The sequence below is a fragment of the Vitis riparia genome, chromosome 16, assembly GCF_004353265.1.
Source record: "Vitis riparia cultivar Riparia Gloire de Montpellier isolate 1030 chromosome 16, EGFV_Vit.rip_1.0, whole genome shotgun sequence".
Lineage (NCBI taxonomy): Eukaryota > Viridiplantae > Streptophyta > Magnoliopsida > Vitales > Vitaceae > Vitis > Vitis riparia.
The window spans coordinates 18949806-19021894 of record NC_048446.1 but is presented as its reverse complement, the minus strand read 5'-3'; the positions used below and the strand labels follow the sequence as shown (position 1 = coordinate 19021894).

The window sequence follows — 72089 nt, the reverse complement described above, 5'->3', positions numbered from 1 at the left end:
CTTTTTTTTTTTTTTTTTTGGCAAAATAAGCAAACATGCTTATATAGAAAAAGACATGTAGAATATGTGCAGAAAATATTGCTAGAGTGAAAGAGAAGGCGGCTTTGAAAAAAAAAAAAAAAAAAGGTTAGTGGAACTCACCAAAATGTTCAGTAATAATAGCAATATGAAGAATAGATGTCTTATCTTTACTTTGGAAATGCTCTTTACCACCTTCCTGATCATGGTCTTTATCAACTTCGTCCGCTAGAAGATTGAACATACGAATTTTCCCGAACCGGACTGCTCGAAAGAGCGGCGTCTCTCCCAAGTTATTACGAGCACTTAGCAACATGGGTTCTTTTTTCAACATTTCCACGGCCACATCCGCCATCCGGTTGGATGTGGCTACTTCGTGGAGTATCGTGTTTCGAACATCGTTTCTAACTTCGGTCAGGGGCTGGTTAAGATTGTTGGGCAACAATCTAACCAATTCAAGGGCAAGATCACGTTGTTTGGAGTAGCAGGCTAGATGAAGAACAGTGTCCTTGTGTATACTCGTTATGTGCAATGGACCATCCGGAGCTTCCCGGCAGAGGTGGATCACTTCTTTGGCGTTTTGATTTTGCAAGGCATGGTACAGAAGTTGGTTAAGTTCGTGGTCTAGTTTGGAACCACTGGAGGCCGACATGGGAGAATGTTTGGAGACCAAGACGAGTAGTAGGCTTATATATATATATATTGATTGAATGTTTGGAACCAAAATGGTTGATTTTTTTTTTTTTTTCTTTTTCCGCCGGGGGGGGGGGGGGATCGGGAGGGCGTTTAATTCTTATTATCAACATATCTTTCTTCTCGGCATCTTTTATTAGTGGTACATATATGATACTTTTGTTCTTGATACCCTCAACAAAGTTTAAATGTTATTTTCCTATGATACTTTTGTTCTTGATAAGGTTAACAAAGTTTTGTATCTTTTCCATTTTACATATGATTAAAGTAGCATTCCCGTTAAGTTGTACTTCAAGAATTATTATATTCCAACGACTTTTTCTTTTATTAAACTCTTCAATCAAAGAATAAATTTAACAAATCTTTCTTTTCGGTATCTTTTATTAGTGGTACATATATGATACTTTTGTTCTTGATACCCTTAACAAAGTTTAAATGTTATTTTCCTATGATACTTTTGTTCTTGATAAGGTTAACAAAGTTTAAATGTTGTATGTTTTCCATTTTACATATGATTAAAGTAACATTCCCATTAAGTTGTACTTCAAGAATTATTATATTCCAACGACTTTTTCTTTTATTAAACTCTTCCATCAAAGAATAAATTTAATTAATGATTGTTTCCAAAAGTTGAAAGTTCATCATCAAAGAATAAATTTGCATTCCCGGCATGGCACATTTGTCTTAAAGAATTATTAATAGTTGAAGAATAAATTTAATTGCTTGCCATAGAAATTATTCTTTAAGAATTATTATATTCTTATAACAGTCTTTTATGAACATGTAAATCAATATTCATGTTGAATGGTCAATTTAGACAAAAGCAGCCAAGGAAATTTCAAATGAAATATTTAAAAATATTGAGGAGAATTTAGAGCTAGCAGGCATAAATTAACCTTTTCCCATTATATGGGATAATATCTTGACTTCAATTCGAGAAAATTCATATATTCAAGCTTATGGGAGACAAAGTTTACAAAGATGGTGATCAAGAGCATTGTAAAGACTAGTTCCAAAGTAAAGATAAGACATTTATTCCTTATATTGCTATTGTTAGAGTTTGGTGGTCCAAATTTTATTTAGTTTGATCCAAAAAGCTCGTGGTGCAATATATATAGTGAAGCTATAATTATGAGAATTTTTATATATAATGTATAGTTTTAAGGTTATGATAATTATGTTTCTGCTATAGCCGCTCATAACTCTTCCATCTTGTACCAATCTTTTAATATAGTGGAGTTTTTTCTCTTTTGCCTATGGTTTTTCTCATTTAGGATCTTCCATGTAAATTTATATGTTCTTATTCTGTTTTTTTTTTTTTTTTTTAATTGTCTATTCTTGTTATTTTATAACTACTATTATTATTGAGCATTTTGCAACATGACAACTCTTCAACATCTTGCAACTAATCCATCGGCATTTAGCATAAGCAAACCCAGACTCTTCAAGGGACTTATCCATCATTGTATAATTGGTTTTTTCTATTCAATCGAAAAATAAACACCATCGTATACTAAAGATTGAATAATTGAGTAAATGGCATATGAATTGATGGGAAGCGAATTAGATGAATAACATGAAAATTCTATTTTATTTTTTTTCTTTCCATTTTTTATATGATAAGACATATTATGCACTTTGCAAATATATTGTTGTCTAATCCAATTTATGTGTTTATTTCATTTCAAATCAATGGCATAAAACTGGTGATTTTGATCATGGCATAGCTCATGGTAACATCCATTACTTTTTCCAAAAATTCTTTTCTCAACTTGGAATCAAGTCCCTTTTTGTTATATGCATCAAATACTTGAATTCATATTAACTAATTTCTAAGTACTTTCAAAGGCATTTGATGTTGATGTTGAGATCTTCACTTGTACTCTTTTTTCAAGGGCCCTTCTGAACAAAACAATTGATTTACAGCGTTCATAGGATTGATGAGAGGTCCAAGAGAATGGAAATTTGCGTACCCAGGATCCCTACATATTCATATACCAAGATTCATTCAATTTTCAGCTCTGAGCAATCAAAACTTGGCCAGCCCTAATGTATCCAACTGATTGTTCAGGTGCCTCAACTCACCCACAACTCAACAACTGATTATTCTTCTTAGCTAATTTGTGAAGTTTTAAAGGTATAAATTATAAATTGAGAAGATTAATTTGCTTGTAGCTATACAATCTATGACTGGTTTGGCACTTCGAATTATAAAAATTTCTTGAAAATCTGAGTGGCTTATGTCACTTCGAATCGAAGCCTAATTAGCACTTGATCATCCTATGATTTGAAAGTTCATTATGATGGTATTGTGACAAATATAAACTTTTCATTTATTTCGTTCCAATAAGAGATTGTCGTAATAAAATCACAAATTTTCTTTGAAATTCAACTTTTAATGAAAGCAACAAACAAAATGTTATTCAGCCGGATCACTCAATAGCATGGAAACAAACTAAATTTTGGACCAATAATTTTTATAGGCAATTTTAGAAAAACCTTACATATATAAAGGGCAACATTTAAAACAAAATTTTAATTAATTAAATATTAACATATTTTTATTATTTTGAAAGGTTTGCATATTTTGTTATTGATAAGCTCAAATCATCGTAATATTATTAGTAAATGTTGTAAAAATAAAAAAAAATTAATTAATTTGCCTAGTTAAGCACATAATATAAATTGCTAACAATCAAAATATCTAAAATTTTCAATAAAAAGGTTTTAAACATTTTATGAAATTTGATTTAATAAAAAAAATTATAAATATAAGTTTCAATAATCTTAGTGATTGAAAAATAAAATAGTAAGAATAAAATGTCAACTAAATTTTTAAAGGAAATTTTCACAAAAAATAAAAAAAATAAAAAAAAATATTGAAATAAAAAATAATCTATCATAAATTTGATTTTAAAAAATTTTAATAACTTTTTTGTATTCGAAAGGTAGGTCACACAAAAAAGTTTCATTAAGGAAATTTGAATTATTTTAAATAAGAATTTAGGATAATTTTAATAGAAATTTAATTAAATATGAGTTTACTATAAATTATTAAACAATTTTTTTTAATTTAAAGTTATTTTCTTCATATGGGACAAATCACTATGGCTCTATTTGGTAACTGTTCTTGAAAACATTTTTGAAAAACAATTTTTAAGAATAATTTTTAAAAAATGTTCTTTAATATTTTGGAGAATAAAAGTCTGTTTAGGATCTTTAAAATGTTTTTAAATATGTTTTAAAAATAATTTTAATATTTAATATTTTATTTTTAATCATTTTATATATTTGTATAATTAATTTTTATAATAATTCTCGGAAAACAAATAAAACCAACTAAAAACAATTAAAAACATTATCTAAAAACATCCTATATTCTATTTCTATTTTTAAAAACAAAAAATAACAAATAATTTTTTAATTATCAAACATGTTTTTTTGTTTTTAACGGTTGCCAAAAAAACCATATGTTTTTAACTTTTTTTTATGTACTCATGATTAGCTATTTCAGCGATTGAGTTGGACTGGGCTGAGCTACAGATCGGGCCTAGCTGTGGCCTGAAATTGGCTGGGCTTTGTGCCCACAGGCTAAAGCTCGACACCTGTAGGCTCAAAATATCAGTCCAAGCCTGGCCTAAGAGGGTTTGAGATGTGCTGACATTTGGCTGGGCTAAGAATCGAGCTCGGGTTGAGCTTTGGCCCGAAATTGTCAAGCAGACTCAATTGCTCTTTGGGCCAATAGGCCCATATTATAGTCTCAAGTCTCAACTCAGCCTGCAACAGATATGCATATTTTCAGTAATATTAATGAAGTTTATTTTCACAATAATAATTGGAAAAAGCGTGTTTTCACACACTTATATAAAAATAATTATAAACTATGAATCATTTAAAAAAAGATTTAAGTATCATTAACTCAACCGGTGGAAGTACTTATATCATGAAGAGTAGTACCAGAATAATTGCATACATTTAACTAAAAAATGTATGAAATGTTAATTATTTTTAAATAATTATTTAAAATTTGTATTTTATAAATTTAAGTTCCTAATTTATAATTTTTTTTTCATATCGGGTATGAAAACACACTTTTCCTTTAATACAATTTTTTTAAAAAAATAATAGTGTTTAAAGAATATAACAAGTTTCTGACTTTGCAAAAAAATAGAAGACTCGTATTTTTCCTTAAATATAATAATAAAAAAATACCATATTATCCAAATTTTCAAATATAGAAAACCCAAATATTAAGAAGAAAACAACTTAAAGGATTCTATAATTTTTATTTTAGAAGAAAATTTGAAAATTAAAAATATTTCAATTGTTATTAAATTTTCTACTTATATTCTCCATATGTTACTAAAATTTCGATCCACCAAAAAAAAAAAAAAAAAAAAAAAATTGAGTTTATAGAAAATTTTAAGAAATTCATATTTTGATAACAAAATTTGGATTTTTTTTAAATCTCTAGAAAAAAAAAAAAGAAAATTAAGTTTGTTTGTTGAAGAGAGAGAAATCATTTGGAAGGGAAAAGTATTTTTATTTAAATTTTTTTTTTTTTTTATGTGTGGTGTGTCAAATTTTAAAGTAATTATGAAAAATTTTCAAAGTGGGTACTTTATGGTTATGTTACAAAATTTGAGGGGCCAAAATTTTAATATGCTAAATTTTATAGTGGCTCGAAAAGTTTCCAAAAAATATTGGGTGCAAACAGCAAAGTTAAAATTCTGAGATTTTGGTGATAAAAGGAACTGTTTTTTAACATCGGACATCAGCCCTTCGTTTTGGTCCAACTGGTAGGATAGAAAGTTACGATAACTATAATAGTAAGAATTTGTTGTTATATACTATACTGTATTTAATCGAACTCCTTATAGAGAAAAACACGGATAGGAAAAACATATCACACGTGACATATAGACAAGAAATGGCAACATCTAAGCAAAAACAAAAACGGAAACAGTCAAATTTGATGACTCGGTGCCAGTATTGTATGGAATCAATAAAAAGAAAATGGTATGATTTATAATTTATTGAAGATATGTGTAAGGGTGTTTAGTCATGGTTTTTATTGGATGGGTCCAAAGCGTCTACCACGAAGTTTTATTGAGCGTGAACAAGTGTTTGATCATGGTTTTGGTTTAACGGTTCCACAACATACATCATATAGTTTTAGTGAATGAACAAAAATAAAATGGAAATAGTCAAATTTGGCAATTCAATGTTACTATTACATTGAACCCATAAAAAGAAAATTGTATGATTTGTAATTTATTGAAGATATGTGCGAGGGTGTTTAGTCATGGTTTTTATTGGATGGGTCCAAAGCATCTACCACGGAGTTTTATTGAGCGTGAACAAGTGTTTGGTCATGGTTTTGGTTGAACGGTTCCACAACATCTACCACATAGTTTTAGTAAATGAACAAAAACAAAATGGAAACAGACAAATTTGGCATCTCAATATTACTGCTACATTGAACCCATAAAAAGAAAATTGTATGATTTGTAATTTATTGAAGATATGTGCGAGGGTGTTTAGTCATGGTTTTTATTGGATGGGTCCAAAGCATCTACCACGGAGTTTTATTGAGCGTGAATAAGTGTTTGGTCATGGTTTTGGTTGAATGGTTCCACAACATCTACCACATAGTTTTAGTGAATGAACAAAAATAAAATGGAAACAATCAAATTTGGTAACTCAGTGTTAGTGCTACATTGAATCCATAAAAAGAAAATTGTATGATTTGTGATTCATTGAAGGTTATGAAAGATGTTTGAGGGTGGTTGGTCATGGATTTAGTTGGATGGTCCACATCATGTGTGTAAAAGGAGAAATTAATTAAAGCGTTGTTTGGAAATAATTTTCAAAACATTTCTCAAAGAATAATTTTTAATAATGATTTTTTATATATAATTATAAAAAAAACAAAATTTTAAGGTAATTGAAAAAAATAATTATATTTTTTAAAATAATTTTTTTTTAAAAAACTTAGTGTGTTTTATAATGGTTTTAGAAAATATTTATAATCTAAAAATTAGTCAAAAAGTACTTTTGAAAAGAATTGAAAAATCACTTATATTGCCCCGTAGAGCAGCATCTTTTAAAATTTTAATAGCATTTAAAAATTAAAAAAAAAATCTTTTAAAAATAGTTTAAACTATTTTTATATATTTTTCAAAAATAACTTTTAAAAATCTCATATAACTAAAGAAGTGGTGAATTCATATTCACATGCGCCTGAGAATCACAGTGAGTTTCAGGCGGGGTGCCGAGGTTGGTGGAGTTTTGGATTTTTCAGGGAAGAAATGGATATATTTTTCTGTGGGAGAAGAGAGTTTAGTTTTGAAGGCCATGGCGGAGCAACATATTGAAAAGGTGAATAACAGAGAGAATTGGCTTAATAATATTATTGATGCTCAAGTGTGTAATTATACAGGGAGGTTTGCGATCTTTTCCTACAAGTCAGGAATTAGCTACTATATTCTAGGATGTCCAACTATAAGTTAGGGATTACAATAGGAAGACTAACATATACAGATCATCTATTCTTAATATGGAAGATTAACTTTCCAACACTCCCCCTCAAGTTGGAGAGTGGGTATCCTGCACTCCTAACTTACGAATCATAGGAGCAAAAATCTCTTTTCCCAATTGTTTGGTCAGAATGTCTACAAGTTGGTGCACTGAGCTCACATGTCTTTTAACAATGGAACCATCTTGGATCTTGTCCCTAATATAGTGACAATCCATCTCAATGTGTCCAGCACGCTCATGGAAAACAGGGTTGGCTGCAATGTGCAATGCTGCCTTGTTGTCACAATGCAGCAAGACAGGTTCCTGATGTAAAACACCTAAATCTTTCAAAAGGTACCGAAGCCATGTCAACTCACAACAAGCTCTTGTCATTGCACGATACTCTGCTTCGGCTGAAGAGAGTGGCACTGTTTTCTGTTGCTTTGATCTCCAAGAAATCAGTGAAGGTCCAAGGAATACACAGGAGCCTGTAGTGGACCTTCTAGTAAGTGAACAACTTGCCCAATCTGAATCACAGTAGGCTCTCAATTTGAAATCATTATTCGAAGAGAAGAACAAACCCTGACCAGGTGCATTCTTGAGATAACGCACAACTCTGAACGCTGCTTCCATATGAGTCTTTCTTGATTGATGCATAAACCAACTTAACACATGAACTGCATAAGTGATATCTGGCCTCGACATAGTTAGATATATTAACCTTCCAACCAATCTCCTATAACGACCTTGATCCTTGAGCCAATCGCTCTTATCAGACAATTTCAATCCTCGTTCCATAGGTGTATCAATAGGGGCAACGCCCAACAGTCACGCATCCTCAATAATCTCTAATGCATACTTATGTTGGGAAATAAAAATCCCATTTTTAGAAACAGAAACCTTAATGCCAAGAAAGTATTTTAAATCACCCAGATCTTTGAGATGAAAATGACTGCAAAATTTTTTTTGTTGTAGCAATGCTCACAGGATCATTTCCAGTAATCAGAATATCATTAACATATATCAAGAGGGTAGTAAAGGACTTGCCTTGTTTCCTGGTGAACAAAGAATAATCAGCTCGAGATTGTGCATAATCGGGATCGAATAGTTTATGAGAACTTGGCGAACCACTGGCGAGAAGCTTGTTTCAGACCGTAGAGTGATTTATGAAGGCGACATACCAAGTTTTTCTCCCCTTGTCGCCGAAGCCCTTGGCGGCGAAGACATATATATTTCCTCATGTAAGTCGCCGTGAAGAAAGGTGTTGTTGACATCCATTTGATGAAGAGACCAACCACGGGTTGCAGCCAATGCAAGCAAGCAGCGGACGGATATGATATTGGCAATGGGGGAAAAGGTATCTTGATAATTGACACCTTTTAATTAAGTAAAGCCTTTTGCTACCAATCGTGCTTTGTAACGCTCAATAGACCCATCTGAATGGTGTTTAATTTTATACACCCATCAACAGCCAATCGGTGTCTTGCCGACAGGAAGTGGAGTGAGAGACCAAGTGTCATTAGCTTGGAGAACTTGCAATTTGGAACGCATTGCCTCCTGCCACTCAAGATGAGCGGCGGCTTCCGAATAAGACCTGGGTTCTTTGACAGCATTATGTTGAGCAACAAAAGATCTATATGCAGGCTTATATATGTGATAAGAAACATAATTGGCCAATGGATATCGTGTACTTTTAGTCAGACCTAGAATCAAGGAAGACGATTGATCGAAGGAAACATGGGAGCATACATAATCGTGGAACTTGATTGACGGGGCGATATGGCGGCTAGAGCGACGAAGCGGAGCAACTGGTTCGGGTGAGTGTGTTTCTAGTGAAAAGAGGGGCGTCTAGGTTGGAGGATCAGACGGGATGGATGCAAACGGTGGCATCGGAGAAGGTGATACTAGAGTTGCAGAAGGCAATGGTGGAGGGGTTGGATCAATCTGAGAAGAAGGTTCGATCAGGGTAGGATTGTTTAGTAAGGAGGAAGGTTTTGGGCGTTGGGTATAGGTATGAAGAATGGAATGTGGAGTTGGTGCCAGCACTGGAGAAGAGGGAGCGAGTTCGGAAGGTCGAGAAAGAGAGGAAAAGTCGTCATTTTCTGTGGTAGGAGACGGTGTGCTTGTGTGGTTGGAAAAAAGAGGGGAAAGTGCATGAGAAGTAGAGTCAAAGGAAGAAGAGATGTCGTGGGCCACTAAGGAGATTGGACCAGAATTATGGGTCAACGAAAGGAGAGTAGAGTTAAGCTTGAGAAATATATAAGGAAAAATATCTTCATGAAATTTGACATCTCGACTAGTAAAGACTTTTTTGGTTGATAAATCAAATAATTTGTATGCTTTCTGATCGGCAGGATAACCGATGAAGATGGATGGCATGGCACGGTAATCAAATTTGTGAAAGGTGTGAACATCGGTGGCATAGGCTAAACATCCGAAAACACAGAGATGAGAGTAAGAAGACGGTTTTGAGTAAAGCAATTCAAAAGGAGTTTTGAAAGACAATACTGGTGAAAGTCACTGATTGATGATGTGTACGGCAGTGATAGCACACTCCCCCCAAAATTGAGTGGGAACTTAAGCATGAAATTTCAAAGCTCGGGCTACTTGTAAAATATGACGATGTTTGCGTTCCACAAACCCATTTTGTTGAGGCGTGTAAACGCAAGAATGCTGAAAGATGACACCATTATCTTGAAAAAAAAAATGAAGTGAGGTAAATTCTCCATCATTGTCACTTCAAAAAGTTTTAATGCGAAATTCAAATTGTGTGAACACACAGTTGAAGAAACGTTTTAAAAGTGATTGTGCTTCATCTTTATGTCACATTAAAAATATCCATGTGAAACATGTATAATCATCGATAATAGTGAGAAAGTAATGGGCACCAAAAAGAGAAGGGTATCGATAACGATCCCAAATGTCACAATGAATAATCTCAAAAGGTTTTGTAGAAGAAATAGCATTAATACCAAAAGGTAAACGACTTTGCTTAGCCAAAGGACATATAGGGCAAGCATTATTGGACTGAACGAAAAAATTTAAAAAATTCTTGGCAATGAAACTCAAACAAGAAGGTGATACATGACCCAAGCGACTATGCTAAAGATCGGTGGAAAAAATGGCAAGATTATAGGTTGGCTGGTTTGTCAATGAGGAATGGTTGGTCAAAGATTTCTCTGTCGCTAGTGCCACCAAATAGTATAGTCTATCACGTTGTTTACCCAAACCAATCGCCCTACTCGTAGCCAGATCCTGCAAAATACACCAATAAGGAAAAACGTCATTGAACAATTTAGACCTCTTGTCAAACGACTAATTGATATTAAATCAACTTTGAATGTAGGCACAAATAACACATTATGCAGATAATAGACGGAATTCAAAGGCAAAGCCCCTTTCATAACAATATTTGTTTTTTCTCCGTTAGGCAACAATACGGGCAGTAATGAGCAATTTTTATCTTTATGCAATAACTTAGAGGATGATGTAATATGATCTGTCACCCCACTATCAATAATCCAATTGTGGGAAGCGAATTTGGACACACCTGGCTTTGTTACCGCATTCGCTTTGGAACTAGAGTCTTCATCTTGGTTATTAAGAAGTGACAAAAGCTACTTGAGTTGGGCTCCTGATAATGCAACTACAGGTCTCCCTTCATCTGCCTCAAAAACTTGGTTAGCCGCAAAAAAAAACCTTTATTCCTATTTGAATTTGAGCCTAAATTCATTCTTGCTTTAGGATGGCCTGGTGGGTATCCATGTAGTTGAAAACACTTTTAGACCCAATGGCCCATATCTCCACAATACGAGCATTGGGGATGTCCTCTTCCAGAACCCATGTAGCGTCGATCTTGATAAAAAAAATGGTCTACCATCTTGCCCCTAAGAAGACCAATTCACCCGGAAATTTTGAGAACCAGAGGGGTGATAAGTCGGTTCCATCATTCCTATGTTCAATCGATCTATTCCATCTTTCCAAATCGTCGAAGACTTGTCGTTGCTACGCACGACCATAGTAGCACTTGCGGCAGATTCCACTGTTGTGTTCGTCGAAGTGAGGAGGCACTGCTTTTCTTCTTGAGAGACAGAGGAGTATGCTTGGCGGACAGAAGGGAGATGATTCATCAGGAGGATTTGCCCGCAAATAGCACTGTAAGATTCATTCAATCCCATCAGAAATTACATCAATTTTTGTTGATCTTGTTGTGCCTCATGTGCTGCAGCGTTGTAGGAAGCTAGTTCATCCCACATGCCTTTCAATTTTGTGTAATAGGCAGAGACAGAGAGTTGCTCTTGTCGAAGACAAGCAATATCTCGCTGAATTTCAAAGATGCGAGGTGCATTGCTTTGAGAGAATCGCTCACAGAGATCTTCTCAAACTTCATGAGCAGTAGAATAATAGATTACACTGTCCGCAATTTCTGGATTGAGAGTATTGATGATCTAGGAGTGAATCATGTCGTTACACCGTGACCAAGTCGCATAACCTTCAGGATCAGTTTCTTCTAAAAGAGCCTTGATCGAGCCATTAACAAAACCCAATTTGTTCTTGGAATTTAAAGCTAGAATCATAGCCCTTTTCTAAGCCGAATAATTGTCTCCATTCAAAGATTTGGAAATCAAAACCAAACGTGGGTAATCTGAATGGTGAGTGAAATAGGGATTGGAGAGATCTGCCTTTGAGAAATCTATAGAAATATTTTATTTTACCATGATGATTGAAGAAAAGAGATGTTACACGAGATATTAGAGTGCAGCGATGAATCAGGATTTTAGTCCCACTCTGAGACCATGAAAAGATGAATAATAGAGGGAATTGACTGAATAATATTATTGATGCTGAAGTGTGTATTTCTACAGGGAGGTTTGTGATATTTAATTTCCTACAAGTCAGGAATTAGTTACTATATTCTAGGTTGTCCAACTATAAGTCAGGGATTACAATAGGAAGGACTAACATATACAGATCATCTATTCTTAATATGGAAGATTTAGGAAGATTGACTTTCCAACACAAATGGATTTCAGAGCTGAACGATCGTTGAAAAGAGGAACTTCTGTTGTGATACATAGGGTTCCGATAAGCATTATTGGCGGCAACGAGAACTCCTTTCGACCTATTGTTTTGGCTATTGGGCCTTATCACCATGGAAATGAGAACCTAAGGCGAATGGAAGTGTGTAAGGCGGAGCTAATTGAGAAATCGCCTTAATTGAGGAAATTTGAACCTGGGGTGAAATAGTTTTTTTCCCAAATACATTGCTTCTATCCACCTGATGTTAGAGCTAGAAGTTAGATAGATTTTGAGGAAATGATCTATAGAGATGTGTTTTTCATTGTATTTGTGGTATATCTTTATGAAAAAAAAAGTTTTGGGTCATTTAGATTCTACAAATTGGTTTGGGATAACGAATTTTGACTTCTCAATGCTTAAAACCTGCACGAGGGATCTATTGGTTACGGACAATTAATTACCATGGCCGGTAGTTGACAAAGTTAGTTTTTTCATTTTTGGAGGGGAAAAAAACGGAAGGTTCATAATTAATATGTTTTTTGCTACTGTAATGAGTGAAAATTTGTCTTTGAAGGTTCCTGATGATCTCTTTGATGGAAATCCCCTACATTTGCTTGATTTATGAAGTTTCAGAGGAAGACCAAATGTCTCAGTTTGGATTTCTTGACAAGGTAAAGCTGTGGAGCAGAGGGTTATATCAGACCTGCTTAGCCATCCCGTTGAAGGTTTTTGGTGTGGTTGCAGCTGTTAACAGGGCAAGGATATGGGGTAGAGAGTTATACCAAATTTACATGAACAATTTGATGCTAGCTGAAACTCTTCTTGTAGCTGCTATAATGCTTGCACATCGGGACTCACTAAGCAATCATAGTTCTCCAAGTCTTGAAACTTGCTTAAGGTATGATGGTTGATTTGGCTATATGTCTATATGGTGTGTGTGTGTGTGTATTACTTTTTATTTCTCATCAAAATTCATGAAATTTCACTTATAGTGTAATTGGCTTTGCATATGAAGGATAGTAGTGGATATATTGGAATATATATTGTGGGACAAGGAATGAGATAGGAAATGTGATCTCAAAATTTGTGATAATACATGATTTTGTAGTCACAAACACACAGTTGAGAAGGAAAGATAAGATTCTCATAATGTTGGAAAGTGGATCTACCCGGTACTAGCTAAATTCCACCACTGAAAGGAAGTAAACTTGATATGCAATTATTGCCAATTTATAGAGAACCTAACGAATAACTTTATATAGTGTAAGGAATATCTGTAATAAAACATGGAAGATAGAGAGAGAATAGAGTAAAACTGAATATTTTGTTTGTGAATTCTAATGAATATATATATATATATATATATATATATATATATATATATATATATATATATATATATATATATATATATATGTTGGAATCCGTGCAACGATTAATGGCGAAAAAATAAAAAAACGAGAAAAAATAACATGGAGATTTAATGTAGTTCGTCTAATTGCCTAAGTCCACGGGAACAAGGAAAGAGGATTTTCAATATGTTAAAATTAGGGTTACATAAAAATGGTATTTATACTAACCCTTAGGAATGACACCCCCCAACCTATCATTCGCCCCACAACAAAAGAAGTACAAGTCTAAATGGCAAATGTCGTCGCTCCAACATTTTGCCATTTTTTCTCCATATGTCTTTTCGCTCAAATATGAGCCACATACTACAACAATATAAATATAGAAAAGAAAAAGTAAAATTAGGAGTAGGGATAAATGTGCTAAAAGAAACTAAGTAAATAATTTCAAGATCTTAATTTTGGGTGTAGTGACAAAGTATGTGATAGCTTTTCACCATTGTTGTTGTTGTTACTGCTGCTATGGACAATTTATATTGGTGTTCTTGTTTTACTATGTTTTCCACATGCACTTTTATATGGTTTTACTTAGAAACAAATAACCTGCTCAAGTCATAGTATTGAATTTCCTTATGATTGCTTCATTGTGTTTGACTGATTACTACTAAAAACAACACATTTTAAATAATAATTCTTATGAATTTCATACTTTTTGAATAGTAATTATGCCTAATATGCCCAAGTAATACATGATTGCCCTTGCAAGAGATACTAATGATTTTTATGAAGTTTTAGAGATATTTCAAGGTAATTTTTGAAGCATTGAGTGACAAAAGAGAAATGGAATTGAGGAGGGCAAATAATGTGGATGATGAAGAAAAATCAATGCACTTGGACCAAGATTTGGAGCTAGTTTGGAGGTAGTTGAGGTGGATTCAAAGAAAGAAATGAAAGAAATAATAAAAGAAAACTTAAAAATCAAATATTTTCATTTCGCATGACTATGCGAAATGGAGTAGAAGGTGGAATTATGTTGCAGGCTAAAGGAAAATTGTCAAGCTAAGTATATTTTAATCGTATAAACATGTTTTAAAACCATGATGTTCATTGAACTCGGTATGATATGATGGTTATGTTAGGGTTAGAGTTATTTTTGCCTTGTGGCCAATTAATTGACCTACTATCCTAATATCATATTTATCACTTTAAAAATTAGAGAAGCTAAAGTTATGTTTTCCCTTTATTGGTTCTATATTATTATGTGAACCACTCAATATACTTGCTCTGATGTATCAGTTTTATCATTTTTTAGAATTTTTTTAAATATTTTTATAAATTTTAATTAATTTTCATTCTATTAACTTTTTATTTTATTTAATTTAATATTTTTATAAAATTCAATTACCAATATTTCACAAATTTATAATATTTTTATCCTTAATTCTAGTATACCAATTGAAATTTATGTTGAATTGATATGTTAAAATAGGTAAATAATCCTTGTATTTGTAATACATGTAGGTTAAAATAAAAATAAAAAACCATTTTTACAAAAAAAAAAAAAAAAGAGAATATTTTAGTAAAAAATATGGTAAAAAAAAAAAAAAAAAAAAAAAAAAAAAGGAATGTTAGATTTTCAAAATTGGTTTTGAAGCACCCCTTTAATAAAATAACCCTATTTGGGCAATTGAACAATTAGGATTTGAGTGGAGGTAAGCAAATTAACAAATAATATTTATATATATTTTCATAATAAATTTCAATAATAAATTTAATAATTAATATAATTTTAGTGGTCACGTGTTTCCTACCAGAGACATCAACATCACAAAGTCAATAAAGCATTCAATCCGAGTTGATTATTCAATACTAATTCCAATGCTTTACCTAACAAGTTGGCAGTATCATGACACTTTTTTTTTATTGGCTTAAATTTAATTAATTAATAAAGATTTGTATTTGAACACAAAGTCCCATGTGCGTTTGTTGTATAAATCATTTTTTAAATGGCTTGAATTTAATTAATGAAGATTTGCATTCACACAGGGGGTGTTTGGTACGTCGGAATAGGGAATGGAAATAATATTTTGTTTTCTTTCCTATTTCTTAGTGGAATGGAATGAATTTGATGATTCCATTTCTAGCATTTGGATGAACTTAGGAATGCAAGATTGGAATGATTATTTGTTTCCATTCCAATGTTTGATAATAATAGGAATGGAAATGAAAAATAAATAAATTTACAATAATATCCTTACATATAATTTAAAATATTTTTTTATTTTACTTTTATTTTTAAAAAATAAAATTTGAGAGGTTTTTTGTTATTAAATAATAAGACTAAAAAATATATATATACTCAATAAATAAAAAATTAACCATAAAAAATCGTATAACCCTAATGCACAAATATTCAATTATTATTTTTATTAAAAATTTGAATAATTTGTCATGCTTAAGTAGTTATAAAATTATATTTTCAAAAAAAAATTATTTATTATAATATTTAAATTCTCAAAGTTAGCAAATGTTTTTTCTATTTTCAAAAGAGGAAATAAAAGAATTCTAATTTATTCTAATTTTCAACAAGTATCATATCCGATAAAATCCATAACCTTAAAAATTTTAAATATTCGTTTTTTTTTTATCAAAATTTTAAATAATTTGCCATGCAAAAAAAGCTATAGAATTATATTTTACTAAGAAAAAAAAAGAGAAAAAAAAAAAAGATAAGAAGTGGATGATGAATGGATCTCTACTTTTACAAAGAAGATAAACATCGGGTTTGAAAAACAAGATAAGAGGGTAAAATAATAATTTAGGTTATTTTATATTATCAAATAGGTTTAATGAATCAGAATACCACCTACTTTTAATGAATGCAAATCCGACTAATAAGTTGGATTTGATTTCTGTCAGAATAATTTTTTATTTTATTTCCGCCTTCTTAACATTTATCCAAACACAGGAATAAGGGAGAAAATGAATGAGATGTCTATTCTCACTCCCTATTCCCGTGTACCAAACACCGCCTTGAAGTAATATTTCATGCAAGTTGTAATAAGGTGGACTTTAATTAATTGATTCATATCAATAAATCAAAATCTTGTCATATTATTAAAAAAAAAAAAAGGTCATTTATAATATTTTAGGGAGAAACACATTAAAACTCACTATAAGTCCCTTTTCTTCCACCACGTTGATAATGAAGTTATTTAAAGACCGGGACATTAATAATATTATTTAAAGACCATCATAAATTTATTATTACTATTATTAGTTTTAAAAAAATATTTTATTATTATTAAAGTTGCCTATCTGATACTGAACATTGAGGGGCTTAAAATATGTAAGATGGACAAGGGCCGGGCCATGTGACGCCTCGGCCGCTCCGCGTAGGAATGGTGTGGCTAATTGACCTTTTCCTAGAAGATATTACTGACGTGGACAAACCGGTCTCCTCCCCGTTCACATGAACTCACCCACCACCCACACCGGCATTTTCCGGTTACACTAGTGGGCAGTGGGCACACACCAACCACACCCAAACTAGAGTGTGAAACCGCCCGGTGTGGGTGTTAGTCAATTGATATGCCCCACACTCCTCGTAAGTTTTTTCCCTGTTTGACAACGTACTAGGTAAGTGGGTATCAAAAAGGTGCAGTTGAGGAGTTTCTCTCACCAATTAAAGTGCAGATTTTTCTGAATAATACCCACCCCATTGTGGCAGCCATTTGACAGTGAAGAGCAATTTTCTTTTCTCCGGAATTCCCAGATTCCTCCTCCGATGGCCCCTCGCTTCGAGCTCAAGCTCAAGATCTCCTCCGCCAAAGATCTGAAGAACGTGAACTGGCGTCACGGCCCTCTGAAGCCATACGCCGTGGTTTGGGTGGAACCTAACGCTAAGTACTCCACCAAAGTCGACCACGACGGGGACACCTTTCCTTCCTGGAACGAGACTCTCCACATTCCAGTGCCCTCCTCCATCGATGATTCCGCCCTCTACCTCGACATCGTCCACGTCAAATCCGATGACGAAGACGACACCAAGCCTATGGTAGGCTCCGCTCGCCTCTTCCTCCGCGACGTCGTCGACTACGTCGGTTTCGGCGTCGAGGCCTTCCGCACTCTCGAGCTCCGCCGTCCCTCCGGGCGCCCTCAGGGCAAGGTCGATGTCGAGGTCTCCGTGAGGGATTTGGGTTACCGTGCACCGGAGCCCTACTACACAGCACCTTACGGCGTGCCGCCGCCGCCAGGAACCAGAGGAGCAGGCTACGCCGATCCACCGGCCTACGGCGCACCTCCACCTGATCCTTACTACTCCAATGCCGGCCCCTACGGCCACTCCCCGTACGGGCAGCCGGCGTATGGGTATCAGGAACCAACTTACGGATATGGCCAAGGGTCGTACGGTGGCGGAGGAGGAGAAGAAGAAGAAGTCTGGCATGGGGATGGGGACTGGATTGGCTGTGTGTGCGGTCGTTGGAGTATTGGGCGGACTAGCAATAGCTGAGGGCGTGGATGCTTTGGAGGACAACATCGCTGAAGACGTGGCAGAGAGGATTGAAGATGAGGAAGACGACTGATTTTCCTTTCCCTCGTCTTGATATTTATGTTGATTGTTTTGATGCACTCGCCTTTGCAAGATGAGCTTCTTCAAGGGTTTGTTTGCGATTGCTTTAAATCCTTTTACTTCTTTTTTCTTTCCCTTTCTTTTCTTCCTCCTTCAGTGTGTGTTATGGGCGCAAAAAGTAATTTAACATATTTATAAAAATATTAAAATAATAGAAAATTTTATAATAAATAATTTATTTTTATAATAAAGAATTGAGCAACTGAGCTCAAATGGGACATACAACATTTTTAAGCAAGCTGGCCACTGGTAAAATCTTATTCCTCCTGTTCCTTGTAGAAGCACAAACTTATGTGACCATTGCAAGTTCTCAGAAATTCAAGCCTTTTACCAAGGCCTTCTGCAACATAAACAGATCCTGAATTTGGTACAATGCATAGAGCGATAATGATCATTATCATCAGGGCAAAATCTAGTCCATTAAGAGGCTTCATAGCACGTAGGAGTATAATGGCAAGTTTGGCAACAGCGTACGTGCCGAGGAACAAAAAGCCCAACATAAAGGCCACGCAGAATATGTACAGGAGTAAGTTTAACACTGAACTTGTTCGGTTGACATGGCGGCTTATAGAGGGGTTTCGAAGCCAACACGTAACTGGGGCCCTGAAACCAGAAGGAAAAGCTTCGAGCTCGCTTAGAAGACGGACATGAATCTGAAACTTAGGATGTAAATCTATACAAATCCGAGCGTTCCTGGTCTATAAAGGAACGAATAACATGCGAGCTTAGCACATCAACGCTTTCAGAATCTTGAACCAAACATTTAAGCAAATATAGATACGCGGACACCTGCATCTTCCCAGGGTCATCGTCTGGTTTGGCAGCCTGAGAGGCAGCTACATCTAACTAGCTTCTTTCAGATAATTCGTCCGATCGATAGATATGGCAGGTTTAGGTTGCCAGTTCTGCTGTCAAATTCGATCCGGAAGGCATTTGATTCAAAAGTAGCACAAAATCTAATGGCTCGATCGTGTAGTTGTTTAGCAGAAAAGGCCACTTAAAGGGGGATTGGTAGGAGAAGTAGAAGGTTTGTGACGCTGGCTTCGGAGATCATCCGACAAATTATGGGGCTAATAAAGGAACTGGCTTCCCGGATTCGGAAGTTCATTTATAATCTTCTTCTCATCCCTTTCAAAAGGACCAAACCTCATACTAATCAATTCTTAAGAACAAAAAAGGGTATCCTATTCTCCGGCAAAAAGAAATCTCTCGCACAAATCCACAGTAGAACAGATGAGAGAGGCAGACTAGTCTCAGTGTTACTAACAATGCAGTAAATCGCTTCGGTCAAAAAGCAGGCATCGATTAGCAACATCTCTGAAGATTGCTCATTCGCATAACGAGTAGGGCCGAATTTCTTCCTATAGAATTCACTACGTTGATCAACAGGCATCATAGATGACAGAACAAACTTCTGAAAAATATCAAGCTTTCGTTCCTCAAACCTTTCTAGCCCTGGCCATCCAAGGATGAGGGGCCCGTTAGACACAAAGCGGGGCCTCTGAACATGATTCAAAGCCCTTGTTTTATCGTTTTCCTCGGTCGAAGCACAACGCCTACTTCACCAAGATCTTGGCCGGCTCAGGAGAATTTGCTAAGCGATTTGGGCTTGCAGAGCATGCCTTAATATAGCAGAGAATCGTATCTCAAAGAGACTTCTATTCCTTCTCTACTTGCAAGTCTGCTTCCCAAAATCGTATAGGCAGATCAAAATTATCCAAAAAGTATAATATTCTTCACCGATCCGATTTGGGTAACCATTTGATTTAAGCGCCAGATAGAACCCATCATTTTGATGGACACGGCCTAGAGTCCTATCGAGGCAGCAGCGGGCCTCAATGTGCGAAAGCGGCCCACGGGTCGTGATCCTCTTTTACTGGGAAAGAAGCAATGGCGGTACATGGGAATAAATATCGACTAATCATTTAAGGATGTTTTAATAAAATTTGAATTTTTTAAGTAAATATAAAATCAATTAAAAGTGATAAAATCTTTTATTTAAAAATTATTTATTATATAATAATATCGGTAACATATTAAGTCTTTTGATATTTATCAACTTAAATAAAATATAGGTAGTTACTAATAATTTGACACTTATTATATTCCAACTTTAAAGTATTTTATTAATTATATTGTCTTCAATAATTAAGACTAAATATAAATTCAATAATATGAATAAATTTAAAATTTTTAAATGATGGAAGAGAATATACCATGTAAAATTATTTAATAAAATATAAAATACAAAATGATTAAAATATTTTTAATTTATATTACCTTTTTTATTTATTTTTTATTATCCTTTTATTTTTAATTATTTTTCATATTTATCTCATTGATCCTATTTTAAAAATTATTATCACTTCACTTTTAATTTTTTATATTTATCCTTTTAATTTTATTTAATTTTAAATATTTATCTTATTAATCCTATTTTTTTTAGAAAAATTACTATCACTTCACTTTTTTTTTTCTTATATTTATCCTTCTAATTTTATTTAATTTTAAATATTTATCACATTAATCTTATTTTAAAAAATTATGTTAATTTTTTTTTTTGTAATAATTATCCTTTTATTTATCACATTATTCTTATGCATCGAATATTATCAAACAGTTTATGCATAACCCTAGAGAGCAACATATATATGAATGCAATTATGTGCATTTTGAGGTATTTGAAGTCTACTCCTAGAAAAGGAATCCTAGTCACTAAAAATGGAGATTATCAAAGTGTGGATGCATATGCTGATGTTGATTGGGTCAAAGTAGTAGATGACATGCAATCTACTTCAAGTTACTTCACCTTTGTAGATGGTAATCTCATCACGTAGAAAAGCCAAAAACATAATATTGTTGCATGATCAAGTGCAGAAGCTAATTTTAGGAGTATGACCCTTAGGCTTTGTAAAGCATTATGACTAAGACTTCTCTTACAAGATTTGGGCTATCCATTTAAACAACCAATTCCATTATATTATGACAATAAAGCAACATGTGATATTGCCCATAATTTGGTTTAACATGATCATCCAAAGTATACAAAGGTAGACAAATTTTTCATTAAGGAGAAGTTGGATAGGAAAATAGTAAAGTTGCCTAAGATTTGATCAAATGATCAATTGGTCAATATCCTCACCAAAGCGAACTCAAATTTAGTGTTTTCAAAGTTCTTGGGCAAGTTGAGCATGTGTGACATCTATACACCAACTTGAGAGGGAGTGTTGAGATTGTTAACAATCCTTGTAATCTCCTTGATAATTCTTTCTTAATTTAGGGATAATACAAGTGTATAAGAAGTGGATATAGATCAATTAGGTTTGATCACAAGGACTGATTTTAAGTTTCTTGATTGTAATTCCTTTGTATATAATACTGCATAGATTCATCACAAAATAACAATGAAAAAAATATTCTTTCCCTATGAGTTCTTATGCTTTGCGTTGATTATTTGGGCAATTTTGTTCACTTAACAAATCGTAACCATAAGATTAAGGAGTTAAAAGAGCTTGGTCAAAATCAGTTCCACAAGTATAATTTGTTCATCATTATCTAACAAGTTTAATATTTTGTACCCACAAGACGGGTCAGCTTGACAAGGGGTACTATCGAGATACGGAGTAACCAATGGACACTGGCAGTCTTGGACCAATCCATTTGTAAGCCAGCATCCTGATTTCAGGTTGCATCAAGGTTGAACTTCTTAAGCCATTCTAAGCCTTGTGCTAAAGGAGATGTATTTTTATAATCACACATGGAAATGAAAGATTTTTAAACAAGAAAGAACCAAACAAAGCAAATGGAAAAAAAAAATTGTAGGGCCTAGGGTAGAAAAAGCTAGCATAAACAATTGTTACTTGTAATACAAAATCATTTTATTAAATTTAAAATATTGAATGAATAAATCAAGATCAATATTTGAATTTACCAAGAACTTCATATTCATCTCAAGAGAGACAATAGAAATGAATCTATATTAATCTGACAGCAAATTTAAAAAAAAAAAGGAAGTATGGAAAAAAGTTCTTTCATTCTGAATTTTTTAAAAAGTAAATCTTACTTAGCTCCATTTTTAATTATTCTTGTTTACCAAAGGTCCAGAACAACATTAACATTACTACCTCATTATAAATTCATCAAAAACCACTTAAAATCACCAAAAAAGTAAAAAATAAAAAATAGGGATCCTTGTTTCCCATTGAATCGTTATTTATTTTATAGTTAATGGTTTTAGAGAATGAAATAATGGTGCATAGCTTTTCAATTAGCACTTGATCTAATAAATTGAAAGTTGAACATTGAAAGTTTAAGATCTTAGTCATGGAACTACCTACAAGGGTTGAATAGATAGTCCTTTATCAAATAAGCCCAAAGATTCTTAATTTTTGTTTTTTAAGAACTTTTTGATTAAATAAATAGTTAATCAATATATTAAGAATTCCAATGGCATGATGAGACACACAACATATATGGAAACCACCCACAAAACCTCCTAAAGACTTTGGAAATGTAAAAACTATAAGATCAGAAACCTCCAAGCTATAATCCTTTAATTTTGAAGAATATTTGGGTACGTAGATTTATATGGTGATTGTTGCTCCCTAAAACTTATATCTCAGTACTTACACCTAAAATTCATGTCCATAAGCTCCTCAATACCTTGAGAAGATGTGATTTTTTCTCACAACCTAAGAATGAAAGTGAACAAACTTTGAGAGTTTCAAATAAGAGCATAGTGTAGTGACTTTTAGGCTATTTGTGCATATGAGAGAAACTCAAATATAGGTAAAACCTTGGTGGATTTGGACAAATTTCCAAAATCTCAATTTTCTAAAAATGGTTTGCCAAAATATGTAAAAATTATAACTTTGCATATTGAAATTGGACATGTACGCACTTCAAACGCTCAAGTACCTATAAGTGTGCTTAAGCAGTTCCAACACAAGCATCTACAGGTAGCACTTGAGCACTCTAGGCACTTGAGCAACAGATTAGAGCACTTACACATTCAATTCTAAATCTAGTTAATTCTTTTCAATTAAATAAAAAACACTTAATTTCCTAATTCTTTAAAGCCCACTTTATGCCACTTTGTTACCTATTTTATGGCTCACTATACTTGTATTGTATTGGTTGATTTGGTATCAACTTTGAGTCTTTAATGAAGTGTAAGTCACACAAAAATATAAAAAGTTCTAAATCATGATTGAAATGTACCAACAATCATTAATGGAACAAAATTGCTAACTAAATCTAATCAAATTAATACACTACTTAAATAAGAATCTTAACATAAAAGATTATAAAGATAGATATAGGAATATAATAATTCTTAAACTACAACTTGTTGTCATGCAACTTTATTCTCTGGTAATTAGATTAAGTTTTTGAATTAATCTAAAAAGGTAGACAACCTTGACTTTGTTAACCTTATAAGAAGGGAATTGATGGTACTAATGCACATGTTTTTAAAGTCAAGATATTGTTCCATACCATGGGAAAAAGGCTAATTTATGTTTGCTAGCTCTAAATTCTCCTCAATATTTTTAAATATTTTATTTGAAATTTCCTTGTTGTCCATTTTTATCTAGATTGACGAACAGTTCAACATGAATGTTGATATACATGTTCATAAAAAGACTGTTATAGGTATTTTATTAATAATTCTTGAAGTATAATTTCTATGGCAAGCAATTAAATTTCTTCTTCAACTATTAATAACTTTTTTAACCTTACTAAGTAAGCCTAAAAGAAAAAATCTAATGGATGATGCTATAAGGTTATAGGAATATAATAATTCTTGAAGTGCAACTTACGAAGCTTGATATACATGCTTAGAAAAGAGAGAGAAAATTATAAGTTAAGATATTTTCCCCTACCATGGGAAAAATGTTCATTTATGTATGCTCCAAATTCTCTTCAATATTTTTAAATTTTTTATTTGAAATTTCCTTATTGGCTACTTTTATCTAAATTGACTAACAATTCAACATGAATGTTGATTTACTCGTTCATAAAAGACTGTTGTAGGATACAATAATTCTTGAATTATAATTTTTATGGCAAGCAATTAAATTTATTCTTCAACTATTAATAATTTTTTTTAACCTTGTAAAGAATGCATTTGGTAATGATTTTAGGAAATAGTTCTAACTTTTGTAACATTTGAAAATTTTTATCTTTTAAATATTAAAAATGTTAAAAACACTTTTTAAAATTACCGTCAAATACATTCTAAGTAAGCCTAAAAGAAAATTCTAATGGATGCTTAGGTGGGGTCTAAAGAGAAGGTGATAGGAATATAATGATTCTTTGAGTAAAATGTGTCATGCCAGGGATACAAATTTATTCTTTGATGATGAACTTTCAACTTTTAGAAACAATGTTTAATTAATTTTTAGTCAAAATTTTCTAGCCATCTGCTTAATCTAAATTGATTATATATTCAACATGAATCTTGATAGACAAATTTAATAAAAGAGAAAGTCATTGGAATATAATAATTCTTGAAGTACAACTTATGGAGCTTGATATACATGCTTATAAAAGAGATGGTTATAAGAATAGAATAATTCTTAAAGTGCAACTTGATGGGAATGCTACTTTAATCAATTGTGAAAGGGAAAACAACATTTTAACTCTCTTGACCTTACTATTGTCATAACTTATGAAATAAATAAAGAAACGTAAATTAAACTATAGGTATCTCATTTGCTTCATAAGAAAGTACTAAACTAATCAAAGATCCTAAGAAGAAAGATATGTTGATAATAAGAATTAAATGTCATGCCAAAAAAATTGATTGAAAAAATAAACACAAAAATTATCATTGTGATTGTCATAGAAAATTTAATATTCTAATTTGTTTCAATTTAAAATATAAGATACCATTAGAAATCCAGTTATTTGCAACAAGAATAATTATAGTACATGTTATAAATAGTAAAAATAATAACATAAAAGATCGATTTCAATGAAAATTAGGGTAAAATAGATGCAAATTATATAGAAAAACAACTTTGAAGGTTTTACTTACACCTAATATATTGTATTGTATAAGATTTTGAAGGCTTTGTGTATGATATTATGTTGCATTTATATTCCATTCTTTATTCAAACCATATATATATATAAGGCTGCTACTCTCTGATCTTGGTCTCCAAACATTCTCTCATGGCGGCCTCCACTGATTCCAAACCAGACCACAAACTTAACTCACTTCTGTACCATGCCTTGAGGAATCAAAAAACCAAGGAAGTGATCCAGCTCTGCCAGAAAGCTCTGGATGGCCCATTGCACATAACGAGTATACACAAGGACACTGTTCTTCATCTAGCCTGCTACTCCAAACAACGTGATCTTGCCCTTCTATTGGTTAGATTGTTGCCCAACAATCTTAACCAGCGCCTGACCAAAGTTAAAAACGATGTCGGAAACACGATACTCCATGAAGTAGCCACCAGCAACGAGATGACGGAGGTGGCCATGCTAATGTTGGAAAAAGAACGCAAGTTGTTAAGTACTCCTAACATCCTGGGAGAGATGCCACTCTTTCGAGCAGCCCGATTCGGAAAAATTCATATGTTCAAGCTTCTGGCGGACGAAGTTGATAAAGACGGTGATGAGGAGCGTCGTAAACAGCAGTTCCAAAGTAGAGATAAGACAAGTATTCTTCATATTGCTATTATTACTGAGCATTTTGGTGAGTTAGTCTTTTTTCTTTTTTTCAAAGTCTTCTTCTCTTTCACTCTAGTAATATTTTCTACACATATGCTACATGTCTTTTTCCATATATGTTTGCTTATTTTGCAAAAAAAATTTGAGATAATTTCTGGGTTAATTTCCATACTTAACCCTCTTTATTTTTTTTGAAAAAAAAAAAATGGGAAACAGAGTTGGCAATGTTGATTGTGAAGAGGTACCCATATTTGATTGGCATGAAAGATGGTAACAACATGACAGCTCTTCAACATCTTGCAACTAATCCATCGGCATTTCGAAGTGGAAGCAAACTTGGACTCTTCAAGGGACTCATCTATAATTGTATGGTTCATCTAATTCCCTTCTCATCAATTTATATGCCATTTACTCAATCATATCATCTATAGTATGAGTCTCACCTTTTGGAAAGGGATTTCATTACATTTATATACATTTATAACAGCCTAGAAATCATGCAAACAAGGTGTTTCAGGTATTCCAATCAAGAAAAAGACCATGGAAGGAGAAGATCTAAGGACCAAAAGCTCCGGTATGTACATTTCCTTTAGAAATGTTAATTTAATTGTTCTAATATCAAGTACAAAGTGGTATATATCCTAGCAACTAGTAGCTTGAAGTGAACAACAGTTTAATTTGATGATCCTATTTATGAATTTTGTTTTGGGCATAAGGCAGATAACTCCATGTCATTGATTAGCTGAAAAAGTTGAACACCTTTTCCTTTTGATTCGATCAATGATCATGTGTAAAACAACTACTTACATTTATTTGTTTATTCATTTGTTTGAAAAGTTAAATGGCATTTGAAATTGCCCATTTGGGAAGAACTTGGAATTGAAAAGCACAGACATGCTTCAGCTTGGAAACTTGCCCAGGAGTTGATTAAAAATGATACTTCATGGGAGGTTACTGAACTTGCAGCACTTAATCAAGGTAAGCCTAATCAAGAGAAAAGCGATGGCTCGTCTGGGTCGTTGCTAAAAAGAGGAAGAGAAGGGCTCTGTATTGCCTCCCAACACCTAGAGGAAAAGAAAGGACAATGCTGCAAAGAGGAAAAACCAAAACTACCTTGACAGGGGTCAAGAGTGATGAAACTCCATTATTTCTGGCAACAAGTTGGAAAATTACAGAACTTGTGAAAGAAATACTAAAGAAATATCCTCAGGCAGTTGAGAATGTTAACAAAAAAGGAAGGAACATACTACATGTAGCCATTCAATACCGCCAAATGAAGATTTTTGATATGGTCACAAAGAATGATATGCTAGCAAGGAGGCTAGCACGAGCCACAGACGCGAAAGGGAACTCCTTAATGCATATGGTGGCCAAAAAAAGAAAAGGACTTGTGCACGAAACTTCCCAAGGCCCTGCACTCGAATTGCAAAAGCAGATGATCCTTTTTGAGGTGCACTTTCACCATTCCATTTGTAAAATTTGCAGCTCACTCTTGCCTAAACCATAACCATAATGCCATGAAAGCCTCAACCCATTGGTTTAGAAACTCAAGGGTCTGTTTGGTAACATTTTTTTTTTTTGAAACAGTTTCTGAGAAATTTTCGATAATAAACTTTAATATGAAAAAACAGTTTTCTTGCTGCCTTATCCTGCGTGAAGATACTATATATACACTTATGTAGAATACAAAAGTTTTTACGGCATTCTTCATATTTTAATTGTTTCTTGAAACATTCTATAAAAAACACCTCAATTTTATCCTAGAAAACAACTATTTTCAGGAAAAAAAAAATTGAAAAAACTCATGTTCTCAATTTTACAAGTTAGAAAACTGTTAAGAATAGTTTCCAAACAGAGCGAACACTTCAGATACCATTCATACAACATGGAAATGTTGTTAGGGTCCATGATCCAGTGGCTTGAGATGTACCCATGTTTTGATTTATTATGATCAATGATTTAGACTACTATACCAAAAAATATTGAAGATGTTTGAATTTGACCGTAGGTATTAACACTGCTCTTAATGTTGTGCAGAAAGTGGAGAAATTAGTTAAATCCGATTTCTTCAGGCTCTTCAACCATAAGAACCAGACTGCTCAACAGTTATTTGATAAAAACTATTCTAAACTTCATGAGGATTCCAAAAAATGGCTAGAGGAAACCTCTAAAAATTGCACTATTGTGGCTGTTCTTATCGCCACTGTCGCCTTTACTGCAGCCTACACTGTACCTGGAGGTAATCAAAGCAGTGGTATGCCAGTCCTTCTCTCCGATCCCTTCTTTGTGGTTTTCACCTTGGCTGATGTAACCTCCCTTACTTTCGCTTTGACATCGGTAGTTTCGTTTCTCTCAATCCTCACATCACCTTTTCGATTACAAGAATTCAAGCACTCTCTTCCTAGTAAACTGATGCTGGCTTTTACATTTTTAATCCTTTCTGTAACAATGATGATGGTGACATTTGCTGCAACAGTCATCCTTATGATCCATAATAAGGAAAGTTGGACAAAAATTGCTCTATACTCAGTTGCATTCCTTCCAGTCCTCGTTTTTGCTCTCTCATATTCAAATCTTTATGCACACCTGGTGAAAGCTTGTTCAAACCTGTTCCAAATTATACAGAAGATTTTTCCCAGGTGGAAGGGTAATCGTCCACATCGCAATGAAGCCCGATGCATGAGTTCCTCCAACCCTCCTGATCAATCTCACGTCAGATCCAGTTTCAGGCGCCCTTCTACACGTCAAATTACTGAAGTTTGAAAGGGGGAAAAACCTTATAGGAACTCCTTACGGTCAAAAGAGGCAACAATCAAATAAGTGATTTAATTTGTTTTCCAACTACTGTTAAGAACTGCTATATCTACATATGTTTAATTTACCTTGTTCTGAGAGTGAATTATGTGTTGTCATTGCTGTATGGTTTTAAATTTTATGAAATTAATAAGAGATGACTAAAGAATAAAATTATTCCTTGTTTCTGCTTTCATTTGACAAACTATTTACTTGATAATTAAAGCCTGATGATGATAGCAGTTTTGATGCAAGTGAGAGAAACAGAAGATGCCACCATTGAAATCCTGATGGATGGCTTCCATTGTTTGTTCAGGAGATGAGGAAGAACTTCATGGATATGGTGTTTTATTGATGAGAATGCTTAATTTTCAACCAGCTTTAATAGAACTTCATTTTACCAGGAAAAAAGAAAGAAAATCACCATGTTAAGTTTCGGAGAGGGAGCTCAAATTAGAAGGACACTAACAAATGGGAGAACACTGATATCTGGCCGAGAGAGGACCAAACAAAGAAGAGAAAAAATCAATGCAGAAAATATAAAGTATTGCTTTAAGTATTTTCTTTTTTCTACCTTAGGTTGATATTGGATATAGAAAAATAATTTTATTTATTATTGTCACTTCTCTCTTTCTACTTTCATTGTACACATTTCACTTAGATAAGAGAAAATGTGATAAGAGTAGGGATTTTGTTCAAAGTCTTTATATATGTTGGCAATTTCATTTCAAAATTAAACTTCATAACTGATTCCCTTCTGTGTCTTGTTGCCTGTTTCAGTATTCTCTCCATAAAGATGATGAATGCGATTTCATATTCTTGAGGTTGCATGAAAATTGATTTTATCACCTTTGAAGTACTCCTAAAAATTATATGATTTGAAAATGAAAAGTTTCTAAAATATTTTTTGGAAGTAAGTTTCTACTGTTAAGCTGGAAGAATTTTTGAAAATTTTATAATAAATTATTTCTATGCAATTTTTATGAAAGAATTTGATGGTTATTGAAAACTTTATTTAAATAGAAAATTACTTTGGAAAGTCAAAATTTGTAAAAATTTTATATTGACTCTCTCAAGGTTTATATTCCTCAATTCTCTCAAGCAGTTAAAATTTAGAATTGTGGTTGATGAAGGGAGATCGATTGTGTCTTTGGAGAGGTTCAAGGTGTTAACCAAACCACACACATGAGAAGAAATAAATTAAAAATATACAAGAGATTTTTAATATGCTTAAGCTATCAATGTGGTCCTTATAGCCATGGAACACATCGATACTCATGAGTCCATTTATCGAATGAAAGAAAAATGTTGCAATGATGAAGGCTCTCCCTCTTCTCTCCATTATCCTCATCACACTCTAATTTTTCCCTCTAAATCAAAATCCTAGATCCTAAAAGGGTTAAAAATATATATATATATATATATATATATATAATATGGGTGAACTTGTTATTCAATAAATAACTAAAAATTTCCGAGGGGTGTTGCCCCCTTAAACCTCTATGAGCTAACTAGGCAACTCAATCTCCACAAACTCATCATCCGGCATCTCTTGCATAATGCAACAAAACTAATTTAGGCTTTACAATCCAACATGAAGAGTGCACAATTACTTGCTTAGAAGGAGTTTGAGATGTGTTCACTACCATACAAGTCTGTGAGACTTGTGACTTCACTAGAGTAAAAAGATAGTTCAAATTAAGGGTAAGTCCAAGAACTACCAAAGATACAAAGATTGCATTGAAAGTTTGGTTGTTTGGTGGCTTTATACTTGTGGGTTTTTTTTTGTTTGACAGTTGCCATGTAAATATGTTATTCAAAATTTGTGTGAGGCTTCATTACAATATTGAATTGATATCATATACTAAAAAGTGGGACTAAAAAAAATGTTATGTATACACTTTAGATCTTATGCTTTATGCCTAAGTTCAATCACATTTGTTTATATCTACATCTCATTGCTTTATATTTTGATTCTATTTGTTTGTATTTGGTCTTATTTCTTTATACATTGGTCTCATTTATTTGTACACTCATCCTATTATATAGATTTTACTATATAATTTCAATGACCCAAATCGTGTCTTTGGTAGGTACCAAATTGGTACCCTAGAATTTTTCTTTATGTAATTGTATTATGTTCACTTAAATAAATATCAAAATCATATCTAAAGTAGAATTATCGTCTCAACAAATAAATATAGAGTAGCTAGGAGAAGAATTTAATGCAACAAAATGATTTGATAAAGCAACAAAAACTAGATAAATTGATAACAACAAAATTAAAACTAAAATACATGAAGGAAATTGACTACATATCCCTTAGGTCTAAGGAAAAAGAACAAAAACTAGGTGCCCAATGACTTGCACTTGAATTTGATTCTACCTCCTCAACAAACACACCAAAGTTTTCACCTAAAAAGCATTAAAATCTTTAAGGTGAATATAAAGCCCAACAAATAGTCATGATACACAAGTGCTACGACAGTTAATCCAAGGTAAAAATAGTACTAATATTTATAATAATTTTGATGTAAAAAATTAGCACAATATGATAATAATAGAATTTTAAAAAATGTAAAAGATATATGTAAAACATGTAGTCATAGGTTTGGACACATGTGTCAAACCATCAACTATATAAAAGTCGACTATCTATGGTAGTCCCTCGTCAAAATGGTCGACGAGGTCTCACTATCATTGATCATAATACCAAGGAGTTCATCTCCTAGGCATGCTATTAGAGGCACAATAAAGTGCACTCTGCTATTTTGAGCTATATCACCTAACCCAAGTCAAAACTTATAGCCCCACCTTATTGCCTCCTCCTTGCTATATAAGTCATGTAGATTTCAAAACAAAACTACATGAAATAGTTCATGGATGTATGTGTTATCATGTCTATCATATATTAATCCCCAATAGCTAATAATTTATGTAAATTACAATAGGACATGTATTCATCATCTATAAATATATGTAAGGACTTAAATAATTATTTGTAAACAAAGTAATATTTATTTTTATAAATGTAGTATAAATTATATGCATTTGACCAAATAAAAATTAAGCAAGTAATATATAATATATACAAGAGATAATTCTTTTAGAAAAATTTAATAAAATTATGTGTATGATAATTTCTCACGTAAAATCTTTGTAGTTACAATCATATTACAATTCACAATATGGCGCTTCCCCAAACTCTAGGTTCTCTCCTAAGAAAAGAAAGTTTAAATAAATATAGAGATTTAAGAATTCTATAAAATCTGAGACTAAAATCCTAAGGCTTTGTTAACCTAGTTTGACCAATTTGGACAACAACCTAAACTAAAATATATGAACTTTCCAAAAATAACAATATAGGCAAACGAAGTCCAACTTGAGTGAAACTTGAGCCAGGGAGATCATTGACAAATCTAGCCATCCAAAAAATTAATAACTAAGTTAGATGGTTACTAAAAGATCATCAACTAAGCCTCAACCTAAATTAGTTAGATTTATCCAAAACATGATGAAACACTGTTCACTTTTTCAATTTTTCTCACAAACCAAACAAATTCTAAAAATTATGTATCCAAATCAACCCTATGATGAGTCTAAAAATTTTTTAAAAATAATTTATAAACCCATAATGAACATAAATAATGGTAAAATTCCCAAAATCCAAAACTTTCTTATCACATAGTATTGAAAATCAATTGACATCTATTAAATTCTTTTCCTAGCTATGCAAAATAAAAATAATATAAAAATAAAATAAAATCTAATTAGATATAAAATTAACTAAGGATCAAGATCCTTAGCCAAAATTTCCCATCATTCCAAGAAACACCAAGTGATTCAAATCTACCTTAATTAGCTAAAGTCCCCTATTTTTCAACAATCTATTTGGAATTTTCATGTAAACCCTATCATTGTCCAAATGTAACAAAACTTAGATGATTGGACTCATTATCAACTCTACTATTTTTTTAAAATAATTTGGATTTTTAGTATACTTTTGAAAAACCCCTGAATTTAAAGAGCCCAAGTTGGTCAAAATACCAAACACAAGATACTCCTCCTTCAAGAGAATTTTCTTCTTTCCATAGAGTAATCTCCATCAACCTAATTCAAATCTTTTTTATTAAATATGAATGAGCTTCAATTTTGGGTCTTCCAATATTGCAATAACTTGGGGATCACCTGTTGTAGGTTGAAAAAGCAAAACCAAAATCCCCTTGAATAACAACACCTAGGAATTCATTCTAATATAGTTCCCAACAATTATATATAAATTTAGACTTGAAATCCAATATTTTTTTAAACATCCAAACAGCTTATAACCTAAGGAAAGTTAAGGTTATAGTCGTTCTATTGTACTTTCATTTCAAGTAATGAGAATACTTAGAACTAGGTACATGTATTTGGACATTAAAAATTATTTCTATATTAACATTTTCCTTGTAACCAAATGATTCATAAAGCAAGGGAAAATAGTTAAAAATCATAAAATTTCATCAGATGCGATATCTTAATCCTCTAACAACACTTTCCCAATCAATTTAAGAGTAAGAAGATGAAATTAAATTATAAATGAAGATTGAATTATAAATAAAGATTAAATTTGATTTTTAAAGAAATGGAAAAGATTTTTGTACCATAAGATAAATAGAGAAAAGTTTCCTCTTAACTCTTAAAGACTTGTAACCTTTGTTCTTCTTACATACCGTTTTGAAGCCTCACCATCACAATGAAGAAGAAAAGAAGAGGAGAAGAAAACTTGAGGAAGAAGATAAAAAATGATGGATTTTCTCTTCCATTTAGCTTTATGTACTTTTGAAGCATTTGTGAATTTACTGTTATGTCTTCCTTGTATTCATGGAATGATGCAATAACAACAATCATGCTCCTAAAATCAATATATTCCTCTAAGTATGCTAAGTATTCCCTAAATTTGCTTACTTTATGTTATTAACTAATCTCATTAATTTCCTATGTGATTATTTATAATTACTTAAATTCAGGTTAGATCTTTAATCTTTTAGAGTTATGAATTTATGATTTAACGAGAATTCAATCCGTTATAAAAATTGAACAAGTTCACTCAAATTGTATTCATTAAATTAAATATCTTGGGTTGTAAAAATCTGATACAATACTCACCTTACATATTAATTTTTCTTGAAAATATGTTTTTAATGTTTACTTTCTTATTTCACTAGGTTCTGTTAATGAAATTGATTATGTCATCACGTATAATTACATTTTCTTTAATTATTCTATTTTTTAAAGCAATTTAAATTTGTTACTAGCTATAATTTTTCCTTATTATTTATTAATCCTCAATGGTAAATTGATGATGCTGATATATTAAATTTTGTTTACTTCCTCAATTATTTTAAATTTATTAGAGAATTTTAATTATTCTATCCATACATTTTTTTTAATTGCATTTTAATAAAAAAATAATAAAAATCTCATATGAGATGTTACAAATAACCTTATTAATTAATATTCAGTGGAGTCCACATATTATGAAATTAGGTAGAAAAAATGAGATAATAATAAATATAGCTGTTTTCCTCTCTTTGATACTAGAAAATGATAAAAATAACATCTAATTTGGTCTCATTCTTTTATTTCTTATCTCATTTATTTGTATATACTCAATTTCATTCAATTATACCTTGATCTCATTGATTTGTATCATCACCCAATGGGTTAGATTACACCATATACTTTTAATATATCCCTGATCGTCTCTTCGATGAGTGCTGAAAAAGTATCCTAGAATTTTCCTAAAACTAATATTAGGAGTCCATAACATTTTTGTTTTAGTTTATGTTACCTATTTCTCCCATTTGTCATTCTCCAAGTGCTTTTTTTGGTTCATTTCATGGTTAAAAATGTTGTCTCATTTCTTTTGGTGGTTATGAAAGTACTGCCCTTTAGTCCAAGGCTTAGTATGGGAAATCATGACCAGCCCGTTGGTTATTACAATTGGGCTAGCTAGACCAAGGTTGCTGGTGTCCATTAACTATTACCTCCATACCCCAGTGGTATTCCTTAATCATATTAGGGTTATGGTCTGTTAAATCATGAATATATGTTTTGTTCAACGAATCAAAGCAAAGCAGAAGCCAGCACTTCTGTATTCTTACATCACATTGACATTATTAATTCACTCTCAGAACATGGTAAAATAAACATACATGTAGTTCTTTATACATATAGTAGTTGGAATTCGAAAAGGAGAAAACAATATTTGAAATGAGCTCCAGATTCTGATGCGGAATTATTACTTCAAATGAAGCTTCACCTTTCAAACTTCAACATTGGTAGTTTGAGATGTAGAAGGGCGCCTGGAACAGGATGCCCTAGATTGAGGAGGGTCGGAGTAAATTGTGGATAGGGATTCATTAGGAGGAAGGCTACTACTGCTTCCACATGGATCCGGAACAATCTTCTTCATGAACTTCCAAAAGTGTCTGCAAGCTTTCACAAGTTGTACATAAAGAGGAGAATAGGTGACTGCAAAAATGATAACTGGCAAGAATGCAACTGAGTATAGTGCAATTTGTGTCCAGTTTTCCTTATTATGGATTGTAAGGATGATTGTTGCTCCGAACGCCACCATCATCATTGTCACAGAGAGGATCAAAAATGTAAAACCCATCATCAGCTTTTGAATAAGAGAGTGCTTGAAGTCTTCTAATCGGAAAGGAGATGTGAGGATTGAGAGAAATGTGACTACTGATGTCAAAGCCAAAGTAAGGGAGATTATATCGGCCAAGGTGAAAACCACGAAGAATGGCTGAGAGAGGAGGACGGGTATACCAGTGCTTTGATTACCTCCAGGTACAGTGTAGGCTGCAGCAAATGCGACAGTAGCTATCAGAACACCCACAATGGAGCAATTTTCAGAGGTGCGTTTTGTCCATTCTTTGGATTCCTCATGAAGTTTAGAATAGTTATCAACTAATAATTCCTCAGCAGTCTGGTTCTTACGGTTGAAGAGCCTAACGAAATCGGATTTTACTAATCCCTTCACTTTCTGCACACACAATCAATTTAAGAGTATTGTTGATATATAGCTCCTTGCTGAGCTCATAGAGGTAGAGCTCCCAGTTGAGCTTGTCGCAGTCAAGTTGTCTGATCGGCTCATGGGGGTTTAAAGGGGTAGCGTCATTGGATAATTTTCTTTTTTTATTGAATCGTAAGTTTGTCCTTATTGTATTTAACCCCTTTATGATTTAGGGTTTCAAGAAAAGGAAAAAAACCGAGTGCAGCCGCAATTGTGAAGAGAAGAAGAAACTTCACTATTGTAACTTTACATCTTTTAATTAGTGAATTCTTGAGTTTTGGTGTGCTTGTAGACATAGGAATTATATTGATCACCAAACCACATTAAAGTCTTTACATCTTTTTATTTCTTGTGTGTGATTGGGTTAACAATAACAAGATGATCTAAGCAAGAGTATATATGAAAATTTAGAAATGGGAGAGTGAAAATGCACCTCAAAAAGGAGCAACTGCTCTTGCAGTTCGAATGCAGGACCTTGGGACGTTTTCTCTTCAAGGCCTTTTCTGTTCTTGGCAACCATATGCAGCATGGAGTTCCCTTTAGTGTCTGTGGCTCGCAATAGCCTCCGCGTTAGCATTTCATCCTCCATCACCTTCTTAAAAATCTTCATTTGGCGGTATTGGATGGCTACATGTAATATGTTCCTTCCTTTTTCATTAATATGCTCGGCTGCCTGTGGATAGCTTTTCAGTATTTTTTCCACCATATCTGGAATTTTCCACATTGTTGCCAAAAATAATGGAGTTTCATCTCTCTTGACCCCTGCAGTGGGAGTTTTGATGTTTTTTTTTTGCAGCATTCTCTAGTCTTTTCCTCGAACTGTTGGGAGGATGAGTCTTCGATTTCCTCTGGATAAGGCTTACCTCGATTAAGTAATCCAATTTCAGTAACCTCCCATGAAGTATCATGTTTAATTAACTTCTCAGCAAGTTCCCAAGCTGAAACATGTTTGATCTTTTCATCCCTAACTTCCTTCCAAATGGGCAATTCCCAACGCCATTTAGCTTTTCATACAAAAAAACCAAGACAAAAATATGTTTAGCATTTTTTGCTTGGGACAAAAATACTTGCTATAATATTGGTTTTAGGTTAAACTTTCATGCTGAGGACAATCAAAAGAGGACTCCTTGATGAGCATGCTACCCTATATGTGCCCAGTCCATGTACATACCGCATCTTTGATCCCCTTCCGTGATCTTTGTCTTGCTTGGGACACCTGAAACAGTTATTTATGTGATTTCTATACATATATCTCACAAAAAAAAATAGCATTAATTTCCTTCTAAATGGATAAAAGAATAGATCAATAAATGGAATATAAATTGATGAAGAGGGAATTAGATGAATTATACAATGGTAGATGAGTCCCTTGAGGAATCCAAGTTTGCTTCTGCTTTGAAACACGGTTGGATTACTTGCGAGATGCTGAAGAGCCGTCATCTTATTACCATCTTTTGCTCCAATCAAATCTGGATATCTCTCTGTGATCATCATTGCCACTGTTTCCCATTTTTTTGAAAAATTGTAAGGGTTCTAGTATGAAAATTGACTCGGAAATTATAGCATATATATACATATATAGAAAGAGATTAATAGAGTGAAAGAGTGAAGGAGGACAAGAAGGCCTTGGAAAAAATGAGCAGAGGAACTCACCAAAGTGCTCAGTAATGACAGCAATATGAAGAATAGACGTTCCATCTTTACTCTGGAGCTGTTCTTTACTAACCTCCTGATTGTCTTTATCAACTTCGTGCGCCAGAAGCTTGAACATTTTAATTTTCCCAAACCGGAAAAGAGGCGTCTCTCCGAGGATGTTACGCTTAGTTAGCAACTTGCGTTGTTTCGCTATCATTACCGTGGCCACCTGGGTCATGCTGTTGCTGGTGGCTGCTTCGTGGAGTACAGTGTTTCCGACGTCGTTTTTAAGCTTGGTGAGGCGCAGGTTGGGATTATTGGGCAACAGTTGAACTAATTCCTCTGCAAGATGAGGCTGCTTGGAGTAACAGGCCAGATGAAGAACAGTGTCTTTGTGTATACTTGTTACGTGTAATGGACCATCGGAAGTACTTTCTTGCCTACAGAGTTCGATCACGACGTCCTTATCATTTTCCATCAAGGCATGGAACAGGCGTGCGTTGAGTTCACGTTCTTTTTCGGAGTCGGTGACGGCCGCCATGGGAGCGTGTTTGAATAGGAAGATGGGAATGCCTTTCTGCTCAACAATGGATGCTTATATAAATGTTTAGTCTTTAAATTGATATTTATTGTGGTTTGAATTGGCCTTCAAGGAGCCAAAATTCTCCTTTCAATATTCAATAAAGCTTTTAGGTTAATTTTATTAGAAACATGAAATTATTTTATATTTACTAAAACTTTTACAATAATAATTAGATTATTTTTAAGAAGTGTTCTTGAAATCAAATCTTAAAAACGATTTTTGAAAATAATTTTTGAAAATAATTTTTGAAAATCATTATATGATGTTTTGCAGAACAAATATTTGTTTGAAACAGGTAATATTCTTTTTAAAAATAATTTTTATATATGATACTTTATTTTTAATTATTATCTATAATTGTATAATTATTTTTTAAAGTAGTTATAAAAAAACAATAAAAAACAATTAAAAAATATTTTTGAAAATAACATGTGTTTTATTTGTAAGATGATAAAATTATTTCATATTTTCTGATTTCTAATTACCAAAAAGTTTTCCTATTTTTCTCCAAAGAATCAAAAACTATTTTAAAAAACAATTATCAAACATAATCTAATATTATCATTCGAAAATTATGATTTTATCTTCAAAAATAAAAATAAATAAAACTATTTCAAACCAGGGTTTAGTTATTACAAGAGGGTAAAATGCACTGTGTGCTTCAACTATAAGTGAAAAAATACAAGGATACAATATGCTTAGTCTTGAATTGCTTGATTGCTCAAATAAAGTAACAAAATTTGTTATACATCCTACAATAAAAAAAAATTACAAATTAGAAATTAATTTTCTCCTATTACAATATTTGATATACCATATCCTTTATTTATGTGTGTACCATATTTGTGAAACCTTCACAACCCTAAAAAATGTATTATTTATATAATAATGAAAAATAGTCGTATTAAATTTTAACCCCTTTTCTTTTCTAATTTCAATGTGCATAAGATAGCTAGTAGTTAAATTATTAGCTAAAATCCTTCTTTTTTTTTTTTTTTTCATGAATGTGGTGAACATTTTGACATTGACATGCCAATTCTTTGCTTGCTTACAAAGTTAACAAAGTTCAACCTTGTATTTCAAGAATTATTATATTCCTATAGTATTCAACTTTCATAAACTTGTATGTCAAGATTCATATTGAACTTTTAATACATGAGCATGCATTTGTAAAGTTTGTGATCGAAAGAAAAAAGAGAGTAAGAAGATTTTGGTTAATGAATTAAAAAATGTACGCATTTACTCATTGTAGATATTGAAAATGATATTGATAAAAGTTTCGATTACACTTGAATGGATTCTTTTTTTTTTTTTTAAGTCAGTCAACGTTTCAATTTTAAAAATATGTGTATTGGGATAAGATTAAAAATATTTTGATTAATGGTGTCTTCCTTTTTAGATTAATTTATAATAAAACTAAGCTAATAGTCAAAATATAAAGTTTCATACCAATAATAGTTATACTTCATATGTTTTGATGATTTTCTACTTTTTATAAATTTGTGCATCAAAATTTATGTTGCACTTTAAAAATGTGGGTATTGACTTCAAAAATATGCATGTTGGTTGAATAATTCCTTGCTTACTTCACAAGGTTAACAAAGTTTATACTTGTCTTCCTTTTTTGGTTAGTTGAGAAAATTAAAGTAAATCACAAGAGAACAAGGTTGCATAGTCAAGAAGTTGTACTTCAAGAATAATTATATTCTTATACCCTATGTTTTTATAAACTTGCAAATAAATGCATGTTCAACTTTTAATCAATTCGGGTTAAATATACAATAAAAAAATTACTCGAATTTCAAAATTAAAAGATATATTTAGTTTTAATGAAGATATTAAAATATTGGTCAAAATTTAGATCAAATGAAAGAATAGCATCTTTCTAATAATAAAAAAATTATACTTAATAAACTCGATCAATCATTAATTTATATTTTTTTATTTTTAATATATAAATTGTACTCTTCTCTAATTTGCATCACCAAATCCCTAGTTTTGACATAATTATGCCTTAAATTATATGCTTAGGAGATCGAGTTCATAAGTAGCTTTGAGTCTCTAGTTTTACACATTATCATACTCTTAAATTATATGTTTAGGAGGTAATGGGGCTAAGTGAATGTGAATTTTTTTTAATAAAAAGATTCAAATAAGATATATTTACTTCCATGGATATTGAAAACATGTGTGCATTGTTAGGGCTAGGGCTTCTTTGATTGCATGATAAGATTAACAAAGCAAAATGCTATTAGAATTTCATGAAAAAGATAGGTTCTCCATGTTTGTAGTTCAAGCTTTATTATATTCCTTTAATCTTCTACTTTTATGAACTTGTATATCAAGATTCATGTTCAACTTTTAAGCCATTTAGATTAGACTTGATGCATTTCATTCTTCATTAACTTGAATTTTAACTTACATTAAATAGTAGTTCAATGGGATATAATGATATCGGTTTTGACATGTGCTCTATTTTTAGTCAGATTTTCTCATTGAGTGAACCATAAATTTTTTTTTTTCATCTCGTGAGTTTACTCTATTTCTCATTCCACACAAAGACTCACATGATTATTGTTCCTTATATATTAAAATTATATTTGGTTTCTGAAAAGTACTAAAGAGAGAAAAAAAAAGTTAAAGAAAATGATTTGTTAATATTTGGTTTTATTATAAATATATGAAATGAGTTTTTTTTTTTTTTTAAGTGAAATGAGTTTGAAGAAATATATGATATTAGTTTTTTTTTTCTTTTGAAAGAGTCAAGGTATAGAATTTCAATATTTCTTTTCTTTTATGTGTGTTTTTCGAGGGTAGGAAATATTTTGATGGAAACCACCTCTAGAAACATTCTCGTCTTTCCAAGCTTGCATTCTTCTTAGTTAATTTGTGAAGTTTTAAACGTATAAATTATAAATGGAGAAGATTAATTTGCTTATAGCTAAACAATCTATGACTAGTTTGGCACTTTGAATTACAAAAATTTCTTGCGAATTTGAGTGATTTAGGTTTATGTCTCTCTGAATCAAAAGTCTAATTGGCACTTCATCGTTGTATGATTTGAAAATTCATTGTGATGATATTGTGACACAAATAAACTTTTCTTTTCCATTTCGCTTCCATGTAAGACCTATTATCTTATAATCGGAAAGAACCAATTTTAATGTTAAACCATATTAACTATGACTGTATGCATTACTAGGTCTATTATAGCTCTAATCCTAGACCAAACTAATTATGGTTACCCTAAAATTTTGCTACAATGATTTAATTTGTAACACATATACCTCTCTTTCTCATTTCATTTCAAACCGAAAACATCTACTCTATATAATTTGAAAGAATGATCTTTGTGTCGGACCTGTAAGCATTTTTTCGGTTATAGCTATAACCCTAAATTACATGTATATATATCAAGGTAGGATTTGATAAATTACAATTAGGATTAGATAACTAGTTAAGCACATAATAAAAATTGCTAAAAATCAAAATATCTAAAATTTTCAAAGAAAAAAAAGTTTTAATCATTTTATGATAAAAAAAAAATTATAAATGTAAGTTTCAATAATCTTAGTCATTGAAAAATAAAATAGGGAGAAGAAAATGTCAAATAATTTTTAAAGGAATTTTTCGCAAAAAGATTTGAAATAAAAATTTATGTATCATAAATTTTATTTTAAAAAAATTTAAAATTTTAATAATTTTTTGTATTAGAAATGTAGGTCACACAAAAAGGTTTAATTAAGGAGATTTGAATTATTTCAAATTATTTTAAATAAGAATTTAGGATAATTTTAGTAGAAATTTAATTAAATACGAGTTTGCTATAAAATATTAAATGATTTTTTTTTAATTTAAATTAATTTTCTTATCATGGGATAAATTAGTATTTTTTTTTCATTTTTCATTTTTTTATTACAGGATTGAGTTGGACTGGGCTGAGCTGCAGATCGGGCCTAGCTGCTGCCCCAAATTTCGAAGAGGTTTGGGCTGGGCTTTGTGCCAACAGGTTTACGAATTTTAAATTATTTTACAAGAAATAATTCAAAATGTGAAATGTAAATTTGGGGGTTTGGTCTTGTTTTTAAAAAGAGTTTTTATTTTTTAATTTAAAAATAATTTTTAAAAACAAGTTTTAGAAAACATGGCTAAACGGAACTATATTTTCTTTTTGTTTTTAAAAATAAGTAAAAACAATCTCTATTTATTTTTTAAAAATTATTTTCAAAAAACAATCGTTAAAGAGTATTAAAAATTTTGAAAAATAGAAAACTAATTTTAAATCACACTAACAAACAAGTTATTGGTTTTTAAAAATATCAGTTTGGTGTAAAAATATAAAAAGATTATATCTAGAAAAAAATATAATATTTTTATTTTATTTTTTAATAACTTTTTAAAAAATAATAATAAATCGAGCGAAAATGGTGGTGCTCCGAGCAATTTTAAGTTGCAACAATTGAAGCACCGTGAAGAGAATCGGACTTGGCATGATTCTGTGACTCGGGTACACATGCACCTGTGAATCACAGTGTTGTTACTCCACTAAGTATATAAATTCCGGCAGGGGCGACGGCGCGATGAGGCTGGGGGAGTTTTGAATATTCCACGGAAGTAGCGGATATATTTTTCTGTGGGAGTTCGAAGGCAATGGCGGAGCAGCAGATGGATTTCAGAGCTGAACGATCGCCGGAAAGAGGAACTTCTGCTGCGATACGTAGGGTTCCGATAGGCATTATTGGCGGCAACGAGAACTCCTTTCGACCTATTGCTTTGGCTGTTGGGCCTTATCACCATGGAAATGAGAACCTGAGGCGGACGGAAGCGTGTAAGGCGAGAGCTGATTGAGAAATCGCCTGAAGTGAAGAAATTTGAACCTGAGGTGAGAGGGTAGTGTCCTTTTAACAAGGTGATTATCTCTCTTTTTTCCTGGTAAAATGAAGTTCTATTAAAGCTGGTTGAAAATTAAGCATTCTCATCAATAAGACACCATATCCAAGAAGGTTCTTCCTTATCTTCTGAACAAACAATGGAAGCCATCCATCAGGATTTCAATGGTGACATCTTCTGTTTCTCTCACTTGCATCAAAACTGCTATCATCATCAGGCATTAATTATCAAGTGAATAGTATCCCAAATGAAGGCAGAAACATGGAATAATTTTATTCTTAAGTCATCTCTTATTAATTTCATGAAATTTAAAACCATACAGCATTGACAACACATAATTCACTCTCAGAACAAGGTAAATTGAACATACATAGATATAGCAGTTCTTAACAGTAGTTGGAAAACAAATGAAATCACTCCTTTGATTGATGTCTCTTTCGCCCATAAGGAGTTCCTATGAGGTTTTTCCACCTTTCAAACTTCAGTAATTTGAGGTGTAGAAGGGCGCCTGGAACTGGATCTGTGAGATTCATCAGGATGGTTGGAGGAACTCATGCATCGGGATTCATTACGATGCGGACGATTACCCTTACACGTAGCACAAATGTTCTGTATAATTTGCAACAGGTGCGAACGCTTCACCAGATATGCATAAAGACTTGAATATGAGAGAGAAAAAACGAGGACTGGAAAGAATGCAACCGAGTATAGAGCAATTTTTGTCCAACTTTCCTTCTCATGGATCATGAGGATGATGGTTGCAGCAAATGCCACCATCATCATTGTTACAGAAAGGATTAAAAATGTAAAAGCCAGCATCAGTTTCTGAGGAAGAGAGTACTTGAAGTCTTGTAATCGAAATGGTGATGTGAGGATTGAGAGAAACGAAACTACCGATGTCAAAGCGAAAGTAAGGGAGATTACATCACCCAAGGTGAAAACCACGAAGAAGGGTTTGGAGAGAAGGACTGGAATACCACTGCTTTCTTGATTACCTCCAGGTACAGTGTAGGCTGCAGCAAAGGCGACAGTGGCGATAAGAACAGCCACGATAGTGCAATTTTTAGAGGTTTCCTCTAGCCATTTTTTGGAATCCTCATGAAGTTTAGAATAGTTCTCAGCAAATAACTCTTCAGCAGTCTGGTCCCTATGGTTGAAGAGCCTGAAGAAATCGGATTTAACTAAGTTCTTCACTTTCTGCACAAACATTAAGAGCAGTGTTAATACCTACAGTCAAATTCAAACGTCTTCAGTATTTTTTGGTATAGTAGTCTAAATCATTGATCATAATAAATCAAAACATGGGTACATCTCAAGCCACTGGATCATGGACCCTAACAACATTTCCATGTTGTATGAATGGTATTTATGGGTTCGGTCTGTTTGGAAGCTATTCTAAATAGTTTTCTAACTAAAATTTCTCAACAACCGTTTAAAAAAAAAATGTTACCAAACAGGCCCTCTGAGTTTCTAAACCAATGAGTTGAGGCTTTAGTAACATTATGGTTATGGTTTATGCAAGTGTGTGCTGCAAATTTTATAAATGGAACAGTGAAAATGCACCTCAAAAAGGAGCAACTGATCTTGCAAGTCGAGTGCGGGGCCTTGGGAACTTTCCATGATAAGACCTTTCCTATTTTCGGCAACCGTATGCAGTAAGGAGTTCCCTTGCGCGTCTGTGGCTCGCAACAGCCTCCTTGCTAGCATATCATTCTTTGTAACCATATCAAAAATCTTCATTTGGCGGTATTGAATGGCTACATGTAATATGTTCCTTCCGTTTTTGTTAACATGCTCAACTGCCTGAGGATATTTCTCTAGTATTTCTTTCACAAGCTCTGTAATACTCCAAGTTGTTGCCAAAAATAATGGAGTTTCATTAGTCTTGATCCCTGTCATGGAAGTTTTAGTTTTTTCCTCGTTGCAGCATTGTCCTTTATTTTCCTCTAGGTGTTGGGAGGCAATACAGAGCCCTTCTCTTCCTCTTTCTAGCAACGACCCAGACGAGCCATCGCTTTTCTCTTGATTAGGCTTACCTTGATTAAGTGCTGCAGTTTCAGTAACCTCCCATGAAGTATCGTTTTTAATTAACTCCTGGGCAAGTTCCCAGGCATAAGCATGTCTCTGCTTTTCACGTCCAAGTTCTTCCCAAATGGGCAATTTCAAATACCATTTAACTTTTCAAAAAATAAAATAAAAATGAATAAACAAATAATTATCATTAATAAAATCAAAAGAAAAAGGTGTTCAACTTTTTCAGCTAGTCAATGACATGGAGTTATCTGCCTTATGCCCAAAACAAAATTCATACATAGGATCGTCAAATTAAACTGTTGTTTCAGTTTAAGCTACTAGCTAGTTGCTAGAATATATACCACTTCGTACTTGATATTAGAACAATTAAATTAACATTTCTAAAGGAAATGTACATACCGGAGCTTTTGGTCCTTAGATCTTTTCCTTCCATGGTCTTTTTCTTGATTGGAATACCTGAAACACCTTGTTTGCATGATTTCTAGGCTGTTATAAATGTATATAAATGTAATGAAATCCCTTTCCAAAAGGCGAGACTCATACTATAGATGATATGATTGAGTAAATGGCATATAAATTGATGAGAAGGGAATTAGATGAATCATACAATTATAGATGAGTCCCTTGAAGAGTCCATGTTTGCATCCGCTTCGAAATGCCAATGGATTAGTTGCAAGATGTTGAAGAGTTGTCATGTTGTTACCATCTTTCATGCCAATTAAATATGGGTACCTCCTCACAATCAACATTGCCAACTCTGTTTCCCAATTATTATTTTTTTTCAAAAAAATTAAAGAGGGATGAAGTATGGAAATTAATCTAGAAATTATCTTTGTTTTTTTTTTTTTGCAAAATAAGCAAACATGCATATATAGAAAAAGACATGTAGAATATGTGCAGAAAATATTGCTAGAGTGAAAGAGAAGAAGGCTTTGAAAAAAAAAAAAAAGAGGTTAGTGGAACTCACCAAAATGTTCAGTAATAATAGCAATATGAAGAATAGATGTCTTATCTTTACTTTGGAAATGCTCTTTACCACGCTCCTGATCATGATCTTTATCAACTTCGTCCACTAGAAGATTGAACATACGAATTTTCCCGTACCGGACTGCTCGAAAGAGCGGCGTCTCTCCCAAGCTATTACGAGCACTTAGCAACATGGGTTCTTTTTTCAACATTTCCACGGCCACATCCGCCATCCGGTTGGATGTGGCTACTTCGTGGAGTATCGTGTTTCCAACATCGTTTTTAACTTCAGTCAGGGGCTGGTTAAGATTGTTGGGCAACAATCTAACCAATTCAAGGGCAAGATCACGTTGTTTGGAGTAGCAGGCTAGATGAAGAACAGTGTCCTTGTGTATACTCGTTTTGTGCAATGAACCATCCGGATCTTCCCGGCAGAGGTGGATCACTTCTTTGGCGTTTTGATTTTGCAAGGCATGGTACAGAAGTTGGTTAAGTTCGTGGTCTAGTTTGGAACCACTGGAGGCCGACATGGGAGAATGTTTGGAGACCAAGACGAGTAGTAGGCTTATATATATATTGATTGAATGTTTGGAACCAAAATGGTTGATTTTTTCAATTTTTTTTTTTTTTTTTTGTGGGTGGGTGGGGGGAGTGGTACATATATGATACTTTTGTTCTTGATACCCTCAACAAAGTTTAAATGTTATTTTCCTATGATACTTTTATTCATGATAAGGTTACTTTTGTTCTTGATACCCTCAACAAAGTTTAAATGTTATTTTCCTATGATACTTTTGTTCTTGATAAGGTTAACAAGGGGGGGGGGGGGGGGGAGTGGTACATATATGATACTTTTGTTCTTGATACCCTCAACAAAGTTTAAATGTTATTTTCCTATGATACTTTTATTCATGATAAGGTTACTTTTGTTCTTGATACCCTCAACAAAGTTTAAATGTTATTTTCCTATGATACTTTTGTTCTTGATAAGGTTAACAAAGTTTTGTATCTTTTCCATTTTACATATGATTAAAGTAGCATTCCCGTTAAGTTGTACTTCAAGAATTATTATATTCCAACGACTTTTTCTTTTATTAAACTCTTCTATCAAAGAATAAATTTAATTAACAGATCTTTCTTCTCGGTATCTTTTATTAGTGGTACATATATGATACTTTTGTTCTTGATACCCTCAACAAAGTTTAAATGTTATTTTCCTATGATACTTTTGTTCTTGATAAGGTTAACAAAGTTTAAATGTTGTATGTTTTCCATTTTACATATGATTAAAGTAACATTTCCATTAAGTTGTACTTCAAGAATTATTATATTTCAATGACTTTTTCTTTTATTAAACTCTTCTATCAAAGAATAAATTTAATTAATGATTGTTTCCAAAAGTTGAAAGCTCATCATCAAAGAATAAATTTGTATTCCCGGCATGGCACATTTTTCTTAAAGAATTATTAATAGTTGAAGAATAAATTTAATTGCTTGCCATAGAAATTATACTTTAAGAATTATTATATTCTTATAACAGTCTTTTATGAACATGTAAATCAACATTCATGTTGAATGGTCAATTTAGATAAAAGCAGCCAACAAGGAAATTTCAAATGAAATATTTAAAAATATTGAGGAGAATTTAGAGCTAGCAGGCATAAATTAACCTTTTCCCATGGTATGGGATAATATCTAGACTTGAGAAAATTCATATATTAAAGCTTATGGGGGACAAAGTTTACAAAGATGGTGATCAAGAGCATTGTAAAGACCAGTTCCAAAGTAAAGATAAGACATTTATTCTTTATATTGCTATTGTTAGAGTTTGGTGATCCGAATTTTATTTAGTTTGATCCAAAAAGCTCGTGATGCAATATATATAGTGAAACTATAATTATGAGAATTTTTATATATAATGTATAGTTTTAAGGTTATGATGATTATATTTCTGCTATAGCCGTTCGTAACTCTCCCATCTTGTACTAATCTTTTAATATAGTGAATTTTTTTCTCCTTTGCCTATGGTTTTTCTCATTTAGAATCTTCCATGTAAATTTATGTGTTCTTATTCAGTTTTTTTTTTTTTTAAATTGTCTATTCTAGTTATTTTATAACTACTATTATTACTTAGCATTTTGCAACATGACAACTCGTCAACATCTTGCAACTAATCCATCGGCATTTAGCAGAAGCAAATTAAACCCAGATTCTTCAAGGGACTCATCTATCATTGTATAATTGGTTTTTTCTATTCAACCAAAAAATAAACACCACCGTATACTAAAGATCGAATAATTGAGTAAATGGCATATGAATTGATCGGAAGGGAATTAGATGAATGAAAGTCCCTTTTTGTTTTGTATCCTTTATATGCATCAAATACTTGAATTCATATTAACTAATTTCTAAGTACTTTCAAAGGCATTTGATGTTGATGTTGATATCTTCACTTGTACTCTTTTTTCAAGGGCCCTTCTGAACGAAACAATTGATTTACAGTGTTCATAGGATTGATGAGAGGTCCAAGAGACTGGAAATTTGCGTACCCAGGATCCCTACATATTCATATACCAAGATTCATTCAATTTTCAGCTCTGAGCAATCAAAACTTGGCCAGCCCTAATGCATCCAACTGATTGTTCAGGTGCCTCAACTCACCCACAACTCAACAACTGATTATTCTTCTTAGCTAATTTGTGAAGTTTTAAAGGTATAAATTATAAATTGAGAAGATTAATTTGCTTGTAGCTATACAATCTATGACTGGTTTGGCACTTCGAATTATAAAAATTTCTTGAGAATCTTAGTGGCTTATGTCACTTTGAATCGAAGCCTAATTAGCACTTGATCATCCTATGATTCGAAAGTTCATTATGATGATATTGTGACGCAAATAAACTTTTCATTTCTTTCGTTCCAATGCGAGATTGTCGTGATAAAATCACAAATTTTCTTTGAAATTCAACTTTTAATGAAAGTAATAAACAAAATGTTATTCTGATCATTCAATAGCATGAAAACAAACTAAATTTTGGACCAATAATTTTTATAGGCAATTTTAGAAAAACCTTACATATAAAGGGGCAACATTTAAAACAAAATTTGAATTAATTAAATATTAACATATTTTTATTATTTTAAAAGGTTTGCATATTTTGTTATTGATAAGCTCAAATCATCGTAATATTATTAGTAAATGTTGTAAAAAATAAAAATTAATTAATTTGCCTAGTTAAGCACATAATATAAATTGCTAACTATCAAAATATCTAAAATTTTCAATAAAAAGGTTTTAAACATTTTATGAAATTTGATTTAATAAAATTAATTATAAATATAAGTTTCAATAATCTTAGTGATTGAAAAATAAAATAGTAAGAATAAAATGTCAACTAAATTTTTAAAGGAATTTTTCACAAAATAAAATGAAATAAAAAATGATTTATCATAAATTTGATTTTAAAAAATTTTAATAACTTTTTTGTATTCGAAAGGTAGGTCACACAAAAAAGTTTCATTAAAGAGATTTGAATTATTTTAAATAAGAATTTAGGATAATTTTAATAGAAATTTAATTAAATGTGAGTTTACTAGAAAATATTAAACAAATTTTTTAATTTAAAGTTTTTTTCTTCACATGGGATAAATCACTATGGCTCTCTTTGATTATTGTTCTTGAAAACAATTTTGAAAAACAATTTTTGAAAATGTTCTTTGATATTTTGGAGAATAAAAGTCTGTTTGAGAATTTTGAAATATTTTTAACCTATTTTTAATATTTTTAAATATATTTTAAAAATAATTTTTATATTTAACATTTTATTTTAAATTATTTTACATATTTTTATAATTTATTTTATAATAGTTCTCAAAAAACAAATGAAAACAACTAAAAATAATTAAAAAATGTAATCTGAATATATCTTATATTTTATTTCTATTTTTAGAAAAAAAATAATAATAACAATTTTTCAATTTCCAAACTGTTTTCTTGTCTTTTTTTTCTTTTAGAGAATAAAAAAATTGTTCTTGAAACCGGTTGCCAAAAAAACCATATGTTTTTTTATGTGTTCGTGATTAGCTATTGCAGCGATTGAGTTGGACTGGGCTGAGCTGCAGATCGGACCTAGCGGTGGCCTGAAATTGGCTGGGCTTTGTGCCAACAGGCTAAAGCTTGACACCTGTAGGCTCAAAATATCAGTCCAAGCCTGGCCTGAGAAGGTTTTAGATGCACAGACATTTGGATGGGCTAAGAATCGAGCTCGGGCTAAGCTTTGGCCCGAAATTGTCAAGCAGACTCAATTGGGCTTTGGGCCAATAGGCCCATATTATAGCCTTAAGTCTCAACTCAGCCTGCGAGAGATATACTTATTTTCAGTAATATTAATGTAGAAGTTTGTTTTCATCATATAAAAATAATTGTAAACTATGAATCATTTAAATACTTATATCATGAAGAGTAGTACCAGAATAGTTGCATACATTTAACTAAAAAAATATATGAAATATTAATTATTTTTAAATAATTATTTAAAATTTGTATTTTATAAATTTGAGTTCATATTTTATAATTTTTTTTCATATCAATTGTTTGAAAACACACTTTTTACTCTAATACAATTTTTTTTTTTAAATAATAGTGTTTAAAGAATATGACAAGTTTTAAGAGTGTTAAAATAAAATTTTTCAAACTTAAGTTTTGTACTTTGCAAAAAATAGCAGAATTTTTTCTTAAATATAATTAAAAAAAAATCATATTATCCAAATTTTCAAATATAAAAAATCCAAATATTAAGAAGAAAACAACTTAAAGGATTCTATAATTTTTATTTTAGAAGAAATTTTGAAATTTAAAAATACTTCAATTGTTATTCAATTTTCTACTTATATTCTCCATATGTTACTAAAATTTCAACAAACAAATAGAGAAGAAATGGCAACATTTGAACAAAAACAAAAACGGAAACAGTCAAATTTGTGTTGTATGGAATCAATAAAAAGACAATTGTATGATTTGTAATTTATTGAAGGTTATTGATTTAGTTGGATGGTCAGAAATTAATTAAAGAGTTGTTTGGAAATAATTTCAAGAATATTTCTTAAAGAATAATTTTTAATAATGATTTTTATATATAATTATAAAAAAACAAATTTTAAGGTAATTTTAAAAAATATTTATATTTTTTAAAATAAAAATTATTTAAAAACTTAAGTGTGTTTTTTAGTGTTTTTAAAAAATATTTATAATCTAAAAATTACAAAATTTTAAAAGTACTTTTAAAAAGAATTGAAAATGGATTTCAGAGTGAAAGATCGTCGGAAAGAGGAACTTCTGATACGTAGGGTTCCGATAGGCATTATTGGCGGCAACGAGAATTCCTTGCGACCTATTGTTTTGGCTGTTGGGCCTTATCACCATGGAAATGAGAACCTGAGGCGGATGGAAGCGTGTAAGGCGGAGCTGATTGAGAAATAGCCTGAATTGAAGAAATTTGAACCTGAAGTGAGAGAGCTTCTTTCCCAAATACGTTGCTTCTATCCGCCTGATGTTAGAGCCAGAGGTCAGATAGATTTTGAGGCAATGATCTATAGAGATGTGTTTTTTGTTGTATTTGTGGTATATCTTTGTGAAAAAAAAAGTTTAGGATCATTTCGTCCATTTTTCTTCATATATCTTTTCGACCAAATATGAGTTTCATACTAAAATATATATATATATATATATATATATATATATATATATATATAAAAGAAAAAATAAAATTAGGAGTAGAGATAAATGCGCTAAAAGAAACTAAGTAAATAATTTCAAGATCTTAATTTTGGGTGTAGTGACAAAGTATGTGGTAGCTTTTCACCACTGTTGTTTTGTTACTGCTGCTATGGACATTTTATATTGGTGTTCTTGTTTTACTATGTTTTCCACATGCACTTTTATATGGTTTTACTTAGAAACAAATAACCTGTTCAACCCATAGTATTGAATTTCCTGATGATTGCTTCATTGTGTTTGACTGATTATTACCTAAAAACAACATATTTTAAATAATAATTCTTATAAATTTCATATTTTTTTTAATAGTAATTATGTCTAATATGCCCAAGTAATACATGATTGTCCTTGCAAGACATATTAATGATTTTTATGAAGTTTTTGAGATATTTCAAGATAATTTTTGAATTGAGTGACAAAAGAGAAATGGAATTGAAGAGGGCAAGATTTGAAGCTGGTTTGGAAGTAGTTGAGGTGGATTCAAAAGGAAGAAATTGAAGAAATAATAAAAGAAAACTTAAAAATCAAATATTTCCATTTCGCATGACTATACAAAATGGACCAGGAGGTGGAATTATATTGTAGGCTAAAGGAAAATTGTCAAGTTAAGTATATTTTAATCATATAAACATGTTTTAAAACCATGATGTTCATTGAACTCAGCATGATATGATGGTTATGATGCACTTAGAGTTATTTTTGTCTTGTGGTTGATTAATTGACCTAGTACCCTAATATCATATTTATCACTTTAAATTTTTTATTTAAAAATTAGAGAAGCTAAAGTTATAATTTCCCTTTATTGGTTCTATATTATTCCATGAACCACTCGGTATACTTTCTCTGATTTATCAGTTTTATCATTTTTTAGAATTTTTTCAATATTTTTATAAATTTTAATATATTTTCATTCTATTAACCTTTTTTCTTTTATTTTATTTAATATTTTTATAAAATTCAATTGCCAATATTTCACAAATTTCTAATATTTTTATCCTTAATTCTAGTATACCAAGTGAAATTTATGTTGAATTGATCAATTAAAAAAAGATAAATAATCCTCATATTTGTAATACATGTAGGTTAAAAAAAGAAAAAAACTATTTTTACAAAAAAAAAGAATATTTTAACCAAAATATAGTAAATAAAAAATGATGAAATGTTAAATTTCTAAAATCGGGTTTTGAACAACCCCTTTAATAAAATAACCCTATTTAGGCAATTGAACAATTAGGGTTTGAGTGGAGGTAACTCGTAATGGCAAATTAACAAATATTGGTCACATGTTTCCTACCGGAGACATCAACATCACAAAGTCAATAAAGCATTCAATTTGAGTTGATTATTCAATACAATTTAAAGTATTTGATTCCAATGCTTTACCTAATCACTTGGCAGTATCATATGACACTTTTTATTTTTATTATTATTGGCTTAAATTTAATTAATTAATAAAGATTTGTATTTGAACACAAAGTCCCATGTGAGTTTGTTGTATAAATCATTTTTTAAATGGCTTGAATTTAATTAATGAAGATTTGCATTCACAATTGAAGTAATATTTCATGCAAGTTGTAATAAGGTGGACTTTAATTAATTGATTCATATCAATAAATCAAAATCTTGTTACATTATTAAAATCGAATTTAATATAAATTTAGATTGCGTTTGATGATATTTTTATTTGAAGTGTTTTTAGTATAAGTATTTTATTTGAAAGTGTTTTTTAAAAAATCAATCATCAAATGTTTTTTTAGAAAATAGTATAAATGATTTTTCAATATTATAAGTTATTTTTAAAATTTTAAAAATATTTTCTTAATTTTGTCAAACACATTTTTTTTTCAAAAACAGTTTTTAGGTTAAAAGTGTTTTCTAAAAACACTGCCAAATATTAGTTTTAAGGAGTGGGAATGAGAAGTGAGAATAGATATCTCATTCATTCTCTCCTTCATTCCCATGGTTGGATAAATTTTATGAAGGTAGGAAATGGTATAAAAAATAATTCTAACAAAAATCAAATCTTACTTATCAGTGGGATTTTAATTCATTGCAAATGGGTGGCAATCTGATTTATTCATTTGATAAGAAAATATAAAATATTTTAAAATTACTATTTTACCCTTAAATTTCATTCATCAAGCCCTTATACCTTTTCATCCAATAATAAGATTTTTTTTTTTTAGTTTTATTATTTAGTTAAAAAAAACTCTCAAAATTTATTTTTTAAAATGAAAATAAAAAAATATTTTAAATCAAGTTGTGGACCCCGCATTTCGTGCTCATGCGTTTCTCACTCGATGGCGAGCTCGATTTTTATTTGAAAAATTGATTTTATTGTTTGAAAAGAAAATGACTTGGAGTCGCCACTTATTTTTGTTTTATTTTTAAAGGGTAAACAAAATAAGAAAGAAAAACCCTAAGTGTGACTCCTTATTTTGGAAAAGGTGGTCTACGAAAAACCGGATCGGGTTCGGGGGTCAGGTTACTTATCGGGAAAGTACGGTAAAGACCATAACACCCCTCTAAGTCCCTAAAGTCGGGTCTCTACTAATGAGACAGAGCAATCATGGCAATTGATGAGTAAATCAATGGATATCCCGAATAAATCATGCACATGTGAAAATAAAAAAATGCATAGACAACGACAAGAGAGAAAATGGGTACGTACCTGGGCAATAAGCCGTTATGCGCTATCAAGAGAGGAGGTTAGTGCACAATTAAAGAACAATAGCATGCATGTCAGAGAACAGGATAAATCAATCATGTATCATAATCAAATTAGTCAATCAGTCAATCAATCGATCAATCACATATGTGGGGCCCCCACCAAAGCCCATTTATTTTAGCATGAATTAATTCCATAAATTCCATTATTCGGAATTACAGAATTAAAGTCTCGCTTATTTTAAAACGTTTTAAAACGAAGGAGATGTGGAAATTGTTTGCCAGAAGGAAATATGACAACAAAATTTTATTGTAAATGAGATTTTTGAGTGATTCTAAAAAAAACCTAAAGATGAAAATTAAAAATAAATAAATAAATTATTTGATAAAAATGGAGTTTGGAAAATTTAAAAAGAAAACTAGAATTGGGAAATTATATGGAAAATGGGAGTGTAGGGAGTTATTTTAAAATTCTAAAATGAGGAAATAATGATAATGAAAAAAAATGAGGAAAGACACGCAACCTAAAGTTGCATGCCCAAAATGGCCATGCAAGCCATGCAGCAGGGATGGAGCCATTCTGGAGGGGTGCTCATTCTGTTGTTTCTCTTTTCATACCCATTTCTGAAACTGCTGTTGTTTAGCCTTTTTCCTCTGAGTTGTTTTCTGGCAAGACTCATAAAATGCAAAACCATCCCAGACACATGTTTTGATGGAGCGTTCCTTAAAGATTTGGAGCATCTGAAGCCCCTGCTCTAGCTTAACCCCTTGCTCTTTCAAACTTACTTACCTTTGATCGCACATAAAGTTTGGTATGGTTGTGTGGCACATCAGGAGCTTTCTCAAAGTGTTTCACTGCTTCGCGAGAATTCTCAGGACCTTAGAGAATAATCGTGTTCTGCCCAAGTGGAGCCCTGTTATCTGACCTTCATCTGATGATGCCGAGATGTCCACATATTCTAAAATCCAAACTCAAATATAGCAAGACTGGATCTCATTTTTCTTAGAGCCTAAATATACAGTTCAACTCATGAGAGGAGAAAACGCTGCTTGGATGGGAGGAGAAGACGCTGCTTTCTCAACGGAAACGCAGACTTGGAGTTGATTCTTCATTTAATTCACATCTCGGAGCATTATGCTTGAGAGTGGTGAAGCCGTTTGGGTACACTGCCACAGCCGCTATTTCCACGCACGTACGGACATGCAATGGACGTGCCAAAAATTATATTAAAATCAACTTGTCTCTCGTCGATGTCTAAACCAGTTGGAGAACGCTGCGACTTTGGGCGCCGAGGTGAAGTTCCTATCACAAATGACGGCATTTCCAGACACTTGAGAAGGATTGAGTTTTCCGATGAAGCAGAATCTGCTTCCACAGTCACCAGCGTAAACTAATGGGGAGATTAGTGTCCTTTAGAGGATTGCCGAAGTACATAGACACACCACCGAAGATTCTCCCGTCGCCAAGAACCACATCTGCCGGAAAACTTCTTGTCAATCGTCGGGACACCATCAGTTAAAATCCATGGTGCGACGCTCACCACAGTGAGCAGATCGGGCCCAGAATTCCCTGCGGAACACGATACAAGGACACGCCTGATTGGATGCCAGCCGCGTGTTGATGCATCGAGCATAGGAAGCGTGACAGCAGATCAGAAACAGCCGAAGCTGATTGTGAGGCTTAAGCTAGGAGAGACACTCGTCGCAATCGCCAGCGGAGGATGAGTTTCGACCCCTGACAGAGCCGAAAGTAAAGAGAGGTAGAGAAACGATCAGCGTCAAGTCTTCCAGCGACACGCGTAGACTGGAGAAGTAGTGGTCAGAGTCGATAGCTGAGGGCACGACGTAGTCAAAGTGGAGGCGTTTCGCCGCCGCCGGCGTCATTCGATGACGGCTTTGCTTGCTTTATTTTTTTCTCAATTCCTCAGTCAACCCACTTTTTACCATGTAAAACCTATGGCCTCCATAGTTCCAGCCTGTACTTCTTATGTTTGCAAAGAAATGTCGAGCTTATTAGGCCTAAACATACTGGGTGAACTCCTTCTTAGTGAAAACAATTCAGAAAACCCATGAATTCATCTCTTGTTCCTTTGCTCCGTTTCAATTTCTCTAGTTCAGCAGCTCTATCTCCCTGTTTGCCTGCCTCTCTAGCTCCAAACTTTCCTTACTCTTGTTGTTCTCTTTCTCCTCCAGAAAGGATCCCCTCTCTACAGCCCACTAACCTCTGCCACACGGATCACTGGCAATAATGGTATCCCCTGTGTGGACCACTTTCTGTTCATATGCTCAAACATTGATCTACCAAGCCCTTAGTAGCCTCTTCAAGATAAACGGATTCAAGAAGTCCAAATCCCTCACTATCTCGTCATCCCATAGCCTCACTCCCCATTACGGCTTCATATCCAAGAAAGTCCAAACACGAAGAGTAGAGAGAAAAGTAGCAAAAACAGAGCCATGGAGGAAGAAAAATGAGATTAAGCATTAAGAACTATGCTTCACCTCTTCATTAGTGGGTTTGCAGATGGTTGAATTAAAAAGTCTTTTTCTTTCTTTAAAATGCCACAAATAAGGTAAAACGGAGTAAAATCAATTTTCAGCCATAAACAGAAGCAAAAAGGGAGCAGTCAACCATGAAGAACAGAGTATAACCCATCCAAAGATCAACAACAATGCATCTCAACAATAATATATGAAGAGAAAAAAAAAGAACAAGAACATAGTGGAAAACTTACCCCTGGGAAAAACCTGGAGGCCCTTTTCCTCTGGTTCTTGGTAACTTCTTCAACTCAAAACCGCCTCCTCTCTTCCGACAGTTGGCTCACTACCCAAGCTCAAGGAATACTCTCTAAAACTTTCTCCAGGCCTCCCCGAAAAGTCACCCTAAAAAACTCCTCTGTTTCTCCTTTTTTTTCCTTCTGTTTTCTCTCTCTCGTGTCCTTTCGTAACCAACCTGAGCTCCCCCGGAATCCCCCCAAGCAAAGGATCCTTCACCTTTTTGCTCTCTCTCTGCCCGTAACCAGCACCCTGCCCCCCTGTCAACGAATCTCCTCTAACAGAAAATATACGCTCCTCACTAACGGCCAGAATATCTCCATGCCAGGTGTCCATTTGTCATTGCTCCTCAATTCCACTACCTGATTCTATAGCAGCCATCCACGAGCTGACAAGTGGCTCACTGAGAGGCTTCCACCTGGTAAGAATGAGTTGCTGGGATATGACAAAAAACCGAGCCCCATATGGGGGTTTACAAATATGCCCCTCTTCGGTAGAGTTTACGAGTGTAAGGAATATGAACACCGGAATGAAAAGAAAGTGTGAATAGTGAGTGTAATGAAGTGAACTCTACCGAAGAACAGAGGAGACCCCCAATGGGACACTAGTGAAACACGAACTCACTCAGGCCAACAGACGAACGCAAACGCTCTAATCCTAAGAGAAAATGGTGTCTCAAAATGCCTCTGAAGCCACACTAAGGATCCGGGCTCCCTTTAAGAATTCTCCAAAAGTGACTCGAAGATCAATTGCAAAAATGAGTAACGGTCGAACCACCCTGAAGTACGGACGAAACGGGTCTAAAGGAGACTGCCCTATGTGAGCTATATGAGAATGCCAAGTGTAGAGTGCCTAACAATATGACCAAAGTATGTGTCGTGAACTCGAAGGACCATGTCATGTGTAGTGAAAATGGGAATTTGGAATAGCAATGAAGAATAGGCGATAAACACAGGGTGACGAGGTGATGAAAATGAGGTCAAGTGCAAATCCGTGAAGGTAAGGCGTGCAATGCTAGTGGATATGAATGCCAAGAACTGTGACTCTGAATGACACAGCTGAGGAGAAATGACCCTGAACGTCAAAAACTGTGACTCTACCGAAGAGGGGCATATTTGTAGACCCCCATATGGGGCTCGATTTTTTGTCATATCCCAACAACTCATTCTTACCAGGTGGAAGCCTCTCAGTGAGCCACTTGTCGGCTCGTGGATGGCTGCTATAGAATCAGGTAGTGGAATTGAGGAGCAATGACAAATGGACACCTGGCATGGAGATATTCTGGCCGTTAGTGAGGAGCGTATATTTTCTGTTAGAGGAGATTCGTTGACAGGGGGGCAGGGTGCTGGTTACGGGCAGAGAGAGAGCAAAAATGTGAAGGATCCTTTGCTTGGGGGGATTCCGGGGGAGCTCAGGTTGGTTACGAAATGACACGAGAGAGAAAAAACAGAAGGAAAAAAATGAGAAACAGAGGAGTTTTTGAGGGTGACTTTCCGGGGAGGCCTAGAGATAGTTTTAGAGAGTATTCCTTGAGCTTGGGTAGTGAGCCAACTGCCGGAAGAGAGGAGGCGGTTTTGAGTTGAAGAAGTTACCAAGAACCAGAGGAAAAGGGCCTCCAGGTTTTTCCCAGGGGTAAGTTTTCCACTATGTTCTTGTTCTTTCTTTTTCTCTTCATATATTGTTGTTGAGATGCATTGTTGTTGATCTTTGGATGGGTTATACTCTGTTCTTCATGGTTGACTGCTCCCTTTTTGCTTCTGTTTATGGTTGAAAATTGATTTTACTCCGTTTTACCTTATTTGTGGCATTTTAAAGAAAGAAAAAGACATTTTAATTCAACCGTCTGCAAACCCACTAATGAAGAGGTGAAGCATAGTTCTTAATGCTTCATCTCATTTTTCTTCCTCCATGGCTCTATTTTTGCTACTTTTCTCTCTACTCTTCGTGTTTGGACTTTCTTGGATATGAAGCCGTAATGGGGAGTGAGGCTATGGGATGACGAGACAATGAGGGATTTGGACTCCTTGAATCCGTTTATCCTGAAGAGGCTACTAAGGGCTTGGTAGATCAGTGTTTGAGCATATGAATAGAAAGTGGTCCACACAGGGGATACCATTATTGCCAGTGATCCGTGTGGCAGAGGTTAGTGGGTTGTAGAGAGGGGATCCTTTCTGGAGGAGAGAGAGAACAACAAGAGTAAGGAAAGTTTGGAGCTAGAGAGACAGGCAAGCAGGGAGATAGAGCTGCTGAACTAGAGAAATTGAAACGGAGCAAAGGAACAAGAGATGAATTCATGGGTTTTCTGAATTGTTTTCACTAAGAAGGAGTTCACCCAATACTTTTAGGCCTAATAAGCTCGACATTTCTTTGCAAACATAAAAAGTACAAGCTGGAACTATGGAGGCCATAGGTTTTACATGGTAAAAAGTGGGTTGACTGAGGAATTGAGAAAAAAATAAAGCAAGCAAAGCCGTCATTGAATGACGCCGGCGGCGGCGAAACGCCTCCACTTTGACTACGTCGTGCCCTCAGCTATCGACTCTGACCACCGCTTCTCCAGTCTACGCGTGTCGCCGGAAGACTTGACGCTGATCGTTTCTCTACCTCTCTTTACTTTCGGCTCTGTCAGGGGTCGAAACTCATCCTCTGCTGGCGATTGCGACGAGTGTCTCTCCTAGCTTAAGCCTCACAATCAGCTTCGGCTGTTTCTGATCTGCTGTCGCGCTTCCCATGCTCGATGCATCAACACGCGGCTGGCATCCAATCAGGCGTGTCCTTGTATCATGTTCCGTAGGGAATTCTGGGCCTGATCACTCACTGTGGTGAGCATCGCACCATGGATTTTAACTGATGGTGTCCCAACGATTGACAAGAAGTTTTCCGGCGGATGTGGTTCTTGGCGACGGGAGAGTCTTCGGTGGTGTGTCTATGTACTTCGGCGATCCTCTAAAGGACACTAATCTCCCCATTAGTTTACGCTGGTGACTGTGGAAGCAGATTCTGCTTCATCGGAAAACTCAATCCTTCTCAAGTGTCTGGAAATGCCGTCATTTGTGATCGGAACTTCACCTCGGCGCCCAAAGTCGCAACGTTTTCCAACTGGTTTAGACATCGACGAGAGACAAATTGATTTTAATATAATTTCTGGCATGTCCATTGCATGTCCGTACGTGAGTGGAAATAGTGGTTGTGGCAGTGTACCCAAACAGCTTCACCACTCTCAAGCATAATGCTCCGAGATGTGAATTAAATGAAGAATCAACTCCAAGTCTGCGTTTCCGTTGAGAAAGCAGCGTCTTCTCCTCCCATCCAAGCAGCGTTTTCTCCTCTCATGAGTTGAACTGTATGTTTAGGCTCTAAGAAAAATGGGATCCAGTCTTGCTATATTTGAGTTTGGATTTTAGAATATGTGGACATCTCGGCATCATCAGATGAAGGTCAGATAACAGGGCTCCACTAGGGCAGAACACGATTATTCTCTAAGGTCCTGAGAATTCTCGCGAAACAGTGAAACACTTTGAGAAAGCTCCTGATGTGCCACACAGCCATACCAAACTTTATGTGCGATCAAAGGTAAGTAAGTTTGAAAGAGCAAGGGGTTAAGCTAGAGCAGGGGCTTCAGATGCTCCAAATCTTTAAGGAACACTCTATCAAAACATGTGTCTGGGATGGTTTTGCATTTTATGAGTCTCACCAGAAAACAATTCAGAGGAAAAAGGCTAAACAACAGCAGTTTCAGAAATGGGTATGAAAAGAGAAACAACAGAATGAGCACCCCTCCAGAATGGCTCCATCCCTGCTGCATGGCTTGCATGGCCATTTTGGGCATGCAACTTTAGGTTGTGTGTCTTTCCTCATTTTTTTTCATTATCATTATTTCCTCATTTCAGAATTTTAAAATAACTCCCTACACTCCCATTTTCCATATAATTTCCCGATTCTAGTTTTCTTTTTAAATTTTCCAAACTCCATTTTTATCAAATAATTTATTTATTTATTTTTAATTTTCATCTTTAGGTTTTTTTTAGAATCACTCAAAAATCTCATTTACAATAAAATTTTGTTGTCATATTTCCTTCTGGCAAACAATTTCCACATCTCCTTCGTTTTAAAACGTTTTAAAATAAGCGAGACTTTAATTCCGTAATTCCGAATAATGGAATTTATGGAATTAATTCATGCTAAAATAAACGGGCTTTGGTGGGGGGCCCACATATGTGATTGATCGATTGATTGACTGATTGACTGATTTGATTATGATACATGATTGATTTATCCTGCTCTCTGACATGCATGCTATTGTTCTTTAATTGTGCACTAACCCCATCTCTTGATAGCGCATAACGGCTTATTGCCCAAGTACGTACCCATTTTCCCTCTTATCGTTGTCTATACATTTTTTGATTTTCACATGTGCATGATTTATTCGGGGTATCCATTGATTTACTCATCCATTGCCATGATTGCTCTGTCTCATTAGTAGAGACCCGACTTTAGGGACTTAGAGGGGTGCTATGGTCTTTACCGTACCTTCCCGATAAGTAACCTGACCCCCAAACCTGATCCGGTTTTTCGTAAACCACCTTTTCCAAAATAAGGAGTCACATTTAGGGTTTTTCTTTCTTATTTTGTTTACCCTTTAAAAATAAAACAAAAATAAGTGGCGACTCCAAGTCATTTTCTTTTCAAACAATAAAATCAATTTTTCAAATAAAAATCGAGCTCGCCATCGAGTGGGAAACGCATGAGCATGAAATGCGGGGTCCACACAAGTGTAAAGGTATTATTATCATTTTATTTCTTTCATTCACATTCCTATCATTACCAAACCTTAGAATATAAACAAATAATCATTCTAATCTTTAATTCGAGGTTCATCCAAATATTACAAATGAAATTATCAAATTCATTTTTATTCACCAAAAAATAGGAATAAAAACAAAATATTCATTTTCATTCATTATTTTCGTGTACCAAAAACCCCCTAATTGTGCATTTAATAATGTTTCTATTTGAAGAATTTGTAATGGAAGAGTTTTTTCTAGAAATATTTTTAAAAGAATAAGTTGCATTTGATAGTGGTTCTAAAAAATGTTTTTAATTTATTTAACACTCAAATGATAAAAAATTTTAAGTGTTAAAAAATTTTAAAACACTTCATAAAATCACTGTCAAATGGACTCTTAGAGCCCGTTTGATAGTAATTTTAGAAAGCATTTATAATATTTCTAATATTTAAAAAATTTTGTTATTCAAATATTAAAAAAGTTTAAAACATCTTCATAAAATCACTTAAAATTTGTCAAACATCTAAATTTTTTTTTATCAAAAACATTTTTTAAACTAAAAACCTTTCATAAAATCACTGTAAAATGGACCTAATATATATTTATAGCAATTCCCTCTCATTCACACAAATGTTTATACACGAAGCACTATAAATAATTTTATTAAATGTGGTAATTTTTTTTAAAAAACTTTTTTTTTAAATTAAGAGTTTATTTGGTGATTACTTTAAAAAATAATTTTAATAAAAAACGTTTTTAAAAAATGAGAAGTTTGGCAAAACTTCTTAGAAAACACCTTAGAAAATTATAAAAAAGGTCATTTATAATATTTAGGGAGAAACACGTTAAAACTCACACTAAGTCCCTTTTCCTCCACCACGTTGATAATGAAGTTACTTAAAGATCGGGGACATTAATAATATTATTTAAAGACCATCATAAATTTATTATTATTATTATTAGTTTAAAAAAAATATTTTATTATTATTAAAGTTGCCTATCTGATACTGAACATTGGTTGGCGTGCCCGTTAAGCTTTTGAGGGGCTTAAAATAGGGAAAGTTGTGTTTTGCCCCGCCCATTTGGGCAGAATAGCTTTTTCATAACCCAAGTTTGCATAACCCAATATATGTCCACTATTACCCAAAAAATTATGCTTTTCATGCACTATGTACTGTTTTATAATTTCATTTCCAAAACTACCCCTCCACATCCATGTCAGCAGCCATCTCCCTCTCCATGTCACGGTTGTGCTTTTAATAAATAAACACACAAATCTTGAACAAGTTAGCAAAACCCACGCAACACCCGACTCTGAAATTTGGGGAAACCAGGTTAGGGCAAAAGGAGAGAAAGTCACAGAGAGTCCTTGGCTTCTTTCTCTTCTCTCTCTTTTCTCTATTGTGCGAATTTCTCAGTGAAAAATCGAATAATCGATTCATGCGTGTCTCCGTACTATTGATCCGCAAATTTCTTCAGATAAAGCCCACGCAACACCCAACTCTGAAATTTGGGGAACCCAGGTTAGGGCAAAAGGAGAGAAAGTCACTTCGCTCTCTTCTCTCTCTTTTCTTTCTGTTGTGTGAATTTCTCAGTGAAAAATCGAAAGGTTGTAAGCTGTAATCGATTCACGCGTGTAGCCGTACTACTGATCCGCAAATTTCTTCAGATAAAGTGATTTCATCTCCAGGTTCTCGCATTCGTTTAGAGATTTCCACTCTGTTATGAGCTCTCTTACACTATTCAAGTTAGATTCGCTTTCTAGTCCTTCTTTTAGCTTCTGTTTGGTTGCTCAGAAAACTGAGGTAAATGAGGAAAATATGAGGCGAAACTTATATGATTTTTTATTTTTTTTTGTATTGTTGTTGGTTTCTTTGCAATGAAAGAGAGCAAATGTTTAGGCGCAACTGTAAATCTCGAGCTTTGTTCTTTATTCCCATTTTTTTTTCTTCCGGCGACCACACGAACGAACGATAAATATGTACATTTTTGTGTATTCTTTACTTGGTCTTTCCTGATTACTATTTTTGTTTGGGAATTTTTTTCATTGATTTCATGCATCTGGAACTATTCAGTGCATGTAATTTAGGTTTCTGCCCTAATTTTTGGGATTTAGGTTCTCTTGAGATTGACAATTAATTATTGTTTTTATTTTTAATTGCAATTTAGCACCTGAGGAAAGCTGAACTTCTGAACTTCTGCTGTGTGATTAGATGCTTAGTTTGTGACATAACTGATTTTCTCGAATATCTATGTAATTTCTGCTCTGTGGGATGGTTGATTTTGTTTGACCTTGATTGAATTTTTAAACTCTTTTTTCGCTCTTGGATTCGGTTCCTGAGGTAAGATAAAGTTGTGGGTATGTTTTTATTTTATTTGTTTTTGTGTTCTTTTAATAAAAGCTTGCTGTTTTTTTGTTGGGTGTTTGTTTATTAATGTTTTTTTAGCACTTTGTGTGGATTGATTGATTGTAATCCTAATTTTCTGTGCTTCTTCTTATTTTTTTTGTTTTTTTTTTCTGGGTTTTTTGGTTTAATTCGTTCGAGGGTTTTGTTTAAAGGTGGTAAGGAGTAGATTATATAAGCCTGTAAACATGTATTCAAAGCTGGTTGGATTGAGGAAAGCTGAACTTCTGAACTTCTGCTGTGTGATTAGTTGCTTAGTTTGTGACATGACTGATTTTCTCGAATATCTATGTAACTTCTGCTCTGTGGGATGGTTGATTTTGTTTGACCTTGATTGAATTTTTTAACTCTTTTTAGTTAAATGTTAATGGAAACTAATGCAAACCCTAATGATTAGGTCCGACAATATGAGCTCTTGGGAATTAGGAGATGTTTGGGAGACAAAATTGGAGAATTCAAGAACAGATGCCAGAGGCAGTATAAGCTATTTGAACCAAAACCCACCTCCCCTGCCACCTAAAGAGCTGTTTTTTAATTTTTTAAAAAAATTAAGTTTATAATTTGTTTTTCCTTTTTTTAATGCATAGAGCTTCACATCAGACAGCATGGTTTTGGGGAATTTAGTTTATGGTATGCTGCCTTCTCTGCTTGCATATTAGTTTCTTCCATCCATTGAAAGGCTACTGATATGGGAATTAATTGGCTAGCATAATTCAGGTTTATTAAGATACATCATTAGTATTATCTGGATAAAAAGGTTCTATCTGATTTTCTGCACTGGTTTTGACTTATTTGCACTTGATACTTAATATCAAGTCTCGGCAAAGTACTTTGTCCTTAGGAAAATGCGTGAATAAAGTTTTGAAATGGTTTGAATAGAAACAAATATCAAATTATCATAATTTCTTTTTGGTTCGGAATTTTGATTGCTAACTGAACTGTCTCTACATTTTTTGAGTGGTAACCAGCTTCTTGTACTTCTTAGTTTCCCTGTCTTACCTTAATGGATCCAATTATTTCTGTTTCCTGCATTTCAAATTAGGCATAGGTGTAGCCCAGTATGCTTAAATCACATGGTGAGCAGTGATATTTGTTTTTTTTTTCCTTCATGTGCGATTGAAAATTTTTTGAATTTCCAATCTGCTACCAAGTTATAGGGCTCTAATTGATATCTGTCAATTCATTGAAATTGAAAAGTTAAGGAACTCTGTTGTCTAGATCAATTTCTTAATGTTATAACTTCTATTATCATATTCATATCATCTGCAGATTCTTCTGTATTATAAATTATAAAGATCAAGCTTCTATTACTTAATTTTGTTTCTAGTGGAAACTGAAACGTATTACTAGGTCATGAAAAATCATCAAGATACTCTTAATTGTGTGAAGGAAAATGCCTGTAATGATCAGTCATTTAAAAAGGATTTAACTTGGTCCAAATGTGAACTTATAATAAGCTTGATAAAAAGTCAGCCACTGTGACTAGTGAATTGTTTTTTCCCTCTTCTAAAGTGAGGAAGTCCTGGACCATAAGCCTTGGAAACAAAGATGGAACACACACAAACACGGAATAACCATCAACCAGCAGCATTCAATTATTCTAAGGGTCAACAAGTCCTTCTCATGATAATTTTTTTAAAAAAAAAAAAATTAGTCAAAATATGGCCTTTTACGTCTGGCACTCCAGGATTTTATTTTCTGTTCTTTGGTTATCTTTTGCTAGTATTTTTTGTTTCATCCAATTTGTTATGTTCTGGTGCTTCATTGTAATTACTACCTCTACAATTTCTGGAATGTGGAATCAGTTTGTATCTTATTACAACGTTTCCCCAGGTGAGTTTAATATGATTGACTATTTAGTTTTTATTGCCACTTATGGTTCTTATAAATTCCAATTTTTTTTTAAAGTTTTTTTGTACTTTCATTAAATTCTCTTATTACAAAGTTTATCAACATTTAAGCTGCATCAGCCTGTCCTGTAATTCTTGTTATTCTTGTTATTTGATGATGCACACCTGTTTTTACTTCTTTCAGGGACATTTCCCAACGCATCCTCATATCAAGGTTCGCAATGCCAAGCATTTCAATTTTCGAGTTCATTCCAATCAGCTTGTTTAGTTTCCAAAGTGAGGTTCCTCTTTCCAGCTATCCTGATGTGGATTTTTACATCAACAAAATAATGGCTGCAACAAAAATGTGGTTCTCAAAGCACAATGAAAATTACACCTTTCTTCCATTAGGGGGGGGGAAAGCATTGCTGTGTGGCTTCTTGTTGCAACTCTTTCTGACTCTGACACTCAGCATGACAATCAAATGAATGATTGCCAAACAAATCCAGTTGGCTGGTGGAGACTAGCTCTCCTGGTGAAAAATATGGTCATCCTGGGAAGTGCATTAGATCCAAGGTGCTTTCTAGTGTTTTAAAACAGTATCTAAATACAACATATACTGTATCTCATGTAATGATTCTGCTTTATGTCTTTTTAAAGCATTGGGATGAAGGCTTCCTAGTTCTAAACATTGAGGGGCACTTAAATGTTCCATAGAAAAGAAGTGGTTCCATTGTGTTTTTGCATGACCTTCTGAATGTTTTAATAGCATTTGTAATAAAATTGTTTCATGGCATGCATAGGATGATATTTAAGATTTCAGGAATGATGTGAGTCCAGGTTTTTGGAAACATAAATCATTATTGTGCCACTTTGGTCTTGTTATGGGTTTCACCTTAAAGGTGGATTTGATCCAGAAAGCTATGGTAACTGCAAAGTGATGTTTTAATTTCCAAGGAACATTTAAGTGGCCCCCACTTAATAGATTATTATTCATTACTTTAAATCCTTTTAGTACAAGGAGATGGGTTAATAAGACAAGTACTAGTGAATGTTCTTTTCTGGGAAACTAGTATGAGGAATATACTTCTGGAACATTAAGCATGAACCTAAAACGTATCATGCACTTGAAGCTCTGATGGACAATAACTAGTGTTGAAACTATTATTTCAACTGAAGTCTGGCCGGGAATCCACAACTTATTTTCTTATTTTAAAAGGCTGATTGACTGATGTAGTCAGTATTTAAATCATCTCACTGTGCAGGGTAGCTGCTATTGGTGCTTCAGCTAGTCATGGGATCATTGGTACACATGATGGACTTGTGTACATGTGGGAATTGTCTACCGGTACTAAGCTTGGCAGTTTACACTATTTCAAAGGTATGTTACACCCTATAACAATTTGACTTTTCTCTGATTTGCTCTTCCTTGGCATGAAATTGATGATGATTTAAACTAGAAGTACTTGTTTTGCATAATTAGTCATGTAACTTCATCTGTTTCATTTTCAACTGGAAAATAATATGCATCTTCCTCCTTTCTGACCCTTGTATTTTTTGCTAATTTAATTTGTAGTTTTGTATATTGCACTACTACATAATTCTTCAGGTTATGTTAACTGTCAAGGTTATTTTTAGGATAAAGAATGCTTTCTCTTGATCTCCAGATTTTTTTTAAAAAAATAATTATCTAGGAGACTGCTTTCCAGAAAATGGGAAGGATGTTCATAATTCATTTGTGTAATATTTTGCAAATATTCAAGTAACTTGCAGATATTACCATAGTTGTGATATAATGCTCATCTGATGGCATAGTGTCCTCTATTTCCAAGATTTTGTTTTCCATAAAAACAAGATGAGCGTTTACTGGGTATTTTTGGGTTGAAAAATGCTTTGACAATGCAGTTTCTCCCTAGCTTTAGAGGGAGATAAAGCTTTTGCACATACAGAAAAGCAGGCTCCAAATGAGCAGGAGAATATAATGCAACGTCGAAGAACTCTAATTAACATATCCTGATTTAGTTTCTCCCTAGTCATTATTGTAGTATACATTCGTGAATCACTGACTCCTGAACAAAAAAATCGCATGAAACCCCAAAACTCAGCTCTTTCATGATCTTTTAGTCTTTTAGCTAATGTAGTCAACAGTTCAAAAAGTCTTTAGCTTTTGATCACAAACGCAAGTTTGTGAAATCATGTGGTTTAGATGTACAACAAGGAAAATATGAAATTAACTGCTAAATTTCTTTCAGTTGATTCAGATTGAAGAAGAGCTTGGGGAAATAGCGGTTTATGCTGGCGAAGAGTGGAGGCAGTTGTGATCATTCTTTCCAGGTCTTTATACCCACATTTTTTCCCTCCTGGTTCCTTTTTTAATATGTTAAGCTATACTCAGCAACTAGGTCATTCCAGATTCCAATGCAAAGTTTTGCATCCCTTCCCATTTTTTTCGTTTTTGATTTAATTAATGATTGTTTTCCTATGGTAATAGAGAGACATGTCTGAGGTGTGTTGAACAGAGTTGTCTGTTTTTATGATGGATGGGGTTGTAGTTTTTCTATATTGGCAATACTAGGAATTTGTAACCGAAATTCCAAAATTTCAATGGATGATCATATAGAGAAAACACAGACAATTGGGGAAGGTCTATTACATATGAAAAGGAGCTCTAAAAGTAGCCAACAAGCAGTTTAAAACTGTACAAAATGATTATGGAATGACCCTGAATGAAAATTCAGAGGTTGAGGAGGCCAGTAATGAAGAAACTTTTATCCCTGAAGCAAAATTCAAATTTGTTGACATTGAAGAGTTGGGTCCTTACGTCAATGGGAAGGAGCTTGTAGGTAAGAACCAATCTTAGAATCAACAAAGGATTATTTTCCTGTTCACTCGTTCTTTTGTTTAATATGACCCATATCATTATTAATTCCAGATGTTAGTGGAGTTGTTCAAAGTGTCTCTCCTACAATGACCATACGAAGGAAGAGTAACAATGAGATTGTTCCTAAGCGTGATATTACTATTGCGGACAAGACGTGACTGTATATTTTATTTTTTGCACTGGTCACTTTGGTCTAATGTTGCTTCATATTGAACTTATGGACGTTTCAATTGTAGGAAGAAGAGTGTTGTGGTCTCTTTGTGGAATGATCATGCTACTAATGTAGGGTAGGAATTGTTGGATAATGCTGATAAATTTCCAATTATTGCAATTAAATCTCTCAAAGTTGGAGACTTCCAAGGTAATTCCCCTGTTTTCTTGAAGTTTGGTATTATTATGGCAATTAAGCACATTCTCAAAAACTTGAGAATGATAAGAAGTCCTCTTTGTAATGTTCTCTTCATATCTTGTTTTAGGTGTATCACTGTCAACATTGAGTAAAAGTATTGCACTGGTAAATCCAGATACACCGGAATCAAAAAGTTGAGATCCTGGTAAGGAATCATCCAGTGACCTATTACCTTGTTAGTTCTTTAGTAAGTGTTTCTGACCATATGTTCTTGTTCACAGGTATCATGATTACCATGGTAAAGTAGCTTCAATGGCTTCTATTGGGTCTGATATCAGTCCTTCATCTAAGGGTGGAGTGAGGTCCATGTACTATGACAGGGTTTCCCTTTCTCATGTAACCAGCAACCCATCTTTGGGTGAAGACAAGGTAATAATTCTGTCATTAAAATAACCTAACATGATCAAACTGGTCTTAGCCAAAGTTTTAAGTTAAAACCATTTTAAGTTTTGATAATGTGGGCTTGTCTCTGTACACCTTCATTTTTTAGCATCAGAGCATACATAAGCTTCATCAAGCCTGAGCAAACAATGTGGTACCAGGCTTGTAAGACATGCAACAAGAAAGTCACAGATGCTATTGAATCTGGTATTGGTGTGAAGGATGTGAAAAGAATGATGATGAGTGCAGTTGAAGGTGAGGGATTCATGGAATTTGAATCAATAAGAATTCAGTGATAGTATTTAAAATAGGAAAAGTTGTCCTATGAATGATGTTTCTTTGTTACATTCTGTTATGTTTTCCAGGTACATAATGGTAGTGAAAGTTTCAGATGATAGTGGTGAAGCTTGCCTTGCTCTGTTTAATGAACAAGCAGAGAGAATATTTGGGTGCTCTGCTGATGAGCTTGATAAGCTTAAATCACAGGTAAACTCTTGACAATATTGAAATATCTAGGAGTTTGTCCAAATCTTAGTTAACTTGAAAGAGTTGCTCATTGATGCATTAATTCATATGTAGTTGGTTACTTATTTGGTAGCCTAGTTGGGTTCTATGGAAGAAAAAAAGGATGAACTTCTGGCATTCAAAATCTGATGTTTTAAAAACCCAATTTTCTCTGCAGGAGGGAGAGGAGAACCGATTCCAGCAGAAATTGAAGGAAGCTATTTGGGTCCCTCATCTTTTCCGGATTAGTGTTGCACAACATGAATACATGAATGAGAAAAGGCAGTGGATAACAGCCAGGGCTGTTGTGGCAGTTGATTTTGCAGCTGAATCCAGATTATTGTTGGAGGAGATATCAAAGATGAAGACTTCACAATAGGCTCCTTGGTTTATTTTGTTATTTGGATAAGGGTAGTTAGGCAGTATGCCTTTAGTTCCCTCTATATTTTAAGACACATCCCATTGAATATAGAGGAAGCTTGAGGACTGTAATATATATTACAGTAATGGTATGTGCATTCTCAATAAAAATTACAACCTGCCTAAGAAACTGTAACAATTATGAGGTGTCAAGAAAATGACCAGATGAAGGTAATTCTGAGGTGGGACCTGCTCTGGGTCATTTTGTAGCTCACTTTTTATTACACCAGGGAGAAGCCAGAAGCTCCTAGTATATATATATTGATTTGGGCTTCAAGATCAAAGACCGTCTCCTTTTGGAATAAAATATAGCTCCTGTATAGTAAAATTTGTTGTTGGATTTTTTTTGCTGAGATGCCCTTTCCATGGTCTCACTCAGAATAGTGTATTTGATCGATGGTTTGGAAGATTAATTAAGCTTGGGAGTTTCTATGCTCAAAGAAAGTGTGCAGACATCAGTGATCAATTTTTCTCTTCTTCAGCCAACTACCTCATATCCAGTGGAAACTCTGTCCAATCAATCTTATTCACAAATGTTCGTCTAACTGGGGAAAGTCCTTTTCTTGATTTTTCTGTTTCTTTGTTTTTTGAATATATACTCCTTGTATGAAAGTGAGAAAATTATGAAAACAATGTTGAATGACATGAGAAAAGATTGATAATTTTACTGTGGAGATTCATAAGGTGGCATTCTGTTTATGTACTTTTGGCATTTGTATGTCCTAGTTTTGAATGATTGGTTGATATAGGCTTTCTGGAAGGGTATGAAGACAATTTTGCATCTGAATGTTGTATAGTCTGTGGAGTGGAATGCAATTTGAATGCTATATATAAAATTGTTAGCTGTGACTTGATTGAAAATAGGGGACAAAATCAGCTGTGAATGCAATTTACTTCTATACCTCTACTTCAAGGGGTTGGCTTTTGTCACTGAGGTCATTCTGAGTTTGTAGAAAATATTTATGTAGGATACCACTCAGTTCAGACATTAAAGATGACTTTAGAAAGTGCAAAGTTTACCCATCCCACATGAGAGGGAAAATGAAAGGAAGAAATTGAAAAGAGAGGATATGGATATAGAAATCATAATAAAGGCCTGTTTGGGATTGACCACGATAAAATTGCTGTAGAAATTACTTTTAAGAGAACGAATTAGTGTTTTGGATATTAAATATGTGGGTTACAAGTAACTGATTGGAGACAGCATCTTCTGAAAGTGCCTTTCATTGCCAGGGATTCTTCTTTTTTTTTTCCATTTTTTTTTTGAGCTGGTTGTGGAGCTTGCTTTCTGCAAAGGGAGGAGGCAACAAAAGGTCAGTGGGTAATTTTGCACTGAATCAGAAACGAATACAATCTACAGGTGTTTATCATGCATAC

The 72089-nt window shown here is 33.2% G+C and overlaps 6 protein-coding genes, 1 long non-coding RNA gene and 1 pseudogene across 9 annotated transcripts in view; 4 read left to right on the top strand and 4 right to left on the bottom strand.

Moving 5' to 3' along the window:
- Positions 1–670, bottom strand: part of LOC117933370 — a 2606-nt gene extending 1936 nt beyond the window's left edge. Inside the window, exon 1 of the mRNA XM_034854732.1 lies at positions 142–670. Coding sequence (XP_034710623.1) covers positions 142–670 — 529 coding nt within the window. The remainder of the gene's footprint in view (positions 1–141) is intronic.
- A 16626-nt stretch (positions 671–17296) lies between these two features.
- LOC117933988 lies at positions 17297–18306 on the top strand. Its single transcript, XM_034855575.1, has one exon. It carries the CDS (start codon positions 17386–17388, stop codon positions 18109–18111), a length of 726 nt encoding a protein of 241 aa, XP_034711466.1. The 5' UTR covers positions 17297–17385; the 3' UTR covers positions 18112–18306.
- A 7101-nt stretch (positions 18307–25407) lies between these two features.
- On the top strand, positions 25408–28881 carry LOC117934060. The gene is made up of 4 exons (XM_034855658.1): positions 25408–25936; positions 26128–26277; positions 26429–26485; positions 27949–28881. Exons 1-4 carry the CDS (start codon positions 25408–25410, stop codon positions 27966–27968), a joined length of 756 nt encoding a protein of 251 aa, XP_034711549.1. The 3' UTR covers positions 27969–28881.
- Positions 28882–34812: 5931 nt separating this feature from the next.
- Positions 34813–37922, bottom strand: LOC117934128 (ankyrin repeat-containing protein ITN1-like). 3 transcript variants are annotated; one of them, XM_034855761.1, is made up of 5 exons: positions 37427–37922; positions 37126–37272; positions 36945–36989; positions 36207–36777; positions 34813–35743 (listed from the first exon to the last, which is right to left on the bottom strand). In XM_034855761.1, the coding sequence occupies exons 1-4, from the start codon at positions 37884–37886 to the stop codon at positions 36461–36463; spliced, it is 969 nt and encodes a 322-aa protein (XP_034711652.1). In that variant the 5' UTR covers positions 37887–37922; the 3' UTR covers positions 34813–35743; positions 36207–36460. The 3 variants fall into 3 exon arrangements, with proteins under 3 accessions (XP_034711652.1, XP_034711650.1, XP_034711651.1); XM_034855759.1 differs by having other exon boundaries at positions 36207–36989; XM_034855760.1 differs by lacking the exons at positions 37126–37272; positions 37427–37922 and having other exon boundaries at positions 36945–37118.
- A 5312-nt stretch (positions 37923–43234) lies between these two features.
- Positions 43235–46411, bottom strand: LOC117933369. The gene is made up of 5 exons (XM_034854731.1): positions 45883–46411; positions 45523–45672; positions 45315–45371; positions 44445–45058; positions 43235–44078 (listed from the first exon to the last, which is right to left on the bottom strand). Exons 1-5 carry the CDS (start codon positions 46409–46411, stop codon positions 43356–43358), a joined length of 2073 nt encoding a protein of 690 aa, XP_034710622.1. The 3' UTR covers positions 43235–43355.
- A 16844-nt stretch (positions 46412–63255) lies between these two features.
- LOC117933004 lies at positions 63256–71060 on the top strand (annotated as a pseudogene).
- LOC117933368 (replication protein A 70 kDa DNA-binding subunit B-like) lies at positions 69938–70671 on the top strand. The gene is made up of 3 exons (XM_034854730.1): positions 69938–70080; positions 70154–70274; positions 70471–70671. The coding sequence occupies exons 1-3, from the start codon at positions 69938–69940 to the stop codon at positions 70669–70671; spliced, it is 465 nt and encodes a 154-aa protein (XP_034710621.1).
- Positions 71061–71756: 696 nt separating the features above from the next.
- Positions 71757–72089, bottom strand: part of LOC117933005 — a 998-nt gene continuing 665 nt past the window's right edge. Inside the window, exon 3 of the long non-coding RNA XR_004654273.1 lies at positions 71757–72000. This is a non-coding gene — a long non-coding RNA (uncharacterized LOC117933005). The remainder of the gene's footprint in view (positions 72001–72089) is intronic.

Excerpts from the sequence above, each read along its gene's own strand:
- LOC117933369 (XM_034854731.1), bottom strand. The coding sequence starts at position 46,411 with ATGTCGGCCTCCAGTGGTTCCAAACTAGACCACGAACTTAACCAACTT. Across the intron at positions 45,372-45,522 it reads CAAGGGACTCATCTATAATT|GTATTCCAATCAAGAAAAAG; the intron begins GTATGATTCATC and ends AAGGTGTTTCAG. Across the intron at positions 44,079-44,444 it reads ATCAGTTGCTCCTTTTTGAG|AAAGTGAAGAACTTAGTTAA; the intron begins GTGCATTTTCAC and ends ATGTTTGTGCAG.
- LOC117934060 (XM_034855658.1), top strand. The coding sequence starts at position 25,408 with ATGGCGGCCTCCACTGATTCCAAACCAGACCACAAACTTAACTCACTT. Across the intron at positions 25,937-26,127 it reads TATTATTACTGAGCATTTTG|AGTTGGCAATGTTGATTGTG; the intron begins GTGAGTTAGTCT and ends AATGGGAAACAG. Across the intron at positions 26,486-27,948 it reads TCTAAGGACCAAAAGCTCCG|AAAGTGGAGAAATTAGTTAA; the intron begins GTATGTACATTT and ends AATGTTGTGCAG.
- LOC117933988 (XM_034855575.1), top strand. The coding sequence starts at position 17,386 with ATGGCCCCTCGCTTCGAGCTCAAGCTCAAGATCTCCTCCGCCAAAGAT.
- LOC117934128 (XM_034855759.1), bottom strand. The coding sequence starts at position 36,572 with ATGCTGCAAAAAAAAAACATCAAAACTCCCACTGCAGGGGTCAAGAGA. Across the intron at positions 35,744-36,206 it reads AGCAGTTGCTCCTTTTTGAG|AAAGTGAAGGGATTAGTAAA; the intron begins GTGCATTTTCAC and ends TTGTGTGTGCAG.
- LOC117933368 (XM_034854730.1), top strand. The coding sequence starts at position 69,938 with ATGTGGTACCAGGCTTGTAAGACATGCAACAAGAAAGTCACAGATGCT. Across the intron at positions 70,081-70,153 it reads TTTGAATCAATAAGAATTCA|GTACATAATGGTAGTGAAAG; the intron begins GTGATAGTATTT and ends TATGTTTTCCAG. Across the intron at positions 70,275-70,470 it reads TTGATAAGCTTAAATCACAG|GAGGGAGAGGAGAACCGATT; the intron begins GTAAACTCTTGA and ends TTTTCTCTGCAG.